At 47.9% G+C, this 67,681-nt stretch overlaps 4 protein-coding genes and 1 long non-coding RNA gene across 9 annotated transcripts in view; 2 read left to right on the top strand and 3 right to left on the bottom strand.

Moving 5' to 3' along the window:
• LOC120497858 overlaps nucleotides 1-6,397 on the top strand; it is an 8,814-nt gene extending 2,417 nt beyond the window's left edge. Inside the window, exons 2-3 of the long non-coding RNA XR_005626578.1 lie at nucleotides 3,518-3,749; nucleotides 6,085-6,397. This is a non-coding gene — a long non-coding RNA (uncharacterized LOC120497858). The remainder of the gene's footprint in view (nucleotides 1-3,517; nucleotides 3,750-6,084) is intronic.
• Nucleotides 6,398-20,510: 14,113 nt separating this feature from the next.
• SLC35C2 (solute carrier family 35 member C2) lies at nucleotides 20,511-25,822 on the bottom strand. Of its 4 annotated transcripts, XM_039699745.1 has the most exons (9): nucleotides 25,780-25,822; nucleotides 25,553-25,703; nucleotides 23,848-23,911; nucleotides 23,557-23,629; nucleotides 23,232-23,400; nucleotides 22,861-22,944; nucleotides 22,496-22,560; nucleotides 21,549-21,678; nucleotides 20,511-21,403 (listed from the first exon to the last, which is right to left on the bottom strand). In XM_039699745.1, exons 1-9 carry the CDS (start codon nucleotides 25,783-25,785, stop codon nucleotides 21,282-21,284), a joined length of 864 nt encoding a protein of 287 aa, XP_039555679.1. In that variant the 5' UTR covers nucleotides 25,786-25,822; the 3' UTR covers nucleotides 20,511-21,281. The 4 variants fall into 4 exon arrangements, with proteins under 4 accessions (XP_039555679.1, XP_039555680.1, XP_039555681.1 ...); XM_039699746.1 differs by lacking the exon at nucleotides 25,780-25,822 and having other exon boundaries at nucleotides 22,385-22,560; nucleotides 25,553-25,769; XM_039699747.1 differs by lacking the exons at nucleotides 25,553-25,703; nucleotides 25,780-25,822 and adding an exon at nucleotides 25,265-25,526 and having other exon boundaries at nucleotides 22,385-22,560; nucleotides 23,848-25,205.
• A 60-nt stretch (nucleotides 25,823-25,882) lies between these two features.
• ELMO2 (engulfment and cell motility 2) lies at nucleotides 25,883-43,181 on the bottom strand. Of its 2 annotated transcripts, none has more exons than XM_039699744.1 (20): nucleotides 41,176-43,181; nucleotides 41,001-41,041; nucleotides 40,426-40,498; nucleotides 40,046-40,096; nucleotides 38,909-39,090; nucleotides 38,016-38,115; nucleotides 37,684-37,835; nucleotides 35,438-35,516; nucleotides 31,876-31,926; nucleotides 31,446-31,568; nucleotides 30,689-30,823; nucleotides 30,162-30,266; nucleotides 29,974-30,082; nucleotides 29,201-29,337; nucleotides 28,730-28,893; nucleotides 28,535-28,647; nucleotides 28,123-28,230; nucleotides 27,711-27,787; nucleotides 27,330-27,407; nucleotides 25,883-26,193 (listed from the first exon to the last, which is right to left on the bottom strand). In XM_039699744.1, the coding sequence occupies exons 1-20, from the start codon at nucleotides 41,251-41,253 to the stop codon at nucleotides 25,993-25,995; spliced, it is 2,157 nt and encodes a 718-aa protein (XP_039555678.1). In that variant the 5' UTR covers nucleotides 41,254-43,181; the 3' UTR covers nucleotides 25,883-25,992. The 2 variants fall into 2 exon arrangements, with proteins under 2 accessions (XP_039555678.1, XP_039555677.1); XM_039699743.1 differs by having other exon boundaries at nucleotides 27,711-27,793; nucleotides 41,176-43,128.
• Nucleotides 43,182-45,018: 1,837 nt separating this feature from the next.
• Nucleotides 45,019-47,573, top strand: SNRPB (small nuclear ribonucleoprotein polypeptides B and B1). The gene is made up of 7 exons (XM_039699749.1): nucleotides 45,019-45,064; nucleotides 45,171-45,322; nucleotides 45,870-45,981; nucleotides 46,240-46,392; nucleotides 46,754-46,892; nucleotides 47,045-47,170; nucleotides 47,385-47,573. Exons 1-7 carry the CDS (start codon nucleotides 45,062-45,064, stop codon nucleotides 47,420-47,422), a joined length of 723 nt encoding a protein of 240 aa, XP_039555683.1. The 5' UTR covers nucleotides 45,019-45,061; the 3' UTR covers nucleotides 47,423-47,573.
• Nucleotides 47,574-48,119: 546 nt separating this feature from the next.
• DDX27 (DEAD-box helicase 27) lies at nucleotides 48,120-54,878 on the bottom strand. The gene is made up of 21 exons (XM_039699771.1): nucleotides 54,328-54,878; nucleotides 54,117-54,251; nucleotides 53,955-54,014; nucleotides 53,509-53,680; nucleotides 53,094-53,140; nucleotides 52,850-52,936; nucleotides 52,007-52,112; nucleotides 51,752-51,925; nucleotides 51,303-51,453; nucleotides 51,059-51,158; nucleotides 50,805-50,946; nucleotides 50,577-50,730; nucleotides 50,384-50,465; nucleotides 50,131-50,308; nucleotides 49,877-49,983; nucleotides 49,630-49,735; nucleotides 49,434-49,528; nucleotides 49,207-49,333; nucleotides 48,889-48,973; nucleotides 48,617-48,691; nucleotides 48,120-48,330 (listed from the first exon to the last, which is right to left on the bottom strand). Exons 1-21 carry the CDS (start codon nucleotides 54,829-54,831, stop codon nucleotides 48,315-48,317), a joined length of 2,703 nt encoding a protein of 900 aa, XP_039555705.1. The 5' UTR covers nucleotides 54,832-54,878; the 3' UTR covers nucleotides 48,120-48,314.
• Between the last annotated feature and the right edge of the window lie 12,803 nt (nucleotides 54,879-67,681).

The following is a 67,681-nucleotide window of genomic DNA, read 5'->3' as shown; positions in this document are numbered from 1 at the left end:
CTACTACATTTCAAACAGTCCAGCACAGATATTTTTAGAACAGATTCAAACACAGTCCATCATGTCCCTTGAGCACATAATTAAGTAGTCACCTGTTTAGCTGTTGTATTCCTGCCTTTCCTTTTTCCAGGCATACCATCCTACCAACCCACCTTGGAATTGTTATTTTCCTGAAGTTAGCTGTGGCACGCTCATGGAATGGCACCTCTTGGCTGTTTTCACCACTTCAGAGTGTAAAGGCTATGAGATGCTCTTACTGGCCCCAAATCCTCCAGAGCCATGGCTATGGCTGCAGCTTTTATGAATATACATTCTGAATCACATTTTCACAGGCTTTACAAGGATATGGCTTAGGGCCATGTTTGTTGTAACTTTGAGTTTTCTGGGAAATACTCCTGCTTTCTGTAGCTGCTGCATATCCACTGCCAGTGATGATTTTTCCTCTGCAGTGGGTGTTCCTCTGGGTGGGCAGAGAAGCCTTCTTGCCCAGCAGACTTGTTCTGTTGCAGCTTCTGGCTCTTGTACATATGCTGGTCTTTCCTGGTGTGCTATTGCCATATGCAGAATTTCACAGATTAGTCTGTGTTCAGAATTCTCACAGATCCTCAGCTCCAAGGTTTTACTGCAGGTCTTTAATTCTGTCACATATTGATCGACTGTTTCTGCTTGCTTGAAAAGGATTGGAAATGTTAAAATGATTCATTGTTTTGTGGGATACACAGTCGCATTTTGTTATGTTTCTCTTACACGTTCCTTTCCTCCTCCCACCAGCAGCACAGAGACCAGGGCTTTCACGTTAGTGCTTCTTTCATCTGCACTAATTGCTAAGTGGATCTCAAACTGCCTGACAGTTTCCGTTCTCTACTGCATCCCAGCAGGGAAGGATTTAATGCTGGACCCTGTGATACGCTTGTTAGTTCTTCCAAGAGCTCCTGGAAACCACTAAAGTTCATATTTAAATTTTGTCAGAGCCACCTTGCAGAGAGAAGTGTATGTATGAGGAACGATTGCCTTCATTGGGGCTGAACCAGCGCTGATAAAAGTGACTTAGCCCTGAAGAGCGAATCTCAGGGAGTTAAAAATAATTTCCTGGAGTATCTTCCTGTGGCCCCAGTTCTGAGAATTAGCAAAGAGCTTGGCATTCTGAAAGCCCAGCCCAGAGCCCGTCAGTGGCAGCACACCCTGGCTGTGGGGGGATTCTGTGCCCAGACCCTGTGTGGGTCAGGCAGGGTGTGAGCTGTGCCCAGCACAGCTGAGGGAGCCACCCCTCCTTCCTCCCCCTGCACCTGCAGACCACAGGTGACCCTCGAGGCACCCCCAGCAGGGCACGACTGCCCCTTGCCCTCCTGTCTGTGCTGCCAGGACACATCCAGGTTTGGCAGGGAGCCCTCCTGGCATGGGCTGGGAGGGGAGGTCAGCCCCTGGCACACACGGGGATCCTGGTGCTGGGAGCTGCCTCCTGGCAGAGCAGAAGCCTGCAAGGGCAGCTGGGTGAAAATGAGCCCTTTGCTCCTGTGGTGCCCTGGGATTCCTCACTCCAGGCTGCCACGAGCTGGATGGCTGTGCCCAAGCAGGGCCATGCCATGTCCAGAATATGGCTCCTTAGGGAATCCTTGGAATTGCCTTTGGAGAAACAGCAGCAGCCTGCACCGTGGCTCTGGGGCAGGGATGAGGAGCAGGCTCCACTTGCCATTTCCTTTTCTTAAACTTCAAATGTGCCATCAGACGTAAATTATTCACTTGTAATCCCTGGAGCTGGCAGCAGCTCAGAGAGGATCCAGCTCAGGTGATAAGAAGGAGGAAAGAAAAAAGAGGAACCCATTAAATTTAAAAACCTCTGAGAGTCACAAAATGTAGAAATATATTCAGGACAGGAGCCAGGCCAGGATAGGGAAGCTGAGGGTCTGGCACTCACAGCTCTCTGAGTAGTGGGGTGCCATGAAAGACAGGGCTTGGTGGTTCTGAGTGCTCTGCTCTTTTACCCCTTCTAACTCCTCATCCTGCTTTGTCCTGTGTCTGGGTGAAGATGGAAGGAGAAAAGAGCAGGAAACATGTGCAGAACCCTGCTGGAGTGTCCAGCCCAGACTGGGAGCAGAGTCCTGCTCTCCAAGGATGCATTTGGGGGATGCCCTCTCCCTCTCCACAGCCAGACCCCTGGATCAGTCTCCTGAAGGTGTTGAGGATCCCCAAAGTCAAGGTGTGGGAGCAGCTGTGTCACAGCACCAGCAACACCCAGCAGCACTGTCCCCAGGGACATGGCCAAGATGCCCAGAGCTGCCTTGGCTCCTGCAGCATACTTGGAAAGCTTGTTTACTTGGTCCTGATGCAGTTACCATGTTAACTGAAAGCAGAGAGCAGCCCCTGGCAAGGCAGGGGCTGCAGAGAGCTGGAATGAAAAACATTTAAAGTGTTTCGCTTCACCAGCCTGGCTGCCCCTTTGCCCACCAGCTTTGGTCTGCTCCTGCAGCAAGAGCTCCATCACCTCTGAAGCAAACTGCATCCATCAGGGAGAAACACTCCCAGCTCCCAGGCCTGGGGGAGGATTCAGAGAGGACTGGTTCTCACAGCACTTGAGAGAACTGGTGGTTTTAGAGTCTCAAGGATCTTGTGCATCCTCTTGTCACTCGCTGCACACCAGCTCTCCATCCTCTGTGTTCTGGGCTCAGATCAGGACCCAGATCCAGACCCAGACTGAGCTTTGTGTCTGCAGCCTTTTGCAGCACAGCCCAAGCTGCCTGAGCTGGCTCAAATCTCAGCACTCCCTGTCAGCTCCACCCGTGTAACTGAGGTGAGAAAAGGGGCTGCAGGGGCTGCAGGGGCTGAGCCAGCCTGGCCTGGAGGAGGCAGCCTGAGACCCTGCAAGCAGATCAGCTGCCCCTCCTGCCTCGGCTGCTGGCACCTGCAGGGAGCCTGGATCCCTCCTCAGAAGAGCAGCCAGATGGGAAAGGTCTGTGTGAGTCTGATAACAGCAGTGCTTGGCTTCCCTCCCTGGCAGCCCTGCACGGGGCACACGAGTGCCTGTGTCTGGCACTGCAGGAAACAGAGGGGCCATGTGCCCGAGGCCAGGCTGGCATCTCTGCCCTTTAGAGCCCCCAGCACAGCTTCTGCTGCTGGAACATCCCCAGGGAGGGCAGGTGAGTGCTCACCCCGATGGTGAAGGGCAGTGGGAGGTGCATCCCCTCGGTGTGCTCAGACACTTGGCAGAGGCTGAGCCCCAGGTGCTGGGGATCAGAGTGCAAAGCCAGCACCTCTTCTCTAGCAGGGCTCAAGGCATTCATTCCTGCCCCAAAACTCACTGAAGGTCATGGAGTTGCTGGCTCTGGACCACCCAGGGCAGGACAGGAGCTAAAGGCCAGGCAGCTGCTTTCTTGCACATGGATGGCAGCAGAGAAGCTGTGGATGTGAGGGGTAAAACCAGGTGACAGAAAAGAACAAGGCAGTGCTTGTGGCAGGAGTGCTGAAATCCACTATCGTTCTACGCTCTAAACTTATTTTTAAAATTCTCTTTTCTCTGCAGATGGTGCAAACAAAGTGCCAAGTGATCTGCCCCCACTTTTCTGCACAGCAAGCAAGAAGACATCACTGCATCTAACAGGTGGAAGTGGGCACCTTCACCAGCAGGCACCAGCCCCAATTCATTCACCCTGCACCAGAGGCATCTCAGCAAGCCAAGCAGCTCTACCCTGCTTCACCCGTGGAAAGAACACAGCACCAGAGCAAGGCCAGGGTGCTGAGCAGGCCGGGGGAAGGTAGGCAAGGATGGAAGATGCTTTCTGTGGGTGGAAGGGAGAGGAAGGTGTGGGTAAAGTCCCCACATTCCCTGGGACCATGGAAACCACTGGCAACAGGGCAAACATCAGGGTCACTTCTAGTTCAGCAAAAGTTCGTGTATGCTTCTGCAGCACAGCTCGCTGCCTCAGTGCTGGAAATTCTTGGTATTTGGGTGGAGGATGGATGTGATGGCAATGATAAAACCTGGGCTTTTCAACCCATTTTCACACTCGGGGCCTGTGAAGTGGGCTTGACCTGTTAGGTAGGTGAAGAGATCACAATGATGGTGCCAGGAGAGGAGGCAGAAATCAAGGCAGAGAGTGATGTCTGTGATCAGTCACATAACAACCAAAACAGAAAATAAAGCCCAACACACAACACTTGGCTTTTGCTCCTGCAAATCTGTCTGCACCCTTGTTATCAGCAAATCCAGAATCAGCCTCCAAATCACTCCTTCACGTGGGGAAGGAGGTGACAGGGATCAGCAAGGCATTGTAAAATTGGTTCTATTTTTACATGCACAGAAGGAACAAGGACTGCCCATCACCTCTGTTCCCCCTGACAGCAGGACTGGCACTGCAGGGCCAGCAGTGCCCAAACCCTTGGTTTATACTGTCCTTGGCTGCAGAGGCAGTACGGGCCTTTCCTGGGCATCCTGGCACTTCAGGGCTGTGAATATCCCAGGACATTCTGGAACCACTGGCTCCTGCTTGCTGGAGCCTCCCCACCTCTTCCTGGCTTTTCCAGGATTTCTGAGCAACGAGGCTGCAGCTCCTGGCCTGACTCCACAGCCATGGCCGTGCTCAGCTCCTGCTCTGCAGCACCGTGGAGGGCAGAACATCAGTGCCCTTCCCCGAGGGTGGCTGCAGGGTCACCCCTGCACCAGCCAGGCTGATGTCCCTGCCCAGGGCTGGTGCCTCAGTGCTGCAGCAGCCCCGTGCTGACCTCCAGACCCCAGCAGAGCTGTGAGGAGCAGCTCCCCACAGACACTGCTCCCCATGGGCCCCACTCTTCCCCAGTTCTCTGTGCCTGGGGCTGCAGAGATCCCAGCACCCCAATCCCTGCAGCCCGTCCTGCCCTGTGCTCGCTGTGCTCTCAGGAACAAAGCCTCTCCCAAGCGGGCTGGGCTGCCTTGCCTGCAACTAAATATTCAGATGCACTGTGCACTGGCCCTTTGATCAGCAATTTATCTCTCCATGCCACAAGTTTCCTGGAGCCTGGCGTTTCCGCCCCGTGCTCAGCCCAGGTCCCAGGAGCCCCAGAGACAGGTGTGAGGAATTAGCTACAGGGACTCATGCTCTGACAGGAACCAGCACCACAAGCAGGGGACAGAGTGTAATGTTTATTACATTTGAAGCAAAGCAAACATGTGGCCTACTTATGTATCTAGAAAGAATTAATTGGGGAGCTCCACAAAGCAGCAGATTATAAATTAGAATAATTTTCACCAACTTCAGCCCATTCATCTTGTTTCACACCAGGCCTGTCAGCTCAGGCTGACGTGGCTGAGTGCAGCCCCAGGCCCAGCTGCTGTCTGCTGGCACAGGAGGCTCTCAGCAGCCAGACCCATGGGCACAGCCTGCCAAAACCCATGGCAAGCACGTGGGCTGGAGCCAAGGCACTCACCTTTAATGGAAACGAGCTCAGAGCCTCAAGAATGGCTCCAGAGGTGCTGAGTGCCAGCAGCTGCTGTCTGCAGGGGTGTCCAGAGTGCTCTGCTGCAGGGACAGCAGAGATGCTGGGCACCCACCGTGTGCTCCTCCACCCCTTCACGTGCTGGCAGCCTGCAGGAGCTGAGGTCTGGCAGGGCTGTGCACACACCTCCTTACACACCCCACCCTGGTTACAATTCCAGGGTAGGAATCAGGCTCTCCTGATGGGACAGAATGGACAACCTCAGGCCAGGGTCAGGTGGAGAACCCTTTGCACAGCTCAGAGCTCACTCCCAGGGACATCACCCATGATGTGCAGGTGCCTACCTGAGCTGCTGGGAATGTAATGCTCTGGGGGCCTTGGACTGACGCCTTGAGGAGGGGTAAAACCTCTTTGCAGCCAGATTCTGGTGCAAGGAGGAGCAGCAGGAATCACAAACTGGAAAAGCACCTCATGTCTGAGGTGCTCCAGCCCCACAAAAACCAGGCCCCAGGAGAGGCTCCAAGGGGCCACATCAGGAAATGACCCTGAGGTGTTTCAGGGATTCTGTCCTGGAGAAAAACATCACCCAGAGCAGTGACAGTATCCCAGATGGTGCAATCTCACTGGCTTGCTGAAAGCAGTGGATGAGAATAACACTGATTTGGCCTCCACTTACAGATCCCAAGGGACAGCCTGCAAAATACCATATGGATGCTGGGATCATTTTATTGCAAAAGGTCACCTGCTGCCTTCTGGATGAAGTGTAAAAAGAGCCAGTGGAGATGGCTGGCAATGCCTGTAGAAGAGAATCCATCCCTGAAATGCAGCTCAGGTCAAACCACTGCCACCATGATCTCAAGTCTCCAGCTCTTCACAGTGATCAGGGGTGGGCAGAACCAGAGGTGGACCAGAGCCTCAGCACCCACCTGTGCAAAGGAGAGCACTCCCAGGGCAGTGTCTGCAGGGCTCCAAGGCACAGACAGTCGAGATGGTTTCCACGCACCCACCTGTGCAAAGGAGAGCACTCCCAGGGCAGTGTCTGCAGAGCTCCAAGGCACAGACAGTCGAGATGGGAGGAGCAAAATCTGTCCCAAGAGTTCTCCTAGCCTGTGTGGTGTCTCCAGAGTGGCCAGGAACAAGTGCCTGGAGGGTGCTGGTGTGATGCTCTTCCTAACACTCTTCCAGACAGTTTTCAATTCAAAGAGACACGTGCCAATTTGTACTTGGTCTTTTTGACAAAACTATCCAGAAGTAGGAGCTAGCCTGCTGCCAAGGGCTTCAGAGATGTATATAACAGTCTTGTTTCAGCTGACAGGACTCAAAAAGCTTCATCCCGTGGCAGGGACTCTCATCAATCTGTTTTTAGCAGCTGAAACAACCTGCACTGCCACAGGAGCTCTCAGGCTCAGCAAGCCCACCAGAGTCCAGCCTGGCAAGGGTGTGTGATCAGGATGGGCAGAGCCCTGCAGGCACCCCAGCCCAGGGCTCCAGACAGGTGCCAGGTGAGCTGCACCTGTGCCAGCCAGGTCTCTCTCCAGAGCAGCACCCGCCCACCCTCCACCACTGCTCTGTCTCACTACAGCCCTCCCTCCATGCCCGGCCAGCTGATAATTTGTGTTAGTTTGTTCAAATGTCACTATTAATTAGTATAAAAACACTATTAGCAATGTTAATGTGTTCCAAACAGTTCTGAGCATTGGCACTGTGTGAAAGCAGAACTGGGGCAGAGACCAAGGCAGCAAAGCCAGGCCTGGGCATGGGCTGAGCTGAGAATGAACCAGCATTGTCCCTCCCTCAGCTCTGCTCTCCCTGGTATGGCAGTCAGGAAAAGTTGGACTGAGCAGATTTGTGTTTGTGTGTGCTTGGGAATCATGACCACAGAAACGACCCAGCATGGGAATTTTAGGATTAAGAGAAAGGAGCTGAGGCAGGGGCATGGGGGTAGCAACAAAACCAAATGTAAAGTGGATGAATTATTTACTGCAATAAACAATTGTGAAGTCACTTACTCTGGCTCCATGCATTCTAAATGGGGGCTGCAGCGTTTCTCACATCTCCCTAGTGTGCTGAGTGATTTTTTTGCAATTGGATGCATGAGGCTGGGGTAATCTTATAAGAGACTCCAGAAGATCAGTTTAGTATTGATCATGTGCTGAATTTAAAGGCTTTCCACATCCATCTGCTGCTGTTCCTCAGGTGACAGCCCAGCAAAGATCTGGGTGCTCACTGGGCCCCTGCACCCCAGAGCAGCCTCATTTGGCTGCAGCCTGTGGCTGGGCTGATGCCCAGCAGCACGTGGGGCCAGGGCATCCCCCCAGAGCTCCGTTCAGGAGCCAGCAGAGCCACAGAGCTGCTCCCAGCTGCCTCTGGATCAAGTCCCCCAGAGGATCAGGCTGCAGGTCAGCGGGGCCAGCTGGTTGTGACTGCAGTGGATCACAGCTCAAGCCCAAAGGGACCCATCACAGGGTGATGTGCCAGCAAGAGCTTGGAAGAACATCAATCCTGGGGAGACAGGGTGACAAGAACAGACAGAGAATGAGGAGCTTGGAAGAACATCAATCCTGGGGAGACAGGGTGACAAGAACAGGCACAGAGAGAGCACAGGGAGGAGGACACATGGAGCAGGACCTCTGCTGTGTCTCCTGGGCTCTGCAGGTTTGCCAGGCACCTGGCTGCAAAGGGGGAGCCCAGACTCCAGAGACAACAGCCTGGCAGCAGGACAGTTGCTGTGACATGCCCACAAATGTGACAAGAAGAGGGAATTCGGGATTATGGGACTCTTGGATGTATTGTGTCATGATGAGGTTTTAGTTTTTCTTTTGCTAATATGCATATTGCAACTTGTAATGGAGCCATGAAAGCTGTGAGCCACATTTTCCAAATGACAACCTGCTCTATGATGCTAAAATATAAACTGGGTTTTTTTGCAAAACAACAAGAGTTAAACATATGAGAAATCTACTGATTTACTGAAATAGGACATGTGCAGGGTAGGAAAACAATGACACCTCCAGGTCCATATTTACTTAACAAAGGACCTGTGTTCAAGTAACTCTCACTGGCATACTCACAGAAGTTGAGTGGCTGAAAGTAAGAATACAATATAAAGAAGCCCTCTTTATCAGCAGAGAGAGCAAATCAGGGGCTTCTTCAAAATTCCCAGGCAAAAATAAGAGTCTAAAATCCATTTTGCAAAGCTGTCATCTGGAGTGAATGGGGGCTGCTGTCACCCAAGGGCAGCTCTGCAAAGTGCTGAGAGGCAACACCAACCACAGGGCAGGGCCCAGACAGGACCTCAGTGCACTGTACCTGGTCGGTGCTGAGATGCAGATCTTAATTCCAGACATTGATTAGGCATCCAGTTCCTCTGCTGCTGTTGTTGTTGCTGCTGTTGCTTTGTTTTCAATAGCTGCAGTTAAACATTTAACCTTTACATTGATGGAATGACCCAAACATGTTTTTCCAGGCTGGGCAGGAGCAAGGCTGCCTCACAGTGAGCAGAGGGATGTTTTTTCCTTTCAGCCTGGCAAATCAGTGTGCTGGGGGGCTGGCAGACTTGCAGGTGTCCCCTGCTCAGAACACATGGAAGGGCCTCAAAGGTACAAGCATTTCTCCAGACTGCCAGGTCTAACAAAGAGGTGAGCACAAGCCTCTGTCTTCTTGGCAAGCAGAAGAAGAGCAGCTCACAATTTGGACACCATGCAGCTGTTCCAGCTGGGAGGCTGGCTCTGGCTGGTGCTGTCCCATGCCTGTGGCTCTGCCAGCAGCTGAGGCACCCATTCATCATCCTGGCATTTTGGATGGCACAGAAAGAGTTACAAGAGGGAGCAGCAGAGTAATGGTGAGTTAATATGGTCCCATGTTTTTTACTACTCTCAGAATATTAAATTGATCGCCTGGTACCAAAGGCCAGAAGTGTCACCTCTCAACAAGATGAAATCTATGTAGCCTGTGGATAGGGGAAAGCCACAAGATTTATAAAGGCATCCATAAAATTAACATTTGAATGAGGATGTGGGAGAAGAGACCATGAGCTGCAGCAGCAGGTCTGCAAGTCCCTGCCACCCCTGCATTCAGAGCCCAGCAGGCACTGCTGGCTGGGTGCACCCTCCTGCCCCAGTGCCTCACCCAGTGGGGCCCCAGAGGTGCTCCAGAAAAGGGATTGCCAGGAAGCTTTGGGGAGATGGCAGCATTTTGGTAGTGCCATGGAGGGTAAGTGGCAAAGGGCAGAAACCTGCCACATCCTAGATCTCCCTGGGGAACCCCTCCCTGGCACTCACAGGGGCTCAGGCCCTCTCTCCACCCTCAGCTTCCTGCATGGCTCAGTGTGGGACAAGCACCCTGTCAAGGCTCCATCCCACTGCCCAGGTGCCCCAGGGCTGTCCCTTGCACAGCAGACACACAGACACCCAGCATCCCAGCAGCTTTTGGGGTGCACAGCTGCTGACACAGGGGCTCATTCAATGTTCTGCTTCACTGCCTGCAGAGCCAGGGGCTGGGCACCTCTCTCTGCCCTTCCTCTGCACAGCAAGGAAAACACTGCAGTCCTGCCACAGAACTGTGGCCAGGGAGATGTTGGAGCACCTCTGCTCTGGAAACAGGCTGAGAGCTGGGCTTGTTCAGCCTGGACAAGAGAAGTTTCTGAGGAAGCCTTAGAGCCCCTTCCAGTGCCTGAAGGGGCTCTAAGAGAGATGAAAGGAACTTTGTACAAGGGTATGAAGTGATGGAATAAAGGGGAATGGCTTCCCAGTGACAGAGAGCAGGGTTAGATAGGATATTGGGAAGAAATTTTTCCCTGCGAGGGTGGGGAGGCTCTGGGACAGGCTGTTTAGAGAAACTGGGACTGCCCCATCCCTGGGAGTGCTCAAAGCCAGGGTGGACAGGGCTTGGAGCAACCTGGGACAGTGCAAGGTGTCCCTGCACATCACAGGCTGTTGGAATTAGATCATCTTTAAGATCCCTTCCAACCCAGGCCATGTTAGGACTCTGTGATTCCATGACCCCACAAACCTGCTGTTATCCCATAAGACAGTGCTTGGGGCCACCCACTCACCCAGAGCACCCCATCCCACATTGCACAGATGGATTCCTGTCCCTGGGCCCCTCGGTGTGTGCCACAAGGGTGGCAGTGCCAGCCACTGTCCTGGCTGCCCTTGGTGTGTGCCACAAGGGTGGCAGTGCCAGCCACGTGTCCAGCTGCCCCTCGGTGTGTGCCACAAGGGTGGCAGTGCCAGCCACGTGTCCAGCTGCCCTCGGTGTGTGCCACAAGGGTGGCAGTGCCAGCCACGTGTCCAGCTGCCCCTCGGTGTGTGCCACAAGGGTGGCAGTGCCAGCCACGTGTCCAGCTGCCCTCGGTGTGTGCCACAAGGGTGGCAGTGCCAGCCACGTGTCCAGCTGCCCCTTGGTGTGTGTCACAAGGGTGGCAGTGCCAGCCACGTGTCCCGGCTGCCCTCGGTGTGTGCCACAAGGGTGGCAGTGCCAGCCACTTGTCCCACTGCCCCTCAGTGTGTGCCACAAGGGTGGCAGTGCCAGCCACTGTCCTGGCTGCCCTCGGGTGTGTGTCACAAGGGGGGCAGTGCCAGCCACGTGTCCCGGCTGCCCTCGGTGTGTGCCACAAGGGTGGCAGTGCCAGCCACGTGTCCCGGCTGCGGGCGCACACCTGGGGCCGCTGCTGCCGGCGGCGTCACTGCGTGCAATTAAAGGAATGAAATGTTTATACAGGAATAAATCTGTGCTAATGAGCTGCATCCTGCCCTGACAGACTCTGAAACACAGCAAGGAACATGGGGGAAGGTTTGAATGTGCTCTGCTCCCAGCCAGCAGCCAGGCCTGGGGATGGAAGTGGGGAGGGAAAGGGAAGCAAAGCCAGGCAGGTGGCTGCTGGAGCACAGGAGCCACTGGTTCTTTGATTCCCATTTCTGGTTCCCTGGCAAGGAGTCAGCAGGAGAGACCAATCCTGTGTCAGGCTGGCTCAGGCTGAGGAGGTATTTGAGCTCTTTCCTTCTCTGGGAAGGGAACTGCACCTTGCTCAAAGGTTTAGGTAGAACAGAAGCGATTTGGATGGTCAGGATGCTGCTTTGGGCCCTTCCACCTAGATGCCTGTTCAAAACCTTTCCTGCTCAGTCCTTTCCTGCAGGTAGCAGCAGGAGCTGTGCAGGAGGAAATCCCTGTGCAGGTCCTCCTTGCTCTCCTCCATTCCTCAGAAGCACTGCACTAATCCCAGTCGCCTGCCTACACGGGGAGCTACGGAGACACAGAATCCAATTAGCCTGAGATCCTGCTCTGGCTCCTGCACAGCATCTCCCTCTCACAGAGCTGTGGAGCTGCAGAGATAAACAGTGCATTAGGATTCCAGCGGGGTCTGGCAGGAGGGATGGCTTTGGAAGAGCAGCGCCAGCCCAGGGAATGAGTGAGACACCCCTGCACCTTTCCCAAACACCTCCCTCCACCTCTGCTCACAGCAGCTCTGCACCCTCACTCAGCCTGCAGCAGCATCCCTTCAGCTGAGCCAGGGGGAGCTGGGGGCAGAGCTGGAGGTGCCCAGGCTGCTGTACCCACCCCAGGGACTCCTCTTTGCTGGGGGAGCATGAGTGGCCTCCAGAGCCTCCTGGGGTGGCATCAAGGCCAGTGCCAGGGCCCCTCTCCTCTCCTCTCCTCTCCACTCCTCTCCTCAGCCCTTCAGAACCAGCATATGTCACCCTCAGCCCCCTTGTCCCTCCTGCAGCAGAGTGGCCCTGCACTCCTGGCTCTCCAGAGTGATCCAGGGGACAAAGCAGCTCCCAGTCCCACAGAGACAGTGGGAAAAGGGACTGAAAGAGGAAATCCCCCTCTGGGGAAGCCAAGCACAGCCTTTAGCCAGGGCCAAGCAGAGTGCAGGGGGTATCTGCTGCTGACTCTGAGCTGGACCCTGGCTGGACCTGGGCAAGGAGCCCTCTGGGCCTGATGCTTCCACTGCCAAGCCTGCTGGGCTCACACTCCTGCTTGCACCCACTGTAATTTACCTGCTTTGCATTTTGCAGCAGCAACTTAACAGTATTAATTCATTGTGTTCTGTCTTTAACAAACACCATTATCATATCACCAGCCAGGATTATGCAAATCCTGCAAAAGGAATTATTTCTCTCCCCAAAGTCACCTTGATTTATCAGTTTTAACCCAAAATGAAATAGTAAGTTGCTTTGGACAAACTGCTAAAAACATGGCCACACATGACCACTCATGACACACGACCAGGAGTCTGGGATGGCCCCATGGGGCACCTGTGCCCAGCTGGTGACCCTCCCCATCAACAGGTGACACAGGGGTAGCTCTGTGCTGGTCCCCACTGAGTGGAGGTGCACCTGGACCAAGAGCTGGGGAAACAACCTTGCAAAATCCACCTGGGAGAACTCCCTGGTCCATTCCCAGGGACAGGCCTGGGGCAGGGTAGAGGCTGTGAGGAAGTACAGAATGACAAAATCACTAAGGGTGGGAAAAACCTCCAACGTCAAGTCCAGCCTTTGACCAAAAACCACCACATCAACTAAGCCATGCCCCAAGAGCCACACTGAGCCACTCCCTGAGTGCTCCCAGGGGTGGTGGCTCCATCACTTCCCCGGGCAGCCCATTCCAGTGCACGTGGGGCTGGCAGCAAGGAAACTGCAAAATGGCATTAAGGGCTGTCCTGTGGCTGCCACTGGTCTGTCCCCATCCCTGTCCCTCCTCTGCAGGCCACCACTGCAGGCTGAGCCTGTCACAGGTAACAAACCAGAGTGTTCTCCCACCCAGGGCTGGGGGCAGCCAGGGACCAACAAGCAAACCTGCATTCCCCCCCAGGAATGGGCTCTGGAACAGGGCCCTCAAACAGCTCAGAGCCTTTGGCCACAATTTCCTCTGCTGCAGAGATAAAGGCTCCCCACCCTCTCATGATGCTGACCTGACCACAGCTGTCCCTCAGCACAAAAAGGCACTTGTATGATTAAAAGTAACCTTTTCTCCATTATTTGTCAGCAGTTTGAGTCAGTTCTTCAGCAGAGGGTGAGAACAGCACCTTAGCAAGAAGAGAGGACTTCTCCTCTTCCTCAGGGCAGACAGCAAGACTCAGCAACCTGAGCACAGCCTTGTCTTCCAAAAGGAGCCAGGCCTGTGGTTAGTGCTTTGCCCTGACAGCCAGCATTATTTTATGTGTTCCAGCTCAGTGCAGAGGGGCTGTTCTGAGACAGAGATCTGCTTCAGATTCCATTAACTGTGGATGGTAGCTGTGTTGGAGTATAAAAAAATTCCCCAATTAGTTCTAAATAATTTTTACTTTCAAACTCAATGTGTTCTGGCAGACAAAGAATCAAGGGCACCAACTGTGTGTTGGAGCAGCATGATTGCAGGTTGGTGAATTGAAAAGCCATAGACAGGTGGACACTCAGCAGCTCCTGTGCCTATGGCTCACATTTAATTCTAACAGAGGATGGGAAATTCCTCAAAAAAACCCAAACACACTATGACAGAGACAAGGATGAAATTAGGCACTGGAAACCTATGGTAAAATACAGCTCAGTAAGAGATAATTATTCCCAAACCAAACACTGGAAAAAGACCTTTTAGGGAGTCCCTGCACTGTGCCTGATCACCACTGGCACACCTGGGCACACCTGGGCTGGGGGCTGCAGTTTGCACCATGAGGAAGGGTTTGCTCAGCTTTCAGCCTCACCCATCATGGGCCAGAGGAGCACTGAGCCCCCGAGGTTTTGTGGGGACAGAGCTGGGGACAGGCTGGCTGGTGCTTGCAGAGACTGTGAGGAGGAACTGGAAGAGCCTCCTTGGCCACCCCAGACCAGAGCCTGAGTGCTGGTGGGAGAGATGCCTCCTCCTGGCATGGCACCAGGGCTCAGCTGCCCACAGTCTCACAATCACACTCATTCCTGCTCTGATGTGTTCAACGTGGTCCCTCCTGGATTTCTTATAGCTCCCTCATCTTCTCTGCCTCTCACCCATCCTGGACCCAGCTCCTCAGCACCAGCTCTTATTTCCAGCAGAGCCTGATGTCCTCTGATCACTTCACACCTTCTCATGCTGGCCTAAACCAGGCTCTGCCAGGCCACCACTGCCCTTGCAATGTCAGAGGGAAGCTTGGAAAGAGGGACTGCATCCTCCTGGCCTTGGGAATCCAGAGGGTGAATCTACCCAGATCTGCCCACCCTGCAGCTGGGACATCCCTCTCCAGAGCCACAGAGCCCCTCAGAGGCAGCCCCTGCTCTGCTGAGCGTGGGCACAAGGCAGGCCACAGCTGGAAGGTGGGTGCAAGGCTGGAGCACAGGAGGGATGCAATGGCAGAGACCAAAACAGGGAAGGCAATTCAATTTTCAGAGGCTGTCCCACCAATTCAGCTCAGAGAGATGATAAGAAACCCATTTCCAGTGATAGGCACCCTAATCCCCAGCCATCCTGCATTTCCATTTTTGAGAGGCGCTGTTTCCAACAGGGAGGCATTTTCACATCTAGGTTTGCTAGAAGGGACAGCAATGGATTAAATACCAATTTTTCCAGCACTGATTAACTCCTTCTGCGCCTTCTCCTGCCACTTATGCAAGTGCTGGATCATAGGGCAGTGGAATGACTGCTGTGCTGTACCCTGGAGCAGGAGCACAGAGCTGGAGGGCTCTCCCAGGCTCTTGCCAGTGGCCTGCAGTCTGAAGAGACAGGGAAGAGGAGAAGAACATGACATGCATCAGCAGTGCAGGCAGAGCAGCTTAGATCAGGAATTTATTATTGCTTAAGGCAGGACTCAGACTCAACTGAGGCACGAGTCATGCAGCTAAGTTTATATCCAGTGTCAAAACCATTAGACAGGTCCAAAGTGCTGCAAGACTGACTTAAAACCAGTGGAGGAAACCTTAAAACCTCCATTTGGAGGAGAAGAGCCACCTAGAGAAAAAGGGAAGCAAACTATGCAGTGGTGGCCATGCCCCTCACATGCCATCTTCACAGTTTCACCATTGTGGCCCAGGTGCAGCCTCCAGGTTACTGGAGAGCAGAAAGACAACAGCAGCATGGATGCTGACTTCCAGCATCAAGCAGAACTTCTTCTGTCACTGGGAAGCCACTAAGACACAGCATTTCTTGGATGCCAGCACAGCCTTTCCCCATATACCTGTAGCCAGACCTGAATTTGTACCAACTATCCCAGTCCTCTTCCTTGTTCCACTGCCCTCACACTGAGCCGAGTTTCTCCCTTTATCCCCATTTCCTGAAGTCAGGCTCCTACCCACTATCTGCACCAGTCCTTCAGGAGCTGATGGGCCCCAGACTCCCAGTCCTGCTTCTGCAGCACAACTTTTTACCCTGGCATCCCACCCAGCAGCTCCCTCCCAGATAAAACTCCCACCACAGGCTGGGAACAAATCCTGAATTTCTGACTTAGCCTCTCCAAACCCCTCCCTTGACCCCAGCTCTGAACTGAGCAGTTTTCTGGGAAGGGGAGCCCCAGACAGATATTGCCTCACAACCAGTGAGGCCTCTGGTGCTGAGGCTGCAGGAGGGAGCCCTGACTGCAGCCAGAGCTCTCCCATCACTCCAGCACCAGACATCACCAGCCACAACTGTCCATTCATCAACCGCTGAACAAATGGAAATTTAAGGGCTCATGGCTCTATAACACAGAAAACAATTCCCTGTGCATTTTTACGGCGCTGTAATTTATTGGATCAGAAATGATGAATGGCAGCAGGAGGGGGCAGGCTCGGCACACAGGGGAGTGCTGAAGCACTGGAAACCAGAGAGAGAGAGGGGTGGGTGAGGGCAGGGAATGGGAAAACCCCCAGGACTGCTGCTGCATGGGGCTGGGGGAACACAAAAACCTACAAAGACTGATTTCCTCCCACACCTTGCAACCCTGGGCAGGATTTGCAGCAGAGGCTGCTGTAAGAAACATGCAGAGGAGGAAGAACAGAGCTGGGCTCTGTGCTCCTGAGGGGCACAGCCCCACGCCTCCCAGGCAGCCTTTGCTGGCTGCTTTGCAGAGTCAAGGCACAAGCAAGAAACGGGGAAAAGCTTCATCCCTGGGGAAAGAGGAGCACCTGGTGGAAAAACAGAGCGTAAACGTGAGCGCCACAGCTCCTCCCCCCTGTAATCGCCCAGCTCCGGAGTTTGAGCTGCATTCAGCAGTAATTGAAACCAGGCTCTTTAACACAGGTGCCAATTACCGCCTGTTAATGCAGGGAGCACTGATAGATACAGCAATTACACAGCTCGACAAGGCTGGAGAGCACAAAATGAGATGGAAGGGGCTCCTTGTGCCGCCGTAGGTGTTGTAGGACAGCTCTCTGCCCCAGCAGACCTCTTGCAGTGTCAGACTGGGCAGGTTCTTGCTGCACACCTGCACCTTCACCTGAGTGAAGAGCCACAAAGGAGGGAAGGACACCCTGGGCTGCCTCAGGTAAAGAACTGCCAGCAGGTCAAGGAGGGGATTCCTCCAGGAGGCCACACCTGGAGCGCTGTGCCCGGGGCTGGGCTCATCACATGGACATGCTGGAGTCCACCAAGGAGCCGTTCCTCCAGGAGGCCACACCTGGAGCGCTGTGCCCGGGGCTGGGCTCATCACTACAAGGCACACGGATATGCTGGAGTCCACCAAGGAGCCATGAAGGTTATGAAGGGCTTGGGAGCACCTCACATCTGGGGAAAGGCTGACAGAGCTGGGACTGCTGAGCCTGGAGAAGGCTCAGGGGGAAATCTGTCAGTGTCAATAAATACCTGATGAGAGGGTGGAAGGAGGATGGAGCCAGGTTCTGTTCAGTGGTGCCCAGAGACAGACAGAAACTGAAACAGGAGGGTCCCCCCTGAACATCAGGAACCACTTTTTCCCTGAGGGTGGCTGAACACTGGCACAGGGTGCTCAGAACGGTTGTGGAGTTTCCATCCCTGGAGATATTCAAAGCCATCAGGACACATTCCTGGGCAGCAGCTCTGGCTGGCTCTGCTTCAGCAAAGACTTGGGCAAGATGACCTCCCATGTGCCTTCCAACCTGAACCATGCTGTGTTGGTGATCTCCAACCATTCATATTCTTTGTCTTGTGTCATTCCTACACTTCTCTTGCCCAGCTGCCTTTCCCCACCTCTCTGCTCAAAGCCTCCCCCATTCTTTGCCTTCCTGGGGGTGATGTGGCAGTGAGGAAGGGGCTGATGCTGGTGTACTGTGGCAATGATGGAAAGAGGACAATGGAAAGTGCAATTCCCAGAAAAACCCTGCAGAGATCCAAGGCTGGGAACATCAAAATCTGCATGCCCCAGCAAGGAGAAAAACCAAGACAGCCTCAGTGCAGCAGCAGGGGTATCAGAGTCAGAGGCAGTTATTTACCACTGCAGAGACTGCAGAAGAATGTGAGCCCTTTAAAGCCCCAGGCTGGCAGCAACCTGCATTCCTCCCATCTACACCCTGAGCTCCCCCTTCCCCACCTCACAAGCACCAACCACAAACCATGTAATTAATCCTACAGAGATGTTCAGCTGAAATGAGAAACGAAGCACATCCTGAGGCATCCCTACTGCTGGCACCAGGCCCCATGTTGCTGCTCTGTCTTGCTGCTCCTGTGTGTTTTGGAGACAGGATTGCTTCCCCACAGCAAGCCCACTGGTGTCACACACCTTGTTTGCTGGGCAGAGGACCAGAGGAGTGCAGGGGGTCTGCAGGGACACTTTCTCCTCGCCCCCAGGATGTTTACAGTATTGAAATTTTAGCAGGAAGCCAAGCATCTGTTCTTCAAATAAAGAGGTCTCCCAGGGGGATGTGTGGGGAGGCAGAATCATCACACATGTAAACACCTGGTCTTACAGGCAGGAACAGAGTTTGAGGAAGGAGTGCAGCACTTCTGAGACTCATTCAGCTTTGCTTCCGCTGCTTAATGAGCTCAAACACCATTAATATTGAATGGCAGCCCTCCCCTGCCAGGGTGGCTGTGCTGGTGAGGGGCTGGCACAGACAGGGCAGCACAAACACAGCCCTGAGCCCTCCCCTGTGCTGCTGCAGCACGTGTGTCCCTGGCACTGCCCTGCTCCAGAGCGCTTCCAGGACATTCAGCCTCCACACGCTTCCTCTGAGGAAGGGGGCAGAGCCAAACTGTGCCACACAATGTTTGTCTGTACTGAAAACTACTTTCCCTGTGCCCAAAAGTGACCCCTGGCTTGGGGCTTGTCAGAAAATGGTCTGCACAGTGAGCTGCAGCACTCCTCTCAGCCACAGGGACCACACTGTGGCACCAAGAGACCTCTGAAAGGCAGGGGACAAGGCTCTGTGCCTGCACACCCGGCTGGGGGCTCCCAGGCTTTCCCATCCCAAGCCCACTGCACCAATCCAAGCCTCAAACAGCTTCAGCAGCACCAAGAGACCTTGACTACCTCTGGCCAAGGCACTGCAAAGGCACCCAGGGCTATTTCCAGAGGCAAACAGGATCTACTGGTACACACAGCTTCCAACACCATCCTGTCCATACCTCCATCCTCAGCAGACTCCAATCTTCTCCATGCCCACAGTCTGTACTTCAACACTCACTACAGGATTGTGCATTCTCATTTATTTTGTGCCACTGCTGCAGCACTCCTGGCTCCCTCCTCCAAGTCCTTCATCTTTGTGTCTTTTTCCATTTCCAGCATTTTCACTGCACAGTAGGATTTTTTCCTTATTATGAGAGGGTGGGCAAAGGTTCTTTCTCCTTTCTTTAAATCTTAGTGCCCATTCAAGCACGATGGACAGTGTTCAGCAGAGCTGTGGTGCTGCTTTAATGTTCTGCTGCACTGCCCTACAGAGTCCCACCCCACCCTTCCCAAGCTTGCCCACAACTCTGCCCTGTTCCAGGAGCTCCAAGACAGAGCTGGAGTTTGAGGGCATCACCTCTTGAAAAGGAACAAGGCTGGCAGCAACAGACTACATGGCTCTACAGGTCACAGGCACAATTGGATTTCATCTTCAAGCACCGTATCTGGTGCAAATTCTGGCCTGAGAATGAAATTGCCTTTACCTTGGATTTACAGGGACATGAAATCTCAGTCTGGGAGTTACACAGCAGAAGCATTCCCAAGGTTCAGCTGTGGGAGAGTGGAAAGTGAAATGCAGGAGCAGCTGTGACACTGTGGAACACAGCTGATGTGCAGGAAGTGCCACTGCCCCACATCCAGCACAGAGCACTTGGGCTTGGAGCTCACAGCTTTGGCAGGGCAAACAGGGTGAATCCTGCTGGAAGCATCCCAAGTCCCAGTTACTGGAAAGTACAGCTAGGGCCAGAGCAAGTCATTCTCAGCTCCAGACATTCCACTTGATGCACAAAATCCCTTGGTCTGCCAGCCTGGTGTGGACGTGTTGGTTCAGCAGTTCTACATGAGGAAGCTGCACCACCTGCTGTCTGCTGTGAAGCCAGTTACCAGAACGTGATCAAAGATGATCACTAACAACTAAAGTTTTCTTCAGAACCAGTTTTTACCAGGTCATGCTCTTGATTAAAGTCATCAAGAAAGACTTAAAATCTGAAAACTAAGAAGCAAGATCAACAGAGGGACTGTTTAGTCAAAATGACTCAAGCTCTCAAAGAGAATATGAGAAGTTCACTTTAATATCCAGCTCCTGCCATGAGAAAGACTGTACTGTTATCCCTTTGGGAAACTCTGTCAAGTTATTTCTACTCTAAAAACTACAAAAGCTAGCACTGAACAAAACTTTGAAAGATGTGGAAATTCTGCCACACAAAAAACCAGCCACCTGCCCAACACCACTTGAGGCTTAGCAGCAATGAAAAGGACATCTTCAATCCTGCTATTCCCCCTTCCTGGACTGCAGCAGTACCTGCTCCAATCAAATGGGGCAAAGAGAGAAGAGTCTTACAAAAAGCCACAACGCTAAAAGTCTTCTTAGGATATGGTGCATTAAGGCAGAGCAGTCAGTAAATTCTCTTGGCTGGCATAAATCTGAGAGGCTGCAGAACATCTCCCTAATTCTAGAGATGAATGATAGCTGGGCAAGTGTTGTGTGTGCCAGGCCTTATGGGCATGCAGCAGCAAGGTCAGTGGAGGACTAAAGGAAAGGAGCTGAGAAGACAAATGACCTCTGCTTAATGGAGCATAGGTACAGAATGTACAGACAAAATCAAATCAGAAAAAGTTTATTTAAAAATCAAAAAATCCCCCCCTGAAAACCCCACATACTTTCTGATAATCTTATTGCTCAAGTTAGATTTCCTGTGACACTGCTCATTCTCCTCTTGGCCTGTAGCACCAGAAGTACTCTTGCATCTCTGTCTTTCCTCCAACCAACATAATCTGGAAATGTTCATCATTTTCAACTGGTCCCAAATACCAGCATTGATTCTTTCCTCACTGTGCACACAGAGCATGGAGGTCCCCAGGCACAAAAGGTCCTTCTTGCTGGGGCAACTCCAGGGATTTATTCAGTCATGTGATCCCACAAGGATGAGAGTTCCTAATTTGCAGAAACATTAAAAAAACAAAGGGAAGGTGTATCTACCTTCTCCTTTGAAGTCAAAAGCTAAACAGCAGTAAAATCATCCCTGAACCACTCAGCCTGCAGTCCAGACATGTCCATGTTCATTCTACAGCTCATGGTCTACATTCTCAGTAAACAGCCTTCAGGATGCCCTAATGGACTTTTTACAGCTTTTCCCTGTCTCACCTCACCTTTCTACACCCACTGAACCAGGGCTTCCAAGTTCCTGTGAAAGGCACATTGCCTTTTCTTGTGCAGCATCTACAGATCCACACTGCAGCAAAACAGCAGAACTCTCTCCCCGGGCCCTGGCTCTGCTTTGGGTGGTCACAGAGACTTCAGGACCTTCCTCCTGGATAGCTGTCAGGCAGGTTTGGTAAGAACAGAGCAGGTGGCTTTGTGCTTCATGTCCAGTCAGTGCTGTTGTGGGGTTTCCACAAGCTCTTCCTCTTCCTCACCCTGTTCGGGGTGGCGCAGCAGCAGCTGCAGGTCAGGGTCAGAGCTGGCCTCTTTGTGTGGCTCCAGTGCTTTGTCACCTGCATGCAGACAGCTCGTTTAGTGACAAACCTCCTGGAGTTCCCACCAAACCTGGCACTGTCAAGGAGCTGGGAACCAGATACAGCTCCTACTGAAGCAAGGAGAAAGCCTACAAAGAAAGAGAAAGGGGTTTAAAACAATCACCTTTGGAATTCATGGCTTTGAGAACAACATGGAGGGAGATTCCTAACAGGCAGACAGCAAAGCCCAGCCAGTTCAAGAGGCTGAGGCGGTCTCCCAGTAAATGTGTGGCCAGGAATAAAATGCAGATTTCCTGTGGAAACAAAACAAAAAAACATGACAAGTGGTGGGGCAGGACCTGAGGAGATATGCATGATACATTTTTCAGCTGAAGCCTAGATCAAGATGTCAGGCTGCTAAATTTCTATCAGCACATTCTTTCATGTGCACAGAGTTCTAAAAACAGTTTCTAGAAACAAACAACCTGTCAAACCAGGATGTGGGATTTTAAGTCATCTGACTGCATAGCTCAGTTACAGAGGAATCTTGCAACTTCTGGATCAGAGAGATTTCATATATCACAGTTGAGCTCAGAAGTATGTGTGCTGGACTCCTCTGGGGAGGGGAGGATGTGCCAAACTAGGTTACAGAGACAGCTCAAACCAGTGGTTTGGTCATATGCAGGTCTCATGCAAGAGCTTGCCCTTCTTACCCCTCCTCTCTTCCACACCATCTGCTGCTCATGAGGACAATGGGTTTTAGTCTATCCCACATGCCAACAAACTTTGATCATTAATGGTATTTTTTACAGAGCAGCCACTAGCCTCTGGCCCTTTGCTGCCAGGGACCAAGAGACTTCACTGCAGAGACTGCAAGGCAAAGCATCAAGCTCCTGTGCAAGGAGAACAAAAATAAAAAGCAATAACTTCTAAGGATCTAAGCAAGCTCCCACCACATAAAGCCCAATAGGGATGACTCAGTACTTGCCTTCTAGCATTAGCACAGGAACCATGCCTTACCTTAAAAATGCCAGCAATGGAAAGGGTGAGGCTAGATGTTCTGGAAACCAAGAGGAACTCAGAAAAGCCTAGACCAAAGGCAAGAATTCCACCCAAGAACAGCTTCCCTACCAGAGAGAACAGCATTCCTGCTTCATGGAAATGGAAGAGCTTCTCTGATATGGACAAAGGAAGGCCTAGGAACAAGACAATGAGTAGCAGAATACCATTCCCAGCTCCGAGGATTCCTCTTAGTAAGATAGATGGGGTGGGCTGCTCACATTCCAGTATGAGGAGGATGTGCAGCCACTTCTTCACAGCCCTTATTTCCACTACTACTTCTATGCACTCTTTACCCTTCTGCCAGCATAAGATAAATCCAGGCCTTTAACTACTTTGCAGAGTTGATAGTTGTTCACTTATCTAAGTGAATTATCTCGAATAACAAATTGCTAAGCAATCTCCCAACCACTCCATTCTCTAATTAACTCACGCACCCTCAAACACCGCAAAGAGTGGGAAGAGCCCCAGGAACATCAGCGGCTGCAGGTGAAACATGATATCAATGGGATTCTGGAGCCCTGAAAGAGGAGAATCAATAACAGAGCAGGCAGCAACAAGCCAGGGAATAACACAGGTCCCAGAGCCTTTATTAGCACCATTCCTAGACATACACCTGTATTTACCATGCCCACACCTGTGCTGCTGCAGACACCCAGCCACCTCCATCACCCACCAACAGATACCCCGCGCCCAAGGGTTCAAACACCTTCCATGAGATGTTTAGTTTCTGCAGCAAGGGCTATCACCTCTCCTTATTCCCCTCCCTGTTACCAGCACCACCACCCCCTCCTGGCTCCCCACATACCCAGCTCAGCCTTCTGCATCAGTATCTGAGTGAGAGTCCAGCGAATGCCCCCCAGGAAAGAGGCACAGAGCACCAGCACGAACCCCTGCGCGTTGAACTGTGTGGACTTGTAGGTGAACATGAAGAGTCCCCCAGCAATGAGCAGAACCACCAGCAGCAACGTCACCCTCTGCAGGAGAGCAAACACAACAGAGACAGGCACCTCCTTCCTTTCAGATTCACCCACATAACTGCAGCATTCCTCTGCTTACATGTTTCTTGCACATGCACTGCCTATTTCCCTGGGTCTGACCTCCCTCCCTAAAGCATTGTGTGGGACTCTTACCATTTCCTCCAGCTTGAAGAGCAGTGAAAAAAGCAGGATGAAGAGAATGGCAGAGGATTTTGTCATTGTGTAGCTGTAAGGACCAAAATACACTGTCAGACTCCTTCAGTGTAGTGATTCCCACCAAAGTACTATTAGGAACCATCACCCATTTCTACACTGCTACCAGCAAGCTATCACAGACCCTGCAGGCTGACCCCACTAACCAAACACCTGTGCAAGAAACAGACCCTGGCAAAGCACTCTCCAAACCCCACCAGAGGCTCCAGGGAATGTGGTGTTTGTACTCACAGGGAGACAGTGACATACAGGAAGCTCCAGTTACTCAGCCCAATATCCAAGGAAGTTGACAGAGCTAAAGAATCAATGAAAAACACCTGAAGTTAGCTGTCTTCCATGACATTAAACAAACCCACCACAAAACCCTGCTTCATGGCGGCAGACCCAAGGGAAAAAATAACCTTTCCTCATGTTAGTTCTTCAGAACGAACATAACTCAGATACCCTCTGCTGTTCATGTTTCTGTACTGTTCCCTGTGACTCAAGTTGGGCTCAGCATTGCACTCACTCAACGTGCATTACAAAAAAGCCAGAAATAACTTGCCCTCACTGTGACTGAAAGTGATTGCAGATTTGCATAAAGTCTTTCTTGAATGTATCAGCGTATGATAACTTCTAAGTGTGAGGGTCACTGCAAGAAGCCTGAAAAAGCAACAATTATCTGCACACAGCCTTAACCCTGGTGCAGCTTTTGGTACAGCCTATTCTCCCTTCTCTATAAGTTTCCTACCACAGGAAACAGTGTTACTGATCCAAGGGCAGGCCATGCTGAAAGGTAAAATTGCTGCAGATGTGGAGAAAGCTTTTTTCCAAGAAACCATGGGGCATGTTACGTAAGGTACTGCAAACCTTGCCAGAGATCATAGACCAGATGTTGTTCTGTGGGAGCCAATACAACACACAGCCAAAGAACTGCAGCAGGAGTTACAGTTCTGTGCTCCAAGTAGGAGCTTCACTCCTTGGTCTCAGATAGTTCTGTGTGCCATGAATGATGAATTCTCTACCAAGCCACCCTGAGAAAGATGCAACACATGGCATGATACCAGCGTTGAAGAGAAAATGTTACTTGCAGACACAACTTATCAAGGCACTGTAGAACGTTCTCTGTGCCAGTGACTCCTTCAGAAAGCTTCATTCTGTGTGGCCTCTCCCTATTCTTATACATCTCTGTATTGAGCAAGGTGGCATGTCTCAGGCTGAAGCTTTTGGTAGCACCTACACTTGCCCTACACCTGGCAGGGAAACATGGGGGCCAGAGCAAAGGCTGGATCCCCCAGCTCACCCTGTCCCAGGGGATTGGCCCCGACCACCCCAGGCAGACAAAGGGCTCTGGAAGCAGCCAGAGTGCCACAGGCACCCCTGAGCAGCCTCCTAGAGCCACAGAATATGCTGAGTTGGAAGGGACCCACCAGGATCATTGAGTCCAACTCCTGGCCCTGCACAGGACACCCCAAGAATCCCACCCTGTGCCTGAGAGTGCTGTCCAAATACTTCTTGGACTCAGTCAGTCTTGGTGCCATCCCCCTGGGGAGCCTGTTCTAGTGCACAACCACCCTCTGGGTGAAAACCTCCTAATATCCAACCTAAACCTCCCCGATTCAGCTTCATATGTTTTCTTGGATGAGAGTGAATAATATCCAACCTAAACCTCCCCTGATTCAGCTTCATGTTTTCTTGGATGAGAGTGACGAGATCAGTGCCTGCCCTCGTGCTTCCTCTCGTGAGGATGCTGAAGACCACAACAAGGCCTCCTTTAAGTCTCCCCTTCTCCAGGCTGAACGCACCAAGCGACCTCAGCGGCTCCCTGTACCATCCTCGTGGCTGTCCTCTGGATGCTCTCCAGCACCTGAACGTGTTCCCTGTATGGCCGTGCCCCAGCCTGCGGCCCGCTCCCGCTCCGCCGCCCCTCTCCCGTCCCTGCCGTGCCCGGCCGTACCTGCGGGGGCCGCCCGGCGGAGGCAGTCGGCCCAGGGCAGCGCTGCCCGCGGCCGCCCGGAGCGGCAGCGCTCCAGGGCGCGGGCGAGCGCCGCCAGAGCGAAGATGAGCAGCAGGTGCAGCAGCGTCACCAGCAGCGGGAACGGGAAGCTCTGCGGGACCGACAGCCGCTGTCACCGCCGCCGCCCTCCCGCCGCCGCCGCCCCGCACCGCCCCGCCACCCCGCACCTTCATCAGCCACTTGTTGTAGAAGGTGATGCCGATGGAGAAGCCGTAGCGGGCGCGCAGCGGTGACGCTCCGCGCAGGGCGGAAAGAGGCGGAGGCGGCGGCGGCGAGGAGCGCTACTGGTTATTATTGGAACCGATACAAAAGGCGGGCGGCGCCGGGGCCCGGCCCGAGCCCGCGGCACGGCAGCAAGCGGCGGCCCCGCGGGCTCGGCCTCAGCCGTAGTGGTACACGAAGTCGTAGCTGCTCGGCTCCTTGGGGATCGGCGGCGGCGCTTCGGGGATCTGGATGTTCTCCAAGTCCAGGAGCCTCAGCTTCATCTCCATGCTCAGCAGCGTGTCCAGGTCGCTCTTGGTCAGCTCACTGGACATGTCCTTCCCCAAGAGGGCATTAAGCCCATCAATCCAGATACAGTACTGTGGAAAAGAAGGGGTCGTGCACGACTGTAAAAAATGTGTGTTTTATGATTGGCTTTTCGCAAGTATTAAAATAAATATTGTATTATGCTAGAAAGTTATGCTATATTAATCTTCTTAAGTAGTGTATTAAATATAGTTTTAGGTTATGACATAATGTTAATATAGAAACTATGCTACGCAAGATATTTGTTTAAGAAAGGACTCGCACCAGATAGAAGCCACAGGACACCTAAATCTTTCAGAGAAAGGGAATTTATTGCTCCCTTATCAGCAGAAAACTAACTTCTTCCCACCTCGCTCCGACTGGAAGGCAGCATGAGGATTAAGAGGAAGAAGTTGACAGTGACCAGACAGAATCCTGTGTTTGAATGGAATTTATGCATCAAGTATGAGATGTATGAATATCCAACAGGCAATTGTTTTTAAGGGTTAATCCTCTGTTAACAGGGGTCCTTTTTCGGGCTTGTGTTGCCCAGAAAAAGGTACCCAGACGTCCGTATCTCTTTGTTTTTATTGTCTCATATTGTCCTAATCTCAAATGTTCAAATTGTATTATTCTAATTATATTACTATTTTTATAACCATTTTATTACTATTAAACTTTTAAAATTTCAAAAACGAGTGATTTCACATGACTCCAGGCTTAAATGATACCAGCTCAAATCTTTCTGTCCATGCAAAAATTAAGAGAACTTTAAGACAAGAAACACTGGAGTAAGTTAATATGTAGGGAAAAAATCCCACCCCCAGCTCTAAAGCAGTGTCCACAGAGATTTCCACTGGAAGTTAAAAGCTTAGAGGAAAGTGTGAGCCTGTGGTTGTACTAGAAGGACCAGAGTGTCTACTGTGGCAGAACAAATGAAAAAAGTGAACCTATTCTAGGCATCATAGGAGAAAAAAAAGTAGCAGTCCAGACTAGGGGAAATTAGTGTGGAATTTTTTTTTTCTTTTTAAATTAAAAAGATAATTAAGGGAAAAAAAAAGATGGTTCATATAAACCATCAGCAATATATTCTAGGAATGAACCTGGGGAGAGAGAGCCTGCTCGAGTCTCTAATGAGAAGCAACCCATCCTTCTTAATCTCTGAAGTTAATTGATATATATTCTACTGCTTAACCACTACGTTTCTTACCTCATATTTATTAGGTGCGATGAAGTTCAAGGTCTCATCGGGATCGTATAATATGGAGAAGGCCAATTCTAACACTTCCTAAATGAAAAAGAATCTTTCACTCAGCAGCTGAACAGAACATTACAGCACCTTCTGCCTGCCACCCCGAGAGCTGCCTTGCTGCAGCTCAGGACACTTTGTGTGAGCAATTCTGAAGAGACTACAGCACAATCATGCTTACAGCTCCCTGCAGTCACAAAGGAACACCAGGAAAGGGCTCAGACAGGAGATGGGGTTTGTACACAGCACACCTGCAGCGGGGGAGATCATTCACTCTTGCTCACTTTCAATCTCAAACACTACCCCATTAGATATTAATGACAGTGAAAAGGGAGCACTTGCCTTATTCTGTTTCAGTGCACTTTTCTCCTTCATGTGTGGACAGTCCTTCCCTGTGACAATGGCTTTGATGTCTGCAACTGGAACTAACAGTGAAAAAGTAAAACTCCCAAACAAGCAATCCTAACCAGGAAAATACAGAACTTTGTTTTGTCTTTGCAACTGAACACTGTTTGGTTTTTTTAGCTTGTTAGTGTAGTTTTCCAAAACACATTACCAGTAAGACATCCCTGCAGCTGGCTTTTACAAAAGAACTATCAAGTAATTCAAGGATTTGAAGAATTTGGGCAAGGACCAAAAGTTGGTATCTCCTTAGTCAGGGCTTCAGCCTTGTGTCTTTCATCTTTATCTAGGATTATATTCAGCTCTAGACAGCAGAGCACAGATGAGTGCACAGCCTGTAACCAGGACTTACTTTTTTCTTGTAAAGATTCAAAGGTCACTTCCCCCTGGGCATTATCTTCCAGGTCTCCATAGTGTAGCACCTTGTGATTCAGAGCCAGGCGACAATACCAGAATCTTTCTGGAACACACACCAAGTAGGGTAAGCTGAGCAAGATCATTCACATAAGGTCTCACAGCCACTGTTACAGCCTCTCCACCCAATCCATCTGCTTGCCCAGTTCCTCAGCACAGCTTCTTATTCATGAGGGGACAGCTGTATTCTTAGAAATGCACATTTGTGCCATCCCAAACTACTGGCTGATATGGACAGCCAAGTAACCAGCTTTTCTTTCTGGCAACATGCCTGCTGACAGATTAATTAATTAGATCTTTTTTGCTATAGATCTTCTCATGAAAAAATACAGCAGACACTGTCCCCTTACCTTGTCTTCTGCGATTTCCAATTTTCCTAAAGCTACTTCCCTCACAAAGCCTGTTCAGGCGCTGCTGCTTTATCAGCTCCAAGATCTCAGGTTGGATTTTCTCTCTCAGCTCCCTGGCAATTGAATATGGAAGAGTAAGCAGAAAATGGAGATAACGGCAGGGATAGAAGGCAACTGTTTTTGTCAGGCACGTACACAATAGGTGGAGACTGGAAGTCATCTTGGCTCATCCTCTCAGACTGGCGTAGCCGCAGAATCTCAGAATAGCTCAGGCTGCGCAGTTTGCTCTTGAACTGGTCCAAGGAGTTGGGTTTAGAGGGCAGAGCCCTTGTGATCTGTTCCCTAACAACCTGCATAACCTAAAGAGGTGGGACAGGAAAAAAAATAAGTCACGTTCTTGTTGGCAGCGGAGTATCAGGGCACAACTCAGTGGCAGCAAAGACCTGACATGGGATAGCAGGACCAGGAGTATCAGGACACTAGTGACTGTGAAGATCCAGAAGAACCAAGAAGGACCTCAGGGCATTCCACATAAATGTTGAGTCATCCTCCCTTACAGCCCATATCACATCTTCTGTGCCCTACTCCTTAACCAAACGTACAGGCTGAGTGAACATGTGCTGATTGACCAAACATTTTACAAAAATACCTCTTCTCCACCCTGACCTTATTAAAATCTTCTGCTGTCGCCCTCATTTCTTTCCAGGTCTTGTTCAACAGCTGGATACAGATGGCAAACAGTTCCTCAAATGCACGGTCATGGGTGAAAAACATGGGGTGATAGTCATTCCGGCCTTCATTGGCTTCAGAAAGAAACAAACCACAGCCATGTGAGCATGCTGGACAAAAGGTACTAGGAGTAGCTAAAGTCCACTACAGTGACAGACACCTGGTGGTGTGCAACAGTACTTACTCCAAGAGATCAAGACAGTTCAATACTTTGTCACCCCATAGATAGTTTATTGACACTGGCAATTCTCCCCACACTTCACCATGCAAACCTCTGTGACTCATGCCCTTTTCATCCTGATCCCCCAAAATAATTGCTTGCAGTGTTTCCCACCTTCCTCTGGTGGAATTTCTTACAGTGGTTAATTTTCTCAAAATGCTGTTTTGAAGCTGTCAGAGCAAACAAACTTTTCCCAAGTTCATGGTGATTTCAAGACTATTTTTTTTTTAATACAGAACCCTCCTTAAGCTCTGGGAAGTCGAAGCTTTCTGCATGTATCAGTTTTTCAGGAGAACCAGAGTGCACACACCAAAATTACTTACCTTATTTTGATAATGGTATTATCACTCTGACATCAACTGTGCTTAATTCCAAGCTCACTCTGTCCTTACATGGCAGAAGTGAGATCAAGGTACAAATGCTTGTGGATATTAGTTTCTAGAAGCATCAGCCCAGCAGCCTGCAAAGCTGGGTAATAAATGGTACTTACGGAGTTCCCCAACTTGCAGGATCTCACAGAGCATCCTGGTGAGCTCAATGGCACTGCGCCCAAAGGGACACTCATGTTTATCCTCTCGGCTGCTGTTCTCCAGAACAATCTACAACAACAGGATGTCACACACACTAAGAAGAGCTGCTGAGGTGTTGGCATCTGTAAAAATCAGCAGCTTCACATACCCTGATATAGGTGTCCTGATGAAATTTGGCCAAGTAAAGCATGTTGTCCAATGCCAGCATCCCAGGAGGAGTCTGTGTAAAATCCATGGCTGGATTGATGTGATTCTGTGAAAAGTGTAGAAAGATTCCACACAAATTAGCTCAAAGGAATTGTGTGAGAACCTTTTCTGAATTAATTTCAAACCACCTGTCCATCAGGCATTCCCTTACATCTATCCAAGAGGTAACCCTGAACACCTCCTGACAATGCTAGCTGAACTTTCTAGAGGAGAGGCTGGTTCCAAGTTCTTCATAGCACAGGTGCACATGGTAAGGAAATACCTCCAGAGAATGCCTAATGAACCCTTACATTTCACCCCTCAGCAAGTTCATAACGATCTTCCCCGGGAGTGTGAGTGAAACTGAATCTCTCAACTCAGATACTGAAGTAAGGTAAAGGAAACAGCTGTTCCTGTTCCTTATTTCCCCACAACTCCTGTGGAGATTGTTCAGACTCCCCTGACAAGGTTTACAGTCTAGATGCATACAGTGAATCCCAGCATCTTGTAGTCCTTGGTGTACATGGCTTTGCGTTTCTCCGTTCCGCTGCCAGGGACGGTGTTGCTGTCAGACTCTGCATCAAATGCAATTCTTCTCAACTCAAATATGATGTCTCTCTGTGCCTGAAGGACAGAAGGCAGGGAAATGGTGATGTGATCAATCACTACAGCAGTATTTTCACATATTTCACACTCCTGCAACTCTCCTCAGAGCTCACACAATGAACACAGAGAGATGCCAGGGGTCATTAACACTATACACAAAGAGGCAATCCATTTCAAAATGGCAAGTTTCAGTACAGTGGGTAATGCAAAATATCTGTTTGCACTTTTCTTTAACTGCAAGTTTAGTTACAGACAATTTCTAGGCATTCAAGTAATGCTATGGCATTTCTCCTTAAAAACTGTAATACAGCTGAGTAACAGACACCTGAAAAATGCCCATTTTTCCTCTTATACTGCAAGCAAATGGATAAAATGATGTGCCTGTCATAGAGGTTAAGTAACCACTTTTACAGCTGGCATCACACTGGTCAAGAAAGAAGTATATGACTTTCAGAGCCCACTTACATCTCAAAGTCCCACAGAATGCAGTAGGATGGTCATGAGCATACCCTAACAATGTGAAGGGCAAGTTTGAAACTTTATGTACCATGCACTGCAAATTCCATAGCACTAGGGAGCCCAGGAAAAAGGCCCCTTGTACAGCCTATTCTATCAGATCTTACTCAGCTCTAATAGTGACCTGATCATTGGGATCCATCTTGGTCATCATTCTCTCTTCCAGGAGATTAAAGGTCAGGACCTGCAGGACGTAGAGCTGATGTGCCATTTCTGTTTTAATGGGACGGTTTCCTCTGATCACATGCTGCAAAATAAAGGAGAGGGTAGAAATTAAGAGAATGCAAATAAAAGCTGAGGTATTAACCCTAGGCATATGTATCTCTCTATATGAACATTCAGTGGTTTAACCTCCATATCCCACCAGAAGCATAATTATAATGCTCTGTAACAGCAGAAAGCAGCATCCTGGTAACTCCCTTTTGAATAAGTTTTACCTTTGAAAGAGTCACTTTTCTGCAAGTGCCCTGAGGGCAGTAAATTTACACTATGCATAAGTGAAACCTCCATTGAGAGGACATTAGGAAGCACTTTGTCATTCCAGACATACTTACATTTAGGATTATAGACCTCAGGTGCTTCTGGGCAAATGCATTAGCCATTTCCTGTTGTGGAATTTAAAGATGAAATAACATGAGTGAAATATAAACAAAAAGCCCACACAGTGCATAAAGGAGAAAATGGAAGTAGCCTATGAATTGGAAATAGCACTGGCACACAACAAAGTGCTTTTCTACAGACTGTCAATTTAGCACAGCATCTCAGCACAACTCATAGATGGCTCCCCTACAGAACATCACTGGTGTGGAGAAAGCCACTAGCAGAGTCAAAGCACAGAAGCAAATTTAGCTTAATGTTGGACATCAAATGGTACTTCACTGCTAGGATATATGGCAGCAGGGAGCACACTGTGCATTGCCCAGGAAAAGTCTGCCACCTCCAAGAGCTTCCTCCAATTAGCATTTCACAGCTTTGTATACCAAGGTGAACACCCAAGATAACAAGAGCTATGGGAGGCAGGTTTCAGGTCTCTTCCCTCTCAAAAGCTCTCCCTCTGCAATTTATTTCCTTTGTCCAGTTTCTAAAGAGATGATCAGAAGGCAGCTTGAAGATGATTTGCAGAAGCATTTCAATTTACAAAAATACAGGCTAATAATTTTCATGCTTAGAGGAAAGCTTCCAGTTTCCCTCTTGACTGCATGGCTTCCTTCTCTAGATGAGGAGGGTTTCCCAAACATCAAGTCATGATGACAAACAGTCTCAGCAGATGCAAGATGCCTTCAGTTCCAGCAACATATGCATCTGCAAAAACCTAACCTGTGCTTTCCTTGCAAATTGTGAAGATGCACTTTCTAACACATCAGTGACCTTATCACCCCTGCTAGGAGAATGGCACAAGTGCTAATGTCAAGGTGAATATAATGAGTTTGCTGCTACAAGCAAAATCTTTTGGGTAAGAAAAATCTGTTGGGCATTTTATCATCTGGAAGAAGTCCAAAAGAACTGACAGTCTGAGATCTCTCTTTACATTCCTGTGCAGTGCAGATTGAGAATTGGGAGCAGATGTGGAGTCTCAGACAATTGCACTCAATCAGCTGTACATTCTGAGCAATCCAAGACTTTCCAACTGCTCCCATCAACATCACTCTTGACAGAACAAGAAGTCTGCTAAAATGTATGCATTAACCTTGTTCAGAATTCCTATTATCCCTTTTGATCCAGACAGAAACCTCCTGAACCAAGACAGTGACTGACAGCCAAGCTGTAATGGCTGCAAGTTCAGCAGCACTCATCTTACAACCAAAGTGAGTCAGTGCTTGAGTGGAAGGTATCTAAGGAGCATCTAGATGAAGTAGGAGGTGCTTTCAGAGAGAACACACTGCCCTCTGAGTCATTATTTTCTACTACTATTTGTGAGATGTAGTACTGAGAATAGGACAAGGCTGTGTTGTTAGCATTTGCTCATGCATGCCACACAAAGAATCCTTTCTCTGAAGGAATTAGTTTGTACGTGGGATGGAGTTAACAGGTGACTGAAGCAGATAAGAAGTGGGAAGGACAAAGACAATTAAACAATTCTAAACAGCATAGAAAGAAGCATGAGGACACAGACAGTCAAACCACTGCTAAGGGATCTATGGTCTGCTGAGAGTCCAGTAAGGGCCACTTTGCTGCTTGATGGTCACAGAAACACAGAATGATTTATGCTGAAAGGGATGTCTTGAGATCACCTAGTCCAACTCTACTGGCTCAAGCAACATCAGACAAATCTGCTTGCTCAGGACTGTGTCCAGTCAGGTTTTTAATATCTCCACTGATGGAGACTCCATCGTCTCTCTGGGTAACCTGTTGCAGTGTTTGACCACTCTCATATTTATGTCTTGTGGGTGTGCATGTTTCATGTGGAATTTCCTGGGTTTTAAGCTGTTCCCACTGCCTCCTGTGCTGTCAATAGGCACAACTGAGAGGAGTCAGGCTCCCTATTTTTTATTCCCTTCCATCAGATATTTAAACACATAAAACCTCCCTGAGTCTTCTCTTCTTAAGGCTGACCAATCCCAAATCTCTCAGGCTCTATTCATATGGAAGATACTCCAAGTCCCTTAGGCAACTCCATGGCTCTTTGTGGTCATTTGGATTGTATTCAAGGGAGGGGAAAAAAGTGAAATATCCCTTGGAATTTTGTTTCCTATGAAGTCTATGATCTTTGCTGAATTACCAACAGAGGAGTATGATTTTCCTTATGTTCATGTATTAAGCATATCCATTAATTTTAGAAATTATGTAACATTTACTGAGATGGCAGTTTGCACTCTGAAGGTGCTGCATCCTTGAAAAAAGTGGAATATTCTCTGTGCCATGCATAAAACCAAAAAACCTACCATTATCTCAATACAGAAGGTTCCAAATCAACCCATTAACAAGAAGGGTGATTTCCCTGGAGTTAGCAGAAGGCAAAAAACATTCTTAAACTACAATCACCATAAGGGAGAAGTCACAAATTAGGCAGAATTTATGCTCTAGTCCCCAGTCAGCATCAAGTTTTGTGACTGCTCTTCACAGACAAACAGCTCTATCTTTAGAAGGATGCAGCTGGATATGAAACTGTCATTAGCACAAGTGAGATCTGGGCTATAAACTCATGGTGCAGTAAGTTTAAGAAGATCCAGATTGCTAAAAGACTTGTTCCAGTTTTACAGTTGGTTCACCTGGTCAGTCTTGCAGTATCAGTTTCCTTTTGTGACCACCTGTATGACCTTGTGTGCACAGAAAGCCATTCAGGGTTTCTCCTGCTACTGATTGCTCTCCCCTCCACAGTCTGAGTGCATCCCCAGGAGTCCTCCCGCCCTTCTCCCTGGGTTCATCCACTCTCTGAGGCTGTGGGCATCATCCCTGGGATACAAGGGGGCACAGCTAGAGAAGAGCTAACATGCCTACAGCCCCCTACATGACCAGCCCCCAGGCTTGAGTTACTTACAGTGATGGGCAGGTCTAGTGGGTTAAGCAGCTTGTCCTGCTGGCAGAAAGCAAAAAAAGGCACAAAGAGAAGCAGACAGGATTTAGCTTGGAGTCCAGGAATAAGGCACAAACAGGGCACTAGAGAAGAAAGGCTTAACACAGCAAAGCTACACAATACACACATATGCACATCTTGCAGGTAGCTGAGATCTTGGGAGTTTCCTCAGAGCAGGGCAGTGTTTCATTTCTCATGTTTGCTTGCAGGAATATCCCCCTATGACTTAAGAAAAGTCCCTTTTTGGGGGAGAGGGAGGTGGGTGTTTCTTTATTAAGAATACACAGCCCAAGGAGTCTACCCAGCCTACCTTTCCCATACACAATTAACTTAAAAAAACTTCCCATGCTGTCTGCAGGATTACTTTCTGTCTCTGAAGGTCTTTCAGAATCCTTTCTGAGCATCTCCTAAATATAGATGTGTGCTCCAGGACACATTATTAATGGGATGGCACTTTTTCTCCTCTGTTGCCATACTGAAACAGGCACTTAAGTTCTTGGCAAGGTCTGAGGTCTACCTTGCCCAGACAATATGATTTCTGAGGCATAAACAGCCAGGCAGCAACCATCACTCAGGTTTAAAGCCAAAAGGCAAGAACAAACCTGTCTCTTGTCCTCAGGTGCCTTCAGGAAGAGGGCATTGATCAAGGCAATGGCATATGTCTGAATCTCTTGGTTTGAGCTGCAGAAACAAAAAAGGCAGCCTTGTGAGGCAACAGGCAGTACAGAACATTACAGCTTGCTGCTTTACCTGCACCATCAGAACACTGACTACAGCAGTTGTGCATTTTCAACAGACAAGCAGGACTCATGTAACCTATGCTTATGATGTTCAACTCTTCAAAAGGCTTGCAAAAACCTGACAGAGATTTCTGACTGATAGGTCCATTATCCAGCAGACAGAGAAAACTGCAGCCCAGCACCACCACAGTTTGTTTCCAGTGCTGAAACTATCTCTGTAAAACCTGGTTATGGTACAGTCTGCTACGTGGATACAGCTTGAAACTCGTATGGAGCAAGTTATTTTTCTCCCCTATGCCAATGGAAGCCACCAAAATCAAATGGAACTAAGAACTTCTTCAGGTAAAGGGTGCTTAGCCCCCTCCTAGGTCACACAGAGCATGTGGTTATACTTGTCATGTTCAAAACAGCACAAAACTAAGCTTTTAAATGCCAATGATATTCTTCTGTCCTCCTCCTGATATTCTGTCAAATGCAGGTCTGTTTCCTGCAATACTCTAACTGTTCCTGGGGGGGTAGACCTTGGCTGTAAAGTCACTCTATCCCTCAGCCTGAGCCAGTGCACATCACTGTATCAAGCTCTTGTGTGTCAACTAAATTAATATCTGTGCATGAATATTATTTTTTAAAAATATTTTTTATTTATTTAACTACACATGTAGAAATAAAAGATCTTTTCTTAAAAGATCTGAAGCCAATACTTCTTTTAGCTTAAATACCTATTTTCCTCACCTTGACATATCTATAGATAACAACCATATTCTTTCTTCTATTGCTCCCTCGCAAATCTTTTTCATTTTGGCCAATCTGCTGTACTTCAAACATGCAAATCTCCATGCAGCATCCTAGGCTCTCCTTGGGCCTCCAAGCTGCACAGGTCTCTGAAGTCTGACATTCACTTTTGCTCTCCTTTTCAGGGTTTGTTGCTCTTTTCACCACACTGCTTATTTTTTGACAAAGCAGAACAATTTTTTAGGTTAGTTTCTCCTCTTCTAACTCATCTCTTTGGTCATGTTCCATGGTCATGTTCTTCCAGAACATATTCTCTGTTATGAACTGTTGCCTCCTGATGGCCTTGCCAAGAAAACCACCAGCAAATCCTGACTCACCCTCCACCTCCTTTTCTAAAATACTCCCTCCACAGATGCTTTTTTAAGTGACCATTTGTGTTCTGGAAGCACTTAAGCACACAAGTTTATGTCTTGAACAAAGATAATTTGCTTTAAAAAACTGCACAAGTGTGTTCAATGTTAGGAGCAAATCTGTGTTTGAGTGAACCAGAAATCATAAAGCTGAGACAATAAATGCTCTTTGCAGAACAAAGCTGCTGGGGTGTTCAGGAGAACTTGTTTAGCTTTTCTGTTAACCAAATTCAAATGTATAAACATTCCAAGCATGGAGTGACATTGATGCAATACTTTGTTTGCACTGTGATTTGGTTAAACTACTGTTCACTGATTAAAGAGCATCAATCACATTCACAAATAGTGCTTTTCCATACGTTCAGAATTAAAAGGCTTGAGAAAAACCCAACCTGTTCAAAGCTCTAACAACTACATGCAGCTTTTTCATAATGAAGAGTAGAACTGACCTAGACAAACAGCCCTAAGAGACAGAAATTAATTTTCCAGTTTGTTTGGAAAGAGAGGAAAGAAATGAAGGGAATTTTTAATCCCTCCAAGCAAGAAAAGCAATTGTTTTCTTCCTTAGTATGCAGGACAAAACCCACAAGATGATGAGCTCTTACATTCTAGTGGAGACAATTTAAAGACGGGTGAAAGTGACAGACAGCAGGATGCAAAACCTTTGGGAAGTTGTTCTAGTGAAATGCAAGTTTGGTCCTAGCACTGAGCACACTTGGGCAGTTATTTAAAGCTAAATATCTTTGTTCAACACTCATGTGCCCAAGTTCTTCCAGAACACATTTTTCTAGGATCTCACTTTTTAAAAAAATCCATTAGAAATCTTAAACTTCAAGTAAGTTGTCCCATTGGTAATGCTTAAAAAATATAACCTTTAAGTATTCCAAATGTAAGAGGATGTATTTTTAAATAAACAAGTAGTCATAAAATTGGTATAAATCCCACCACTGCTGGGTGGACACTCACACTTGCAGGTGGGAAATGAGCTGCCCCACAGTGATCTCCTCTGCAATCTTCTGGTACAGAGTCTGGCTGTTGAGCACCATGCTCTCCAGGATGGCCAGGGAGCGCTGCAGGATGGACACGTCCACCATGGGCTGGCTCACGTAGCCTGCAATCTGAGCACACAGCAAGCAGCAGGTCAGCTCTGCCAGCCAGCACACCTTGTGGGCACTGAGGGCTCACAAAGGGGGCTGCACTCTGCTCTCAGACAGCACTCAGCTTCTCAGAGTCTTGTGCTCTTCCTGGGAGATGCTTTAAAGAAATAAAATCCGCTCACCGCCTCCGCCCAAACTCACCTGTTTGATGAAGGTTATTGAGACCATGTCCCAGGAGACAATACCGTGGTCCATGAGCTCCAAGAAGGCAGTCAGGGTGAAAGCCAACATCTCACTGTAACTGAGAAATTGAAGAATTCAGTTACAAGAGATCTGCTGGCAAGATAAAAACCCTGCTCAAGCTGGATAAGAGAAAAATGTCACCGCGTTCTCCCAATAACAGAGTTTGGCACCTGGGGGAGCAATAAAGTGCATGCATTCATGCAGATAATTTACTGTTTTGTAGAAAGATATTTTACTTTTCCTGGTTACCAGCACAAATTAAAAGTAGCAGCAGTAAGTCCCTAGTCCTGCCACCAGAGACTCACAATCACCAGGATCAGTACTTGGCTACTCAAAGGAGCAAACATGTTTTCACATCAGAAAAAAAAAATTAGGGAAGTTAATTGTCCTCTAAATATTGGGACCTGACTTGAAATAAAATGAAGGCACAGCATGAATTGTGGAAAATTTAATACATTACCACAAGACAGAAAGATAAAAGAGACTGAAGGGAAGATTGCAAAAAATGCCAAAAATGTATTAGTTGCTAATATATAAGAAGAGCTATAAATGTTATTACAGTAAGTCATCAAGACTTTAAAAGTACTTTCAATGAAATATAACAACTGCAACAGAAAATCCAACTGAATTATTTGTACCATAATTCATTGTGACTGTGCTTGAGGAAACTTCCAGAGCAAATCATGACTGTCTCCTCTTCTGCCCCGTGAGGTTTAGCAAATGACTGGAAAGACTCTGTCTCCACAGATCAGCATTTGCTCCAAGGTTAGCTGCTTAATGCCACTTCAGCAAGCAAAATGAGCCCCTTATTCAAGGCCTTCTCCCAGAGTCCTGGAATAAATGAAACTTACTGGGATAGAAGCTTGGTCCCACTCTCCACAAGCCGTGTCAGCACTGTAATCCCTTCCATGTTGATGAACTCTGTGGCAAAGGTGACGTCTGCTGAAAGTTTTGCCAGTTCCTTCATGGCATCCAGGCGGGCTTCCATGCTGTGGGACTGGATCCTCTCCATCAGCTGGCGAGCTGCCCTGGACTGGCAGGAAAGAGGGATGGTGCCAGTTACAGCCCAGGCACCTGCAGGCTGAGTCCTGCCACCATCAGCATTCTGTCAGAACCCACGGGTGGGCAGGGGGAGCAGAGCCAGGGTAGAGATAGCAGCAAAGTCACATTCAGTAGCTGCAGTCAGCAAGTCTAAGACAGACTAAAAAAAGGCTTCTCTCAGCAACAGTTACAGCCAAGCAGGAGGTGAGTGAAATGCTGGTTTGCATGTTAGAGCAAATGCCTGTTTTTCTCCTCGCTGAGGTGAGTGGAGGTGGGTACAGAAATATGGAGCAACACCATTAAAGAAATGCAATATTGATAAAAAGACTCATGATCTAATTTTGTGTATCCACAAGACATTCTGTAAGATTTCTCAGGCACAGATCATTATATCCTCTTAATTCCCTTTTGCCCAAGTACCTTCTCCCAGTCCTACCTCAGTTCTATGCCAAGACATTTGCACAAAAAAAAAGGTTTAAGAATTTAAATAAAAAAGAAAGCTGCAAAAGATGACTGTTGAAGGCACAATAACAATAATTCAGCAAGAACAACCTCCTCTTCATCAAATTTGTCTCTATTTTAATTTTTTGTATTCGGTTGCTGGAACTGTTGCTTTCTAACTGACCATGCCAAGTGCACTCACATTGAAAATTCATTTGTCAGGTGTTTCATTGCATTCTAATCTAGGAGATGCATTAAAACTGCAGACTGGATTTGTTGACAGGAAGTCCTATAAAAAGGCAGAGCATCCAAAGGAAAGACACACACCACAGGCAGGAGGGGAAACAAAGAGTGCATGCCTCACTGCATGGAAGGGCCCACAACAAAGGTAATTTGCAATCTCCCCCTGCAATTTGGGGAGAAGGAGAAAGAAAAGCCAAGAGGTAAGAAACAGCCTGCCACCCATGGAGAGTTACTGAGAAACAGGGAGGTGAGGAAGCATTTACCGGGGAGACTGCCAGCTGGAGGATAGTTCCATTCTTGATGTCACAGCGAGTCTGGAAAGAAAACCCAAACTTAAACTGTGGAAAAGTGGGGGGGAAATAACCCAGCTGGATCTACAGTGCACATCTATGCAGAGTAAAGGGGCTCCTGTGCCACACAGCCCTCCTGAGGGTACTGAACTTGAGTGCCTGAGTCCCCACACCCAGGCATGCAAAGGGAGCAGTGCAGAGCTCCTCTGCTGAATGGCACCATTTGAGTCTGAATCCCTCTGAGAGCAGAGATGCTGCTCCTCAAGGATTAGTGCCAGTATTGTTCCATGCCTGTAGCCCAAGACATTCCGGACTCTCACCCAGGATATCAGCAAACTGCCTCTCCCACTGACCTGCTCTGTGATGTAGAGCTGAGGACCATCAGCATAACGCAGCGTGTAGTACTCAGGGTTTGGCAACGACCACCTGGCAGAGGAGGAAGAAGGATACATTAAGCATCTTTGTCCCCTTTCTTCTGACTGTCAATTAGGAAATGGAGCTTGATGTCAGGAAGATGCAGAAGAAGTTTCAAGCAAAGCTTTAGCAGGGGAAATTAGGTCTCCCAAAGAGGAGAGAAAACTCCTCTTGAGGACAATGTGGGACATAAGCCTACTCTAAATCAGCTCTGTGGAACACTTGAACAAGCCTACACTTCAAGAACAGCAGGATGGGCCAATCCTCAGAGAACTGACCCCAAGGCATACAAATGCACACACTTAGAATTGGAATAAAAATGGATGGCCTCCATTTTCCAGGAGATCTTTTTCTTCACAATTGAAACCCCAGCCCGTTCCATGGCCAAAACCAGCAGCAGGCAGCAAGGACTGTGCTAGCAGCACATTAGCAAGCAGCAGACTTCCACAGCAACCCAGCAAGATTTGTCAGCAGGACAGACTTTCTCCACAAGGATTCCCAGAGAACTACTCACCCATCACAGACCTCCTTGATGATGGATGCAAGAGGCCTTTTCTAGAACAGAAAGAGAGTCCTCAGTAGCCGTGTTCCTCTCAACCAGAAAGGAATACTGCCCATTTCTATGCTTCCCACATTCCAGTATCAACGCTGGGGTGCCTTTCCTCCCCCATCTGGTTACCAGGTCTCACCTGATCTATTTCCAGCAGCTGGGCATTGGCACCTGGCCACTCAACAGCCACTTTCACAATGTCTGAAGGTGGTGGCATTGCTCCAGACTCCTCCAGGTGCCCTTACAACAGCATACACCTCCACACCTGTTCAGAGAAAGGATAGTGAGCATCTTCTCTGAAAATCATTTCACTTGCTACACTGGATCTAACACCAAGCTTTGAAACACCTAAGCTCAGCCTTATGGTTTCCTGGGCCTGACAGGGACAAAACAGCCATTATTAGCAGAGATCAAGGCCTCACACAAACAGCATGTTGTGAAATTGCATGCCCAGCTTCCTCACCTGAGAAACACTTCTGAGAGCTTGTTGGGACACTCACAAGAAGAAGGGTCACTGATCAGCAAAGCCCCATCTGCCACCCACTGTCTGTACTGGCAGCTCAGGCTGCAGGACCACTAAAGCAGCAGCTCCCTAGGCTCAGCTAGGTGAGAGCAGGAACAGACTGTCCAGGTAGCCCACTCCCACAGGCTGGTGTTAATTCATGCCCCATCCAAATTTCTTAGACAACTTGATCCACTCAGGATACCCAAACAGGCTTTTAGGCAAAGCAGCAGCAGCTAACTTTATCCTGTTCCCTTTTTGTAACATCATAAATCCAAAACACGAGCATCCATCACAGAAAATAAGGTAACTCAGCATTTGCTCTGGAAGTGTACCTTTCACTCCTTTATGTGCCTTTCAGAGCATAAGCTTGCATTCAGACCAAACCCTGAACACAAATTAGTTGTTAGACACAGTGGTTTGTGCCCAAAAAATTTGACTACGTAACCTCTTGCACTCCTATCCTTAATCCTAAACCAGATTCAGAATTTCATTATATTCTGGAAAGCCAACCCCAATTCACAGAGGTGGCCACAAGTCAGTACTCCTGGCCTTCTCTTTCTGTTTGAGCACCAATCCCAAGAGTGGCTTGTATTTTCTTATAACTCATGAAATGACTGTAAGGCTAAACACATCTCATTCAGAAAAGGGCCAGTCAAGTTAGGTTCAAAACAACATCTCCAACCTTCCAGATAAGCAGCACACATTAGCTGACCTTAGAAAAGCAGCAGACTCAGGGCAATTACCAGTACTCCCCAAAGAGCCCAGTTTGTATGACACCCCCAGACCTGCAGGGTTTTCCCGTATTAAATCTAGGAACAGATAGTTCCCAAATGGTGTGTGATTTCCACTCACTGCTCTCCAGCAATTAAAGGCTATGATGGCCTGAAGTGAAAGTGTGAGAAACATCAGTCCTGTGCAGAATCACACCCTCAACATCCCCAGCACCAGCCTGCAATAACTGAACAGGTAATTACCTCTCCCACGAGCGAGCCAAGTCACAACCAGAAAACATCTACATCTATTCAATGTTCAAGACACAACAAACACACAGTCAAGAGACAAGGCTCAAAGATTAGTCCCCGAGTATTAAGAACTGTATTTGCAACTTTTTAAACTAATTTACCCATGAGTAATTATGCATGAGTAATTAGCATCTAATTACCACTTTTCCCTTCAGCCTCTTGCAGTACAGTCATAGTCTTATTTGTATTGCAAGTGGCAAGTTGCTACTGAAAAGTACAAGGAAATACAGCAATTTATATGCCAAAACAAAGATGTCCAGATTACTAGAGGTAGAAGCCTTTAAAAATGTCTAACTTGTCCTTTCCCACTCAAAGAACATGCCTCATTCAGACAGGGGAAGTGCCCATTAAAACAGAAATGCTGATATGAGGGGAAATCCTGCAGAAATCATAGAACATTTAGTTGGAAAACACCCTTTAGGTCATGAAGTCCAACCATAAACATAACACTGCCAAGTCCACCACTAAATCACATTCTCAATAACCATATAAATGTCCTGTTTCATCCATTCATACTTCAAAAAAGTACTGCAGAGGCACACAGCACCTACAGGTCATGCACTCTACCTGCAGCTCTCCTGATATCCTCACCACCAAAACCAGGGACCAACCAAGTTGTATTGCACTACCTTGGTATCTTAAAAAAAAAACCCAAAAAACTCTCAGCTGCATACAAATTCAAAGTAGCTCACTATGATACTTAACACTTATTTCTGTCCCAAATTTCTTCCATAAATGAGCACCCACTCATGACTGGCAACCATGCTCCCTATTCCAATCAGTATTCAAGGCACAGCAAATACACAGTGAAAGAAACAGAGCTTCAAGACTCTGAAAAATATCTTCAAGGTATTTTTTTTGCACAGCAGCACCACAGAGCAGACACCACAGGTATCTCTTACAAAGACAGAGATCTGAACACCAAAGTGACTTGGCTGAAGAGAACCCAGAGAAGCAGGAATTAAAAATTTAAAAAGGTAGGAAACTTTTTAGAACAGTCTGGGTCAAACAATGCTTTGAAGGACCAACACAGATCAATAGTTCAGCAGAAGCAGCTTTCCAGAAGAGGATGACTGGACTGCAAATACAAAGGGTACTTCAGGTCAGCCTCTTAACGTGAGGCTGTCTGCCAAAAGCATGCTTTGAAAAGATTTCACTGTGCATCTGCAGACAAGAGGGGTGTCAAGATGTTTGGTTTTACAATGGATATTTTGCAGTGCAACAATGATAGAGCTGATAAAATTGTTGAGAAGCTCTTGTGAAGAAGTACAGACCACGATGTTGCGCAATTGTGTTTGTCAGTCAGTCACTTATGTGCATGCTCTCACAGCACATTCTTCTCAACAGCACGTAAACAATTTCTCACGGTTTGTACAGAGAGATAGAAGCCAAGCTAAAATCCACCAAAAATTATTTCAGTCTGCTTCTGCAGAGTGAGATCTGTCATATAAGGCAGTGGTGCAGGGGTAGCTGCAGGGCAAGGAAAAATCAGCAGAGCCACTAAAAACACACTATTCAAAAGACTTCTGAGAAGCTGCAAGCTAAAACAACTACAGTATTTTAAGCAGAATTTCCCTATTCACAAACTCAATCTTCTTTTCATTACAGATAGAGAACAAAGTGTGCTGCACACAGAATGAAAATGAGGAGGATGAAAGAACATTCCCTGAAAAAGAAAAGCTGCCTGGTAGAATCACCCAGTCAACAAGCAAATAGCTGCAGCTTCTGAAACCTGTAGATGCAACAAAACACCGCCAGCAGTCCTCAGCAAGTCCCCAGATGGTACCAACTGGCCAAGCTGAAGTTGGAAGTGACATTGGCAGAGGGACTAGTGGGACAGGTGGGCAGAAAAGACATTCCTTGGCCAAGCAGCATGAAAGGGTAGGAGGTAGCAGAGTCCAGCCTGAAGGCTATGCAGCTTCCTATGCTACCTCACACACCAAGCAATGAGAAACACCCCTCTCTAGATAAACCAGAGAAGCAAATGGCTCGGATTCCCTGCCTCTGGAATCCTACATTGCTCCAAAGGCCTGCACTTTGGGGGTAAAGCACTATGCCTATGGGCCCCGGTCATGCACATTTCAACACAGAGACCATCTCCTGGCAAAGATAGAAACTGATAGCAACAAGCAAAAAGAGAACTGCTTTATTACGTTTAATCAGTCAAGTGACTTCAAAGCAGCCAGCCAGGCGCCAACCCCCGAAGCTTGGCTTAAAACCCAGCTAAAGGCATTAAACAAGAATCGTTCTGCCCAGCGCTGTCCCTCGGCTCCCGAGGGGGCACCGGCCTCGCCGCTCTCGGAGGCTGCCCCGGCGGCAGCGGGGGCGGTGCGGCGGCAGCGCGGCACAACGGGAGCTGCGGCCGTGCCGTGCCGGGCGGAGGAGCCAGCCCGGAGTCCGGGCCGCCGGCAGACCCGAGGCGCTCCGCCGACGGCTGCGCTCCCTGTCCTTGTCCTTGTCCGGCAGCGGCGGCGGGGGGAGCACGGAGAGCCGCAACCATGGTGAGCCGGGCGGGCCCGCGGGGCGGGGGGCCGCCGGTGCGGCGAGCTCCGCTCCGCTCCGAGCCGAGCCGGGCCGGGCCGCGCGTAACGCGGCGCTCTCTTGCAGACGGTGGGGAAGAGCAGCAAGATGCTGCAGCACATCGACTACCGCATGCGGTGCATCCTGCAGGACGGGCGCGTCTTCATCGGCACGTTCAAGGCCTTCGATAAGCACATGAACCTCATCCTGTGCGACTGCGACGAGTTCCGCAAGATCAAGTGAGCGCTGCGGGTGCCCCCAGCCCGGCTCCCCAGCGCGGGGCTCGGGGCCAGGGCTGGGACAGCGTGTGCTGCCGGCTCCTGCAAATGCAGTCATGGCTTTAGTCCCTTTTGTCAAACCCCCAAACTGCCAGAGCTTATGGGACCCTTTGTTTCAGTTCTTTCCTAATAACCAGCATATGTGATGCCAGTAATGGGTTTAGTCTCTTTTGTCAAACCCCCAAACTTCCAGAGCTTATGGGACCCTTTGTTTCAATTCTTTGCTAATAACCAACATGGGTGATGCCAGTTGTAGGTTTAGTCTCTTTTGTCAAACCCCCAAACTACCAAGGCTTATGGGACCCTTTGTTTCAGTTCTTTGCTAATAACCAACATAGGTGATGCCATTTTTAGCAGTTTAGATTTCTCTGTGTACTTAGCTTGAGGCATATAAAAATGTGCTCATCTCTGGAGAAGCAGTCTAGTCATGTATTCTGTTGTAGGCTCAAAGAGCAGCGTTCATTCATTCTGTTTTTCCTTCTGTTTTGCAATATTTTTTTCTCCCCAGACCTAAAAATTCAAAACAGCCAGAGCGGGAAGAGAAACGAGTCCTTGGTCTTGTGTTGCTGCGAGGGGAAAACCTGGTGTCCATGACGGTTGAAGGACCACCTCCAAAAGATGTAAGAATGAGCAGAGAGCTAAAGAAAAAAGAAGGGAGATTGATGGATTTGCTTCTTTTCAGGGGAATGCTATTATTGTATTGTTGTAGACTTACAGATCTTACAGATGCTGTTGTGACTAAGTCCAACAAACTTCTCTGCAGGAAGTTCTTACTCCTTTGTGGGCTTGGACATGTCATTGGACAAAGGAAGGCTGTGGGCATCTGTAGGCTCTGAAGATTTCTGATAAATCTTTCTCTTTGGGGGCTGTGTTTTCAGACTGGAATTGCCCGGGTACCCCTCGCTGGAGCTGCTGGAGGACCTGGTGTTGGGAGAGCAGCAGGGAGGGGAGTACCAGCTGGGACTCCCATGCCACAGGCTCCAGCAGGATTAGCTGGCCCTGTCAGAGGAGTGGGAGGACCATCCCAACAGGTGAGATATTATGACCCATGTGCCGTTTATTTTTTGGTACCAGTGTGATGCAGGAAATTGGTGTAGTGGAAGAACTGTAATCTTAGTTTGTTACCACAAAGTTTGAGCCTAGTGAGGCTTTTTTTTGGTAGTAGATCTCCCTAAGTATTGTGCTGTATGACAGAAGAAGAGGGTTGAAAAGTGCAGCTTTTCACACATAATTCAAGTGGCATCCATTGACTTGTATTACAGGCTGTAGTATTATTTAGTAAGTTAAGAGAAGACTGGTGTAACTTTCTGAAGGGGAATATCAATGTGATTTTTTTCGTTATTATGATAAAGCAGGTGCTATTTTTTCTGAGTCTATTTGTTTTGTCTACAGGTGATGACACCCCAGGGTCGTGGAACAGTTGCAGCTGCTGCTGCAGCAGCCACTGCCAGCATAGCAGGAGCCCCAACTCAGTACACACCAGGGCGTGGGGGTCCTCCCCCACCCATGAGCAGAGGAGCCCCTCCTCCAGGTAGGAATTACTCTGGAGAGCTCATGTTTTATTGCAAAATTGGTAATGAAACTTTTCTGATGAAAATCTGGTACTGTGGGAAACATCCTGATACCCAGCTAGTGCCTTGAATCCTAGCTGGATTTACATGCTTGTTTTTTTTCTGGCTTAAGGAATGATGGGACCTCCTCCAGGCATGAGACCACCAATGGGCCCACCCATGGGAATGCCACCTGGCCGAGGGGCTCCGATGGGAATGCCTCCCCCAGGCATGAGACCACCACCCCCAGGAATGAGAGGTGAGCAGAGCTATCCCAGCTGCCACGGGGCTCTGAGAAGCTGTAATAAAATGTTTGAAGGGTGATGCATTCCAGTGTCTCCCTAGCTCTGCTGTTTGTCGTAAGTGCTTTGGTGCCAAAAAGGGGTCCAATGGCTATTTTGAGCATGTGGGAAATGTCTTTTTTGTTTAGTGCTGCTGCTTCTTTTCTCTTCAACTCTTTCCTTTGTTCCCAGGACCCCCTCCACCTGGCATGCGCCCCCCCAGGCCGTGAGAGTTGTGTAATGTACCTCTGAACTGGGAGAAGACCAAGGAAGGGGATACACTGAGCAGTACCACCTGTCAGACCTCTGCTATGTATATTTTATATCCATTGCTGGTAATGTTTGCCCTTTTTAATAAAGCTGGAAAACCTACTACTAGGAGTCACTGTTGTGCTGGTCTGTTTGTGTCAAGAGTGCAGTCATTACTTTTTACTGCTCCACATTGGTCATCCCAGAAGAGCAAGCTTGAGCTTTTTAATAAAGCTGGAAAACCTACTACTAGGAGTCACTGTTGTGTGGTCTGTTTGTGTCAAGAGTGCAGTTGGTCATCCCAGAAGAGCAAGCTTGAGGAAAAAAAAGCTTAATTTGTATAGACAGGAATTAACAGTTGGTCTGTGTTCCTTACAGGAATTAAAGCATAGCAATGAAATTTAACAAGGCTGACGGAAAAAAAACAGATTAGGAGAGTGGAGATGGTAAAAAATTAAAGAAACTATCTTTGTGACGGGTGGTTTGAAAAACTTTTTTTCCCCTATTATAGAAAAGGGAAACCACAAGAATATTTTTTCAGCTCTGTTAATTGTTTGAGATCACCAAAGTGCATGAGCAAAACTTTGTTCAGTTTTTGCCATAAAGTTATTACATACATGAACTGGAAAGATGCAACATATTCCAGCTTTTCTAGCCATCCATAAAACAGTCAACATCTTACAAGAAAAATAATCCTTTATTTCACGGGTTGCTAGATGTTTTCACAGTCTTCAACCAGGTAATTGACAAACATCCCAGAGTTATTCCACAACTTGAAGAAAAACTTCAATTTTACTGAGGTTGTCTCCTGGCAGTATTACAAAATTGAGGGCCTGTACAGTGTGTCTGAAATTATTCATTTGGTAACAGTTCTTACTTTCTCTTATACCTGCAAGAGAAGATAACAGAAATTATATTACTCCATCAACCCAACTCTCAATGACAGATGAGGAGCAGCACTGAGCATTTTCTAGGCAAAACAGTGTCCCAAGTAGAAGCCCAGGAATGTGTTAAAGGCCCTATCCTTGATTAGCCCCAGCATCAGACCTGCAAAAAGAGGGTACCACAGAACCAACACACCTTTTAGTAAGGGCCTTTAAACAATCACAAGAGGAAGAAGAAGAAAGCAAGGAAAAAGCCCCAAAACTTGAACAAGAAAGTAAAGGGAACTATACCTGGACTTGGATTTGAAGTTCCCTCCTTTCCTGCGCTGGGCAATACCCAAGCGTTTTCGATCTTCAAATGATGGGCTTTTGAGAGAGAGGGGATGGAGGAGAGGTCAGACATGTCACAGAATTATATCAGCAGGACAGGTACTTCTCAAAAGAACCCTGCCCCGATTTCAGAACCTCTTCCCCAATATCACAGCATCCCTGAGGAAGCACAGAGATGCAAACAAATTCTCATTACTGCAGTCTGTACTAATGTAGACCTGCTAAGACCTCACCCGGCACGGTACTGCTTCAGAGCCTTCCTGCTCGTGTTGGTCAGCTCTTCATCAAATACAGACAATTTCTTCTTCTTCTTGGGACCTAACAAATAATAACACTGGTTGTAAACAGAAGGCCACAGCATCATCACAGCACTCTTGAACACAACAATTAGCCGAAGCATGAGGCAAATGACTGCAAACATGGACCCTGGGCCAGCACTTGTGGCCATTCCTTTGAAGATCAGTGCCTCTCTATACAGACTAGATTAATTTACCTATTTCTAGCAAAGTAAGTGACATAAAGTAAGTTAGCTGTAAAACAAAAGTCTCTACCTGCTGGTGCTGCTGCTGGTTCCTCCTCTGGTAAGGCTCTGGCTCTCTTTGCTCGGCGATTCCTCTTTGCCAGCCGCTCAGCATACATTTGAGATTTCAAGATCTCAAACTGTGACCTTTCCTCTGGCTGAAAGGTGTTAAAATACAAGTTTTGGTGATGTGAAGTTCTGCTAAGGGAAAACTATGATAGTCTGGCCAGGGTCCCACTTGTTGACAAATAAACTCACTGTCATTTGGCCTTTTTTCTGTGTGTCCTGAACAAATTTCTTCCTTTTCTTTTTCCCTCGTAATGCTAGGTCAAATTCCTGCAGGGCTTTAGCCACTGGAAAGAGAAAGAAAAACAGAATAAAGAACCTCTTATAGCACAGAGCAGAGGCCAGCTGTGGCTATAGAATTTAACATGGCCACAGCATCATGACTCACATTTCTCTTTCTTCCTCTCCTCACGGGTCTGGAACCAGCTCCGCTCCACACTCTCACTTCCAGCCTCTTTTTTTCCTGTTTCCAGCTGCTTCTTTGCCTTGTTGATCTGTGTTAATTCAGACAAGATGTGAGCTCATGGTAGCTAAAAATTACTCCTCTCTTCTCTTTCGAAAATAGGCAGGTTAAGTACACTTAGGGTAACCTCATAATGGACTGTATGACACCAGATACTAAAAAAATTGCTCACCTGGGCCTCTGACTGCTGCATTTCACGTTCCTCGCGCTCCAAGCAGAGAACTGCATAGATATCTTTCTCTAAATTCTCAATCTTCTCCCGAAATTTCAATATGACATCTGTAAACAATACCATATGAACACCAGAGGCAGCTCATATGAAGTCCATCTTGTTTTTCAGCACCTCCTTTAGTGTCCCTCTGTACCATGATATTCCGTGTGTACTCTCTCCAGTTTTGTACCTCAGTAAATAAAAGTACCACATACCTTGGGGGAGGATTCTGGCTTTCACTGGTGCTTTAGCAGTCTTGACAATCTCCTTCAGCATCTTGCGCTCTTCCTCGCCCACCAGTGAAACCGAACGACCAGCCTTGCCTGCCCTGGCTGTCCGACCCACACGGTGCACATAGTGTTTGATGGTGTTAGGCATGGTAAAATTGATTACCTGTAACAGAAACAGTGTTAGTAGGGAATCAACATTAAATGCCTCCTCAAAAAGCACAGCATTTCAAATACTCACTGTTTTAACACCTTCAATATCAAGTCCACGTGCAGCCACGTCTGTAGCTACCAGGATATCAATCTGCTCATCCTTAAAGCGCCTGAGCACAGAAATCAAATGCATTAGCAATGAATGTAGCCATCTTTTTCCACCCTAAAACTTCCAGCTTGGAAGTTTTTAGCTTAGGCTTGCTAACTGAGCCTGCCAATACCTGAGTGACTCCAGGCGCTGTGTCTGAGAGAGGTTCCCGTGAAGCTCCCCAACCCGCAGGCCCATCAGTCCCAGCAGGATGTGCATGCGGTGCGCTTGCTTCTTGGTCTGGGTGAAAAGCATCACGTGGTCCTGGAACGTTCGTGTCAGCAGAGCTAGAAGAAAGTCCTCTCAGAAGCCTGCTCCACAGTCACTCAGCGATCCCAGCTTGCCTCGGCTCATCACTAACCTGTTACAATGGCCTCCCGGTCCCCCTCCCGGTTGGGTCTGATCCGGATAAATTCCTGTCGCAGGAAAGGCGCAACATCCGTGTTGCTGTTCACGAAAATTCGGACGGGATTTTTCAGGGAAACTGAAGCCAAATCTTTCACCTACAAAAAGAGGTTAAGGAAAAAAAAGTCCATGTGATTTCTGATAAAAGACCTGACAAATTCTTCCCATTCAACTTCCTGCCTGGGTATGTTTCTCAGCAGCTTGTCTTACCTCCTCAGTCATTGTGGCAGAGAAAAGCATTGTCTGACGGTGGTGGGAACACAACCTGATTATTTCCTTCATCTGTTCCTCAAAGTATTCATCCAGCATCCTACACAGGAGAAAAAAAACAAGGTAAGGCAGCTTCACTTGGCCTGGCCAAGAAACATTACACAAGGCAGGACAACAAGGACAGCCTGAGAGAAAGGAAAGCAGAAAACTGCTATGTTTTTCATTGCTGTCCTGCTTACCCTACCTGTCTGCTTCATCCAAAATCAGCACCTCAACGCTGCTCAGGTGGAAAGAAGGGCAGTTGTGGAGATGATCAATCAGTCGCCCAGGAGTGGCAATAAGAATGTCTGGCCCTGAGCGCAGAGCAGCTTCCTGAGTCTTCACATCCAGGCCACCTGAAAGAGAGGGAATACAGATTGCTGACCCCCTGAGCACACTGCAGCAGAGTACAGGGATGCAAACTGCCTGAGGAATGGGAAGCACCTCAGAAAAAACCACATCCAAAACCAGAAATATTTTCTTTCTCAGAAACGGGTAAACAAGTACAGCACAACCTTGGAAAGCAAGATTTTAAACCACATTGTATCTACTAGAAGCATAAAACCATGCCTCCAGTTTTATACACAGAATTTCCAGTTCTGTATAGTGGTTTACAATGAGCTGTACAGGTCACACAAATGACTGAACACTCACCTACTGCCAGGCAAGTTGTGACACTGCTGAACTGTGCCAGCTGTTTAGTGACAGAGTGCACCTGAATCCCCAGTTCTCGTGTTGGCACCAGAACCAGCACACGCGTTATTGGAGCCTGACGAGGTTTGTAAATCAGGCGCTCAAGGACAGGCAAGATGAAGGCAGCTGTTTTACCTGAAAAACAAAACGTAAGAAGGGTTACCAATTATTGTGAATAGCTGATTCTCTGTTTCTAGTGCCCTGCTCAACCCCTACCTGTCCCAGTGGCAGCACAAGCACAAATATCCTTTCCCAGAAGACCCACTGGGATACAAGCCTTCTGAATCGGGGTTGGTTGCTTGAAGCCAAGAGCTGTGATTGCCTAGAAAGGAGGGAGAGCAATTAAACTCTGTCTCTGGTGTGGCCACACCTGGAGCGCTGTGCCCAGAGCTGGGCTCATCACTACAAGACACACAGACATACTGCAGAGAGACAAGCAAGGGGCTACCAAGATTATGAAGGGCTTGGGAGGACCTCACATCTGGGGAAAGGCTGACACAGCTGGGACTACTGAGCCTGGAGAAGGCTCGGGGGGAAATCTGTCAATGTCAATCAATAAATACCTGATGAGAGGGTGGAAAGAGGATGGAGCCAGGCTCTTCTCAGTGTGCCCAGAGACAGACACAATGGGCACAAACTGAAACATGGTGATGTATGTGTTTACATATGTTTATGTGGTTTAGCTCCCTCTAAACACCAAGAACCACTTTTTCACCTCAAGGGTGACCCCCACAGAGACTGCAGTCTCCAGCCCTGGAGGTATTCAAAGGCATCTGGACACATTCCTGAGCAGGGGTTGGACAAGATGACCTTCAACCATGCTGTGACGAGTCTTGCTCAAGATGGTGTTAACATATTCAATCTTTGACTGACACAATCAAAGAACAGTTTCCATCAATCTATAATAACAGCTTCTAAAGGACTATCACACTAGCTCCCAAATGATTTGCTTGTCAGAGAGGTTACAAAGCAATGAGAAATTTGACAGTTCTAACTGGTGGCAGGGAGGCTGTACAACATTCTTCAGAGTAACATGTAATAAATCAGCTAGGAAAATACCTTCAGCAAAGGTCGTGAAAGATTCATGTCCTGGAATGACAAGTTATCATCATATTGAGAGGCATCTTCAAAAAAGCTCTCAGCTTCCTAGAAACAGGAACAACAACAAAACTGAAACAACACATGCAGCAACACAACATGTTATTGAAGGGCTCTGGGCTGGTTTCTGAGCTACAATTTGTTAACCAAAGCAAATTCCTCAAAAATAAATACTGGAGAAATTTGACTAGTTTTTAACACTTACCACTTCTCCCTTCTTTGATCTCTTTTTTTCCTTCACTTTGACCTTATCTGCAGAGAGAGAGAAATGTGACAGGAATTAGGAAGCACAGCTAAACCCATAACAAGATGAACTATCTTCACCTTGTAACCTCATACTTTTTGCTCTCAATCCAGATGTTGAGGGAGAAACCTCAGAAACCACTAGAAGCAACTAATGGAGTAAAATTGCTGAGTAAATATCCTTGTTCAGGGATGAGTTCAATTATGGCTACCATTCAAAATAAACTTGATTAAAATCAGAAAGAACGTTGCAGAAGGCAAACAAAATATAAAATGTGTTCCTTGCCCACTCCGAGCAAGGCTTCACTTCAGACTTTTCTTCAGTGAGCCAACTCTGTGTGAGAATTCTTGGCCATCTCAGTGTGTTCTGCTGATACCTGCTTTTGTGAAGATACTTTCATCATCCATTGAATACTCAGACTCCGCATCTTCCTCATCCCTACTGCAATCCTCATGCTCCTTTTTGGTTTGATCATCTTCAGCCTCTGCTGAAGCCTCCTCATCTGCAGCCTCCTCACATTTCACTTTGGCTTGTTTAGCTTCTCTTTCCTAAAAAAAAAAAATATGAAAATATTTTAAAAAGAAATTATTAAAAAGAAACTTCAATCCTTTGTATGTGTTTGTTATTATAAGCCCATTCATTCATTACAAATCCATGGTTCTGCATAACTTTAATCACTAATAATTCTGCAACCTCATCCATTCAGCAACACATCACATGTGGCAACAAACCGAGCCAAGTGATGAGCTGCAGCCAGAGCACCGTGGCTGAGGGAATGGCCAAACACATACCACTCTTTTCAGCAATAAGAAAGACCCTGACCTGGAGCTTCCTTTTCTGTCTCACTTTCTCAATCTTCTCATCCAGCGTCGTAGCTGCTTTCTAGGCAGAAAATCACAACAGGAGAGCTGTAAGAGGAGCCCAGGAGAGCAGTGGGCGCTGTGGCCTCCGGCACCGCAGCTCCGTCCCGGCCTCAGGCCTCACCTTGCCGCGGAGCTGCCGCAGCGCCGCCGTCCAGGCATCCTCCCCGCCGGCCTCCGCCTCCCCGAACACGAAGTCGGCGCTGAAGTCCCCGCGGGAGGGTCCCCGCCGCCTGGGGCCCGGCGCCCGGGGCAGCTCCTGCGGACACAGCCGTGAGCAAGGACCGCGGCCCGGCCCCGCCGCCCCGGCCCGGCCCGCGCCCGCCCGGCCGCACCTCCTCATCCTCGGAGTCTCCAGATTCGGAGTCCACGGGCACCACGTCCCCCTCGGCGATGGTGCCCACCAGGCCCAGGCTCTCCAGCGTGGCCATGGCTGCGAGCCGGAACCCCGCGGGCCACGCGTGCGCTGGGCCGGGCCGGGGGCCGGGCCCGGGCGGGTGGGCAGAGCCGCGGCTGCCTCCGCCCCGCAGTGCCGGGAAAGGAAACCGAAAGCAGGCGCGCCGGGGCCGGACGGGTGGCGGTGCGGTGTGTTTTCCGTCCTTTGCGCTTCTGCTCTGCTTCTCTTCGCTTCCCCTTGCCGCGGGAGGCGGAGAGGGAAGGAGAAGCTCCGTTTCGGGGGCGCTGTCCGCCGCTGGCCGGGGGCGGGGGCTCTGCCCACCGGGCGGGACTTGCGGGGAACTGGAAAGTGAAACTTTGGGGGGAATTGGAAAGGGAAGTGCTGGTGGGTGTCGGGGCAGAAGCGGCGGTCCCCGGGCTGCGCGGGCAGCGCAGCGCAGCATCGCCCGTGTTCGGCCGCAGGAGCACCGCGGTCCCCAGCGCTGCCTTCCCCCGGAGAGCTGGAGCAGACCCCGAGCAGTCCCCGGCCGGGCCATGGAGGGCGCTGGGCAGGAGCCCCACGCCCTACAATTCCGAGGTGGAGCGAGAGGTGAGGGTCCCCCGGGAGTGCAGGGCAGGAGGGCTGGGTGTGGTGCTGGTACAGGGGGGTGCGCTACTTCCCTACCTGCGTACAGCGAAATTTTCTCTCAAGGCTGAGTTTCAACACTTCATTATTTGCCCTTGGAGTCTGTTTGGGGCCATGATGCGGCGATGTGTTGCAGCAGCCTCTTGCTATTTGTTTAGCAATCAATTTTTCCCTAAGCGTCCTGTGGGGAGTCTGACAAAGGCCCCATGGGCTGTGCTTCCTGCCGCTCTGAGAGGCTGGACTTCACCAGGCACTCCATGTTTTGTGCCTGCTATGTACCGTTCAAGTCAGCTGTGACGTTCTCTGTCATTATTTCACTGATGATTAACTCCCGAGGAAATGCTGTCCTGTGCAGAAAATTTAATCTTTCACCTTCTTACTCTGCCTTCAGTTCTGTGGAAAGAGGGTTTTTTTTTAGCTCAAATGAAATCTAAGCATGGCACTCTCTTTAGCAGTTGGATAGAAGGGTACAAATGAGACACCAATTTGAAAATCTGTGTGAAAATGTAATAAGTTTTTAACTTGATGTCAGATGTTCAAAATATGCTGACAATCAGGTCAATATGCTCATTTGTCTTTGTTGGAAGGCATGTTAATTTGGTTGATTTATAATAAAGGAGTGTGTTTTTTTCTGCTTTTTTTAAAGGGCATGTGCTTCGTTTGGACACTGGCTTTATAGGAAACGGCAGAAACAGAACAAATAATGTACCAGGCCAGGCACCTAAGTTAGGGCAAAACCTCCAAGACAGTAATTATACCCTTTCACGTGGGCAAAGAGAAGAGGGGTTTGGTGGTTGGATTTCAAAGGTTCCTCAATCTGGTAAGAATGAACCAAGAATCCAAGGTGAACAGGCCAACAGTGAAGCCACAGGATTCTGGACAAAACAGGAGAATGAGGGAAGGAGAATGAGGGATCAAGGTGGACAAACACATGAGAGAGGCAGAGGACCCTGGAATGAGCAAGAAAATGCCTTTAGAGGAAGAAGGTATCAGCTTGGACAAGCCCGTGAGAGGACCAGAGGACCCTGGAATGAGGAAGAAAGTAGAGGCAGGGGAAGGAGGTATCAAGGTGGACAAGCTCAGGGAGGAGCTAGAGGGAGAGGGCTGAGGAGTGGGTGGGAAAAGGAAGGTAACACATGGAGGACGCAACCTCGGGAGAATCCTCATTTCCACCAGAATGCTACCTCAGGTGGTGGCCACCACAGTGAGCAGCCTCGGCAAGCCAGAAGGATTGGCTATAAATTCCTTGAAAGTCTCCTCGAGAAAGACCCCTCAGAAGTTGTCAGGACACTTGCTTCCAGTTCAGGGTTGAAGGAACTTCTTTCCCAAACAACCATGAACCGCAATTTTGTTCAACTCATTTGCCGGGTGCTTCAGAAAGTGTGCAGTTGCCAAACGGATAGACAGGGTGTCCAACACATTCTTGGAGTTGTGAAGGAGTCCAACTTTCTCAAGGTCTGTCTGCCACAGTATGTGTCTGACATGGTAACAGAAGTAGTTCCTGCTGTACGTCATGAGTACCCTGAGCATATCCACAACATCATTTTACTTCTTCAGCACCTGATAAGTACTTTCCCAGCCAGCTCTGTGCAGAAAGTCTCCATTCTCTTGACAGTCTTGCCAGCATCCATAGATGCCCTGAGAACTTTTGGTGTGGACATCACAGAAGAGACAGAGAAGAATCTCAATCAAGTCCAGATGCTCATGCAGCATCTGCAGGAGAAGAGACGTGAAGGCACACTGAGAGCTGATAAGTGCACATTTATGCAGCCTCAAGATGGGCAAGCAAAAAACTATCGTTTCATGAGCATTTATCCAACATATGATGAGATACATGGTAATGAGAAACCTTTTCTACGTCCCAATTTTGTTTTTGGAAAATATGAAAGCACCAGTATTTATCTTGACACCCACTTCCGACTTTTGAGAGAAGACTTTGTAAGGCCTTTAAGGGAAGGTATCATGGAAGTTTTACAGAACCTCCAGGACAGGAATTTAAGAAAGAAAAAATTTGATGATATCAGGATCTACTTTGATGCACGGATTATTGCCCCATCTTGTACCCCAGATGGCATTGCTTACAAGGTCCAGTTTGACACAAAACCACTGAGGTTTGTACAGTGGCAGAATTCTAAACGATTGCTGTATGGATCCCTAGTCTGCATGTCCCAAGATCACTTTGAAACATTCCTTTTTGCCACTGTTTCTAATCGTAATGCTGCAGAACTTGTCAATGGGATTGTGGAGCTGTGTTTTGATGCAGAGACCCAGCCACTGCTGGGAGAGTTTGAACCCTCAGACTCTTTCCTCATGGTAGAGACAACTGCCTATTTTGAGGCCTATCGGCATGTGTTAGAAGGGTTGCAGAAAATGCGGGAAGAAGATGTCCCATTCCAGAAGTACATTGTGGAATGTGATGCACAGGTGAAGGAGCCAGCATACCTGACACGGGGTACTGTCTACAACCTTGCACCTTTGACGAAGACTTCACGTAAAGAGAAGTGCCCTGATAGCTTGAAAAGTGTCAACATTCTAGATCCCAGTCAATGGCTTTCAATGGAAGCTTTGCAATTAGATGAATCTCAGATGCAGGCATTGAATCTTGCACTCACCAAAGAACTGGCTATCATCCAAGGACCTCCTGGCACTGGTGAGACATATTTGCTTAAAGGCTCTGTAATTTAAGAAGTTCTTGATTTCCCCATATCGGGAGATTAACTTCAGAGAAAGCCAGCTGTACTGTCTCCAAAGCTTTAGTCCTGTGCGTGATTGATGCTTGAGTCACCCAGTTAGTGTGAGCTGTGGAGACAGTTAAATATCCTCAAATAGCCATATCTGATCTTTGCCCACCTAGATGCAAGTAGACACCAACTGCACTGTTGGCTGTGCTTGTATGTTGGGGTGAAAAAGTTTACAATGGCCTTTGAGAACTTGGTCCTTCTTGCTGTGCAGCACTCTTCTACTTGTCTTCATGACATGTTAGGGCTTTGGGAACATTCAGCCATGAACCATAGTGTGAATAAAGTATTACAAGATGGACTGTAATTGTTTTAAATGGTACCTGGATTTAACAGGCACCAGTGCTTTTATTCCAGTAGTATGTGGATGTTTCATGTGCAGCCAAATGTCATCTATGATGCCAGTATCAGAGTGGGCTGGGGGATGCCGTGGGAGAGAGAACCCTGTGTCCAGGTCTGGTGTATTATCCAAAAAACAACATTCTTGCAGACTGTGGCCTTGCTCAGCTACAGGCTGGAATGTCAGTGTCATGCTACTTTGTCTGCATTTTGTAAGCTAGTTACCCCTGGGGTCAGTTCTCTTGGTACAGACCAGATTGGCAGTTTAGGAAGAAATCTTGTATCTGTTTTTGATGATTTCTATGTTTCGAGGCACTCATAGAGGGTGGATTACATTCTTCTGATTCTGAGCTTGTCTTGCAGGGAAGACTTATGTGGGTTTGAAGATTGTTCAGGCTCTCTTGACTAATGATCATGTGTGGCAAACCACTTACCGGAGGCGTCCCATCCTTATAGTCTGCTACACCAACCATGCCCTGGATCAGTTCTTAGAAGGTAAGAGTACCTGCAAGCAGGATGGTGGTAGAATCATAGAATGGTTTGGGTTGGAAAGACCTTAAAGATCATCTAGTTCAACTGACCTGCCATGGACAGGGATACCTTCCACTAGGCCAGGTTGCTCCAAGCTCTGTCCAGCCTGGCCTTGAACACTTCAAGTGGTAGTGCTTCCACAAATTCTCCGGTCAACCTGTTGGTAGAACCTGTAATTAGAAACTATACTACAATTCTTACTCTGCTCATTGTATGGCATGATAACCTGCATTTTGGTTTGATTCTTTTCAGTAACTGTAGCCCCATTTACATAGATTAAAAAAACTTCACTCAGAGCAAACCACTGTAGGATTTGCAGTCAAAGGGTATTTTTCCTACCTCTTGTCTTACTGCTGAAAACTGAGCTTGGCCCTTTAGTTCTAATATTTCTTTTTTATTCACAGGAATATTCTCATTTGCATCAGATGGGATAGTGCGTATTGGGGGCAGGAGTAGCAGTGCAGCCCTGCACAGATTCACCTTGAAGGAGCTGAGGAAGCATACCAACAGATTTGACTTCTCAGACTATGACTTCAGAGACTATGAATATGTATGTACAGACCTCCTGGGAGATGCTGGGACTGGGTTGCCTGTGCATTAGAGGAGATATTAAACCTCCCCCACACCTGGCCTTTCACCTTGTTTTACGCTGAATTTGGCCTCTTAATTCTTCTGTCAGTTTTTTGTCGTGCTGTTAGTGAACTTTGTTCCTCTGAGTGACACTTTCTCTCTTGTCTTTGTTATGAGTAGACAATTCATCAGATGAAAAAGGCTGAGGAGGGTCTCCTTGAAGGAGCGAAGCGGTTGGAGTGCACGGCCTACGGAGTTCTGCATGAGCGCTACTTGAAACCACACATGGCCCCCCGGCACTGGGACAGCCTGAGAAGGGCTGTGGTAAGAGAGGGCCCTTTCTTCTGAGTCAAGCAGTGCCATTGCATGCTTACCATCCTTTCTGCTAATGGGCCTGAGGTTCCCCCAGCATACATCTTTTTAGCATCATTTGGTTACTGGGAAAGTAAGAAAGTGAACAGCAAGGTGTGCCAAAGGACAGTAGTCTAGACAGGCAGGGCAAGTAGGGGCTTTGAATTTTACTCCTTTAAACTGCAGAGATTCTAAGTGATCTTTAGCAGCATAAAAATGCAAGTATCCAAAGGAAAGCCTCTTAAACTGAAGGGAGGAGGGGTACCCTTTCTGAAGATCTGGGGTTGTTTGGAATTTATAGTTCTGGAGGGTGTCTTGGGGGGACTTGTCCTAGTTGCCACTGCTGTAAGGTGCTGCTTTGGTATCATCCTAAGACTCTGAAGTGCAATAGGCCTGACTCATTTGACTTTCCCTGTATTAGGCGGACACTGACTTTAACTACTTTCGTTCACAACGCTCACTGATTCTGGAGTGGCTGGGACTTGGTGTATCTGCCTTCACCCAGAATGCTGCAGAGAATACATGGGCTGAAAATCCAGGTAAAACAAAGAAAACAAAACAAAAAAAAAACAAACACCAGAAAGACACCCACCCCACACACATTTTCTACAATTGTGTTTACCTAAGCAGTGTATGAGTGCCAGAAAAGAGATTATGGTACTTAATAGGCACTGAATGATGTGTGATACTGTGAGGGAGTGGAAAGAAGATTAATCCTAATTGCTGCTTCTCTTTCCCCTGGCTAGCTGATGACAAGGGAGGGGGGGGCGGCAGGTTCCCCCTGGAGCTCTGTTGAATCCCAGCTGTCAGTTGTTTCGGCACATTATAAAACACAGGGAAGCACACGGGTCCCAGGGTAACTTTATTTGTGGTAAACTTCCCCTTTTCCTCTCCCGGGACCCCGATCAAGGGGCAAACAAAGACTTATGTGTGGGGGCAGGTCTCAGGGGAAGGCACAACCTTCAACAAATCAGGAGAATTGGGAGTAAAAACCCAGGCAGGGATAACAATGTATGAACCAATAAAATTCCAAGGGAGGAAAAAAGTTTCAGTAAACTGCTAAAGTTTGGAGAAATAGAAACTAGAAACTAGCTGACGAAATAACTGGGAAAAGGCAGAGACAAAAGAAAAACAGCAACAAGGAAAACCACCAAACCACAAATCAAACCATAAACCTACTAATAAAACAAAAATCACGATACAACACCTAATTTCAATGCTGCACTGATAGAGTGGCTGTGGCTTACTTCATGTGACTGGTGACTCTCACAGGTGGTCAGCAGGAAGGAGAGGAGGACAGTGAAGATGTAGCAGAAGAGGAGCTTTTGGAGATCCCAGAGATGGCTGACCTGATTGAAGCTGAGAGAGTGATTGAGGATGAAAGAATAGCAAACTATTGGAGGAGGGAGAAGGAAGATGACAGTGTTCATGATCTAGCCCGTGCCATGTTGGCTATGAAGCTGGATCAAGAAGAAGGAACAACTCAACCATGGCAGGAGAACATGCAGTGGGAGGTAACTGCATGCATTAGCATGACTGTGTAAAGAATAACATGGGGTGCTAACACAAAAGAATCTTTGTACTGTAACTGCTTATTGGGGTACTTTTTTTTTTTTTGCAGGTAACTCGTGGCCAGAGGAGAAAAATTATGCAGAAGATGAAGGTTGAGCTCCGTAAAGTGAACGCAATGACAGAGTTAGAGGCCAATGCTGTTCGGGATGTGTGGCAACTTGACCTGAACTCCCGCTGGAGGCTTTACAGGTGACAAAGCTATTTTGCAGGGCTTGTCAGGCAGGTGTTTCCTAGGATCATTCCAGTGTGCAAAGTGTCAAGCCATGATGTTTCTGTTTGTACTTGTTCAGTTCCTTGTATGAACATGTTTGTTCTTAACTTCCTTGTACTGCATGGGAAGCAATGTCAGGCCCTGCATTTGTACATGTTCAGGACTAAGTACAGATGATAATAACCTGTTTTCCAAAAGGTATGGCAGAAGTTTTTAGCTGAATCCACTCAGAACCTGTGGGTCACCATCTTGTTTTCCTTGCAGTGTGTGATAACAGCGCTTTCTTCCCAGGCTTTGGCTGCAGACTTACCAGGGTTTTATTCGAGAGGACATTCAGGATCATGAAGAGCAGTATCAGGAAGCAGCCAGAAAACTGAAAGAACTGAAGCTGGAGCAAGATCTCTGCATTCTCAGTAGCGCCAGAATTGTGGGGATGACAACTACAGGTGCAGAGCAGTTGGGAAGCAAACCAGTATTGTATTGCTTCCAATCATGTTTAAAGAACTTTTTGCTGAAGGATTAGTATCATGTGTTGCTTCACAGCCTGAGTCAGGCCCTGCATTAGTCTGGGGCCTTTTTAATCTGTGACTCCCTTTGCAAATGGGGCTGTTGTGAGAGTTGTTAATTAGTGGCATGAGCAGCTTCTGTGCTGTTTTGCACTCCCCCTCTCTCGAGTAGCATTCTTCTAATGGAACTGCACCACTTGTGCCTTAGTAAGGCACAGGTAATACCTGTATTGCTACTCCCACAGCACCTTCTGGAGATGGTGCTGTCAAGATCATTGTAGTATGTCTCTTTGGAGAGACAATTTCAGCTTATTTAAGTGTGTAGAACAATATATTGAGTGTTTCTTCTGTCTGAAGAGAGCATTGAAAAAAGGACCAAGGCAGGCATAGGACTAATCCTCACCTGCCTTCCTTAACTCTTCATATAGAAGCCATCCCTGGTGCTGTTTTAAAATTCAAAAAGCCAAGTGTTGAAATGGGGAATCTTGAGAAGAACCCCAGTTTTTCTGAGACAGAAAAACTCTCCCTACTCCCCTCTGTGAAAAGTCTTGCCTTACTGCTTCAATGCAGTTATATCCTAAGGTTTATCTTCTGTCCTTGCTCAGGTGCTGCAAAATACCGACGGATCTTGCAGTACATAGAGCCACGAATTGTCATTGTAGAAGAGGCAGCAGAGGTGCTTGAGGCTCACACCATTACTACTCTGAGTAGTGAATGCCAGCACCTCATCCTCATTGGAGATCACCAGCAGGTAACTTTCATGACTAACATCTCTGTCTGCTGGGTTAATGAACAAGAACTGCCTAACCAAAAGCTGTGTGGGAAAATTGCCAAGGCTTGTTGCTCCCCAGCTTCCACAGATAACACAGGTCCTGTCTCCTGTAGTTTTAGAGCTCCTGTGGGACTGGTGTTTTAATTGAACTGATACAATTTTAAATGTGCTTTGATTGTGGCTGTATCTAGCTTTGATGTTTAGTACTTCTGCAAGAATCCAGTCTCTGGCCTTTCAGTGGGCGACCAGTCACAGAAAATGAAAGTGAAAAATCCTACTTACACATAGGAAAAGTGCCAAAACATGGACCTCCTATCTCTTCTCTTTCAGCTGCAGCCTAGTGCAAATGTTTATGACCTCGCCAAGAACTTCAACCTTGAAGTCTCTCTCTTTGAACGTCTGATCAAAGTGGATTTCCCCTTTGTCTGTCTGAAATACCAAGTAAGAAAGAGCTATAAAAATGACATTTGTACTTAGGTTGTTTTAAGTTTGTAATACACTTAAGTTTATATTTCTACTGTAAGAGCAGCCTAAAAGAAAATAATGTACTAACTTCTGAAAACAGTGGTAGGAGCTGTCAAACTGATACAGAGTTCCAGCATATTTTCAGTTATTTAGTGATATTGTCCACAGCACTGTGGTTCTCATGTTTTTGTGTGAAAAACATGGTTTATTGTGGCAACTGAAACTTCCACAACTTTGCAGAGTGAAACAGCACAATTCTTCTCAGGATGCTTCCTGCTAAATTGCTATAATTGTTTATCTTGGTGCCTGGGGAAGTTAATTCTACCACCAGCAGTCCTGTGTTAAAGGTACCTGAAAGAGCTCATTTAGTAGTTAGGGTGAGGTGCTGGCTTTTATTATCTATAAGTGTGCTTAGATTTGCACTGCATTATTGTGCAACAACCTTATCAAGAGATTTTCTTGAAGATGTTCTTCTACTATCACTCCTGCAGTTGTTGGTGGTGTCAGTAATGGGGTGAGGGAGAGTAGGGATTGGGAAGTGCTCCCTTCTTGTCTCTTATTGAAAAGTCATCCTTGTCTTGTACTCAGCCACTGTCTGTACAGTGGAGCAAAAGAATACTGACAGGGAATTATGGTGCTCCTTTCTCAAGACTGATAAAACTGTTTTGTGTTTCAGCACCGCATGCGCCCTGAAATTGCCCAGCTTATCAGTCCTCATATATACCAGAAGCTGGAGAACCATCCCTCTGTCCTGGAATATGAGAATATAAAAGTGAGTTTTCAGCAATCCAAGTGATTGCTTTTGTCCCCTGTTACTGGCTAAATGAGTAAACTACAGAGTTCAAGGATTTCAAATTCTTAGGTCAAATTCACTTATTGAAATTTTTACCTGAATTGAGGAATTGTGCAATATAGAATTATGTAAGTAATTTGCAGTTCTTCTGGCTTTAGTGATGGTGGACAGTGGAAATAGATCCAATACCAATAACTTTAAAAAAACAGTAAGAAATGCAAGGGGGAACAAACAAAATGGTAGGAGTTTGAAAGCTAGGAAGAAATCTTAAATGAAAGACTTAAAGCATAATATTGAAACTCCAACAAAAAATAGGTGACAGAATTACTGGAACTCTTTTCTTGGTCTCTCCATTTGGGCAATCTACCAATAAACAACATCTGCAAAGAAGATTTATGCAGCTTACAAGTATAAAGTTGTCATTTATCATCTAACATGCACAATAAACAGCCAGGATTTAGTAAGCTATTAGAATGCTTGCCTTGAGTATCAGTCAGAAGTGTCAGTCTTTGCTTCTTCCTTAATGGTACTGAGTTTCCATCTTAACACTCAGTCCCTACTTTCTGATTTGTATTTCCTCAATGAAATGAGGAAATACAAATGAGGAAGCCCTAACCAGGGCTTCATGTATCTCGTGTTGGTGCTTGTCTTGCATCTTTGAACTATTAACAGTCATCTCTATGTAATCCTACCTTGGAAAACCAGAGATCTGCGTTTAATCTACAGAAGCTGTTCTTTCCTATTAAAATCAGTCTCTGGGTTTTGGCAGGCAGAACAATAATTTCTTATGGGTAGAATAATTCCAGTTAATAGGTAAAAATTTAAAAGCCCCTGCTAACTCAAGGATACTAGAGTTTTTGAACAGGTGAGCAGTCAACTCCATACACCATGAGCTGGTAAGTGACTACGGGAGTCCGAGCATTCCTTTACTGTTGAAGAAGAAATTTTCCTTGCTGTTTTGTTTTTATTGCAGCAACAAAGGAAGCGTGTTTTAGGCAAATGCTCAGCCCTGTGCACTGGTAACTTAGTATCTTTTTCCCACTGGCCCAAAACAAGACATTGTTCACACCATGAATATAGTTTGAGAAGTTCCTAACACTTCATGTTTTCTTTGGTGGAACCTGGAAATGTACTGCAAAAACATCTCTGGAAAGATAGGGAATAAAATCAGAAACTGATTTCATATTATGATACCAAAATATTACCAGTAAGCTGAAATGGGAATTTGATTAATAACCTATGGAAATCTCAGAGGAAATCACCTAAGTGATTTCCTAAGTGTGTGTACTACGGTATACAGTAACTGCATACTGTAGTCAACTCATTAAAAGTCCTCCTGTCAGTGGATAATCAGGAACATGGAAACACTCTGGGCTGACAGATACTAGAATTCTCTCTCTGACATCCTTCCTCTTGTTTCAGGGTGTCTCAACTAATATCTTCTTTGTGGAACATGAGGTTCCTGAACAAGAGATCCAGGAAGGGAAAAGCCACCAGAACCCACACGAGGCCCGCTTTGTAGTGGAACTGTGCAAATATTTCTTGTGTCAGGGCTATGAACCTTCTCAGATCACCATTCTCACTACTTACACTGGGCAGCTCTTCTGTCTGCGTAAGCTCATGCCAGCAAAGACCTTTGAAGGTGTGAAGGTTCATGTGGTAGATAAGTACCAGGGAGAGGAGAATGATATTATTCTGCTGTCATTGGTGCGGAGCAACAAAGAGGGGAGACCCGGGTTCTTGCAAATCCCTAATCGGATATGTGTGGCGTTATCCAGAGCTAAGAAAGGCCTCTATTGTATTGGAAACATGAGAATGCTTGGCAAGGTTCCTCTCTGGAACAAGATCATTGAAACCCTTGGGAAGAACGGTCACATTGGCCAGTCATTGGAGCTTTGCTGTCAAAACCACCCTGGAACCAAGACAAAGGTATCTACAGGTGAAGACTTCAACAGCGTCCCAGAGGGAGGCTGTACTCGTCCCTGTGAGTTTAGGTTGAGTTGTGGACATGTTTGCATGAGGGCATGTCACCCATATGACCCAGAGCACAAAAAGTACCAGTGCCTGAAGCCTTGTCAAAAGGTACTTTGTGCAGATGGGCACCACTGTCCAAAATCATGTTATGAGCCCTGTGGAAAATGTATGGTGAAGGTAGAGAAAACAATTTCTAAATGTGGCCACATACAGATGGTGCCATGCCATATTCCACAATGGCAATTTGAGTGCCTAGAGCCTTGCCAGAAGAAGTTAAACTGTGGACACAAATGCAGGCGTTCCTGTGGGCAGCAATGCACAATGAAGTGTCCTGAACAGGTTACAGCCACACTGAAATGTGGCCATGAGCAGAAAGTTTTGTGCTGGATGACTGAGATGGGACATGAGGAGGCCGTGAAATGTGAGACAAAGTGTTCTGTCACACTGGCATGTGGTCATGTATGTTCAGGTTCCTGTCATGCTTGCTTTGGAGGCAGATTTCATAAGGCATGTGACAGCCCATGCAAGCGTGTCTTGATCTGTTCCCACAAGTGTCAAGAGCCTTGTACTACAGAATGTCCTCCATGTCAGAAGGAATGTCAGAACTATTGTATTCACAGTAAGTGCAAAAAGAAATGTTGGGAAAGCTGTGTTCCTTGTGCAGAGCCATGTGAGTGGCAGTGCCAGCACTACCAGTGTACCAAACTTTGCTCTGAGCCGTGCAACAGGCCTCGCTGCAATGTTCCCTGTGCTAAGATGCTGCCCTGTGGTCATCCCTGTGTTGGATTGTGTGGCGAGCCCTGCCCAAAGAAGTGCCTTGTTTGTGACCACGAGGAGCTCACTCAGATCTTTTTTGGCTTTGAGGATGACCCAGATGCTCGATTTGTACAGCTTGAAGATTGTGGCCATGTCTTTGAGTCGCAGGGCCTTGACCACTATATGGATGAAGATGATGATGTCGTCAAGCTGAAGGTATGCCCTATGTGTCAGACACCCATCAGAAAGAATCTGAGATATGGCAGCAGTGTGAAAAGGCAGGTGGAGGAGATAGAACGAGTGAAACAGAAAATCCAAGGCCCGGCAGAGGAAATTGAGTCTAACAGAAAGAGACTGAAGGCTGCACTGGCACAGAATATTTATCTGAGGCATAATCTATCCTCTAAGTATGCCATGCTGGAAGAGAAACTAAAAGCTTCTCCTCTCTCCACAAAGAGTATTGGACTAATTGAGAACCTGCTTAATTTCTACAAACGTGTAGCAGACCTAACTAATTCTCTGAACAAAATTGCCGAGAATGAAAAGAAGGGGCTGGTAAAGAGGCTGGATGAAGTGCAGAAGTGGTTGGACAAGCAACGCATCAGTTTTACAGGACAGGAGCTCGCTGACCTGCAGTCTGAGATCCAGAGACTGACTTACTTGCTGAACCTCTTGGTAAGGTGCAAAGCAAGTAGGATGATATCCACAGACATCGCAGCAGAGATTAACAGTGCACGTGAGATCCTGGAAGGGATGAGGAAATTCACAGAGGAGGATGAGGCTGCAGTGAAGGCTCACCTGAAGAAGATCAATGTTAGCTTACCCGTGTCAGGGCTGGGGATTTCTGAAGCTGAACGGGTGCAGATTGTCACTGCTATTGGCTGTCCCCGTGGCCACTGGTTCAAGTGCAAAAATGGGCATATCTATGTAATTGGGGAGTGTGGGGGGGCAATGCAGAAGAGTACGTGCCCTGAGTGCCATGAGGTCATCGGTGGCACCAACCACGCTCTGGACAGCAGCAACAGCCTGGCCCCGGAGATGGACGGGGCAACCCACGCGGCCTGGTCCGATGTGGCCAACAACATGCTCA

The sequence above is a fragment of the Passer montanus genome, unplaced genomic scaffold (genome assembly GCF_014805655.1).
Source record: "Passer montanus isolate IOZ18808 unplaced genomic scaffold, ASM1480565v1 scaffold139, whole genome shotgun sequence".
Taxonomy (NCBI): domain Eukaryota; kingdom Metazoa; phylum Chordata; class Aves; order Passeriformes; family Passeridae; genus Passer; species Passer montanus.
The sequence above is the reverse complement of the archived record's forward strand: the minus strand, read 5'-3'. Positions and strand labels throughout refer to the sequence as shown.

What these genes read in the sequence shown, in the direction of transcription:
- DDX27 (XM_039699771.1), bottom strand. Translation starts at nt 54,831, where the DNA reads ATGCTGCGCTGCGCTGCCCGCGCAGCCCGGGGACCGCCGCTTCTGCCC. An exon ending in CCGGGAGGCCATTGTAACAG is followed by an intron (nt 50,731 to 50,804) that starts GTTAGTGATGAG and finishes ACTTTCTTCTAG; the next exon opens with CTCTGCTGACACGAACGTTC. An exon ending in AGAAAAAAGGCCAAATGACA is followed by an intron (nt 49,334 to 49,433) that starts GTGAGTTTATTT and finishes AACACCTTTCAG; the next exon opens with CCAGAGGAAAGGTCACAGTT.
- ELMO2 (XM_039699743.1), bottom strand. Translation starts at nt 41,253, where the DNA reads ATGCCACCACCTTCAGACATTGTGAAAGTGGCTGTTGAGTGGCCAGGT. An exon ending in CACCTGAGGACAAGAGACAG is followed by an intron (nt 31,927 to 35,437) that starts GTTTGTTCTTGC and finishes ATTCCACAACAG; the next exon opens with GAAATGGCTAATGCATTTGC. An exon ending in ATCAGGACACCTATATCAGG is followed by an intron (nt 30,083 to 30,161) that starts GTATGTGAAGCT and finishes CTGTTGTTGTAG; the next exon opens with ATTGTTCTGGAGAACAGCAG.
- SLC35C2 (XM_039699745.1), bottom strand. An exon ending in CCGCCGGGCGGCCCCCGCAG is followed by an intron (nt 23,912 to 25,552) that starts GTACGGCCGGGC and finishes TTGATTCTTTAG; the next exon opens with CTCTGTCAACTTCCTTGGAT. An exon ending in CTGTATGTCACTGTCTCCCT is followed by an intron (nt 23,630 to 23,847) that starts GTGAGTACAAAC and finishes TGGTCCTTACAG; the next exon opens with CTACACAATGACAAAATCCT.
- SNRPB (XM_039699749.1), top strand. An exon ending in TGGGAGGACCATCCCAACAG is followed by an intron (nt 46,393 to 46,753) that starts GTGAGATATTAT and finishes TTTTGTCTACAG; the next exon opens with GTGATGACACCCCAGGGTCG. An exon ending in CAGAGGAGCCCCTCCTCCAG is followed by an intron (nt 46,893 to 47,044) that starts GTAGGAATTACT and finishes TTCTGGCTTAAG; the next exon opens with GAATGATGGGACCTCCTCCA.